Raw genomic sequence first — 51,916 nt, 5'->3', positions numbered from 1 at the left:
TGCGTAGGCCACGTGGATGGCACACCAGTATCACCAGAAGTACATTTAGCCTACCGTTAATTCACATAATTTCTCATCTACAATGTTTGTTTATGTTTTGGTCATTTCTGTTGATGCATTCAATATATTATTATTAAGAGTATATTACTGTTCTCATTGTCGGAGTGGACATGTTGTTAGGGGAGCGCAAGCTATGCTACACTTGTGAGAAACAAGTTTTGGTTTATTTCATTCCATTTACGAGTTTTGTCAATTTTCTTCATTGTCCCTTTGTTTGAAGCGCTCATGTCAGTGTTGTGTATGGACGTGCACTTGACTACGCATAGAAGTAGGCCTAGGCTACCTGGCCTGCGTGCTAATGTTGGCCAATAAATGTGCCCATTTGGGGATCTGATTGTCTGATAGTACCCTCAAAACATCAGTCACAACGTCAACAGTGAAGAGTCAACTCTGGCATGCTGGCCTTCTAGGCAGATTTCCTCTGTCCGGTGTCTGTGTTCCTTGGCCAATAAAAAGAAAAGATTAAGATGGGCAAAGGAACACAGACATCGGACAGAGGAAATCTGCCTAGAAGGCCAGCATGCCGGAGTCGCCTCTTCACTGTTGACATTGAGATTGGTGTTTTGCAAGTACTATTTAATTAAGCTGCCAGTTGATGACTTGTAAGGCATCGATTTCTCAAACTAAACACTTCATTGTACTTGTCTTCTTACTCAGTTGTGGGGCCTCCCACTCCTCTTTCTATTCTGGTTAGAGCCAGATTGCGCTGTTCTGTGAAGGGAGTATTACTGAGCGTTGTACGAGATCTAAAGTTTCATGGCAATTTCTCTCATGGAATAGCCTTCATTTCTCAGAAGAAAGTTCTTTGTTTCTGGTCATTTTGAGCCTGTAATTGAACCCACAAAAGCTGATGCTCCAGATACTCAACTAGTCTAAAGAAGGCCAGTTTAATTGCAAAAGGGTTTTCTAATGATCAATTAGCCTTTTTAAAATCATAAACTTGGATTAGCTAACACACATTCTTAAAATGATGGAGAGTCACAGATGGCTCGAGGGAGGGAGTTCCAGAGCCTAGGAGCAACCCTGGAGAAGGCCCTGTCACTGAAACTCTGGAGCTTGGACCTGGGGATGACAAGGTGGCCAACTGTGGTTGAGCAGAGAGAGCATGAGGGCTGGTACTGTAGGAGAGAAGAAGTTCAGAGAGGCAAGGTGGAGGAGAGCTTTTTAGGTCAGGAGGATCTTGTAATTAATGTGGTGGGAGACAAGGAGCCAGTGGAGTTCACAGAGAATGGGTGTGATATGCTGCCAGGATGATTTAGTGTGGGTTAGAAGATGGAGTGCTGAGTTTTGAACCATTTGGAGCTTATCGAGGGAGTTTGTGTTAGTGCCGGGGAGTAGTGAGTTGCAAAAGTCTATTCGCGAGAGGAGATGAAAGCATGGATTAGAGTTTCGGCCGGCAGGACAGGAGAGGGAGGGGGTGACTTTGGCAGATTTGCGTAAGTGGAATCATTAGTTTTTTACAGTCTGACGGATGTGGTGGTTGAGGGATAGGGTCTTAAGGTAGACAAGCATACATATTTCTGTCCAAATACTTTTCACAATTGCCTCATACATCATACAACCTTTGGATTGCTGCCATTGTGGTCTGATTCATCATAGCACTGTGAGGACAGTGCCTTTGACGACAAAATGTTATCCCTCTTCCTCTTCCTGAGGAGTAGCAGGGGGTACACTCCTACCTTGTGGAACCTATGTACCTGGAATCATTAATGACAAAATAACTCCCAGAAACACAACAAATATCAGTCAAATAATGACATTTAGATTTACAGTCTTAAATGAGACAACAGCAAATAAGTGCATAGGGCCTATCATTTCCCTAAGCTAGAAATGCAGAAATCTTTTTCATGGAAAACATAATAAAGCTTACCAGCTTGTTTGCTGCATTAACCAAGGTTGCATATCTTCCATGTTTCATTGTCTTATTTGCCCATTCATCTGTTGCCTTCATTTTTTGGGGCCTCTAACTTGACCTTTAGCTATATTTTTGCACCACAGAACTGGAACTTTTTTTGATGCTCCTCCTATTGCTGTTTTACAACTAGGACACAGCTTACGGTTGGAGCCAGGAGCCATTCTGCATGAAAGGTGGATACGAAAGTGTCCAAAAAAATAGCCCTTAACTTTGACTGATTTTGCACCAGGGAGGTCCACTCTGGCATGGGGCTTGAATTGCCAAGGAGAACTAGAGATTGTGAGATAAAAACTATCCTAACAATAGCAATTAACAAAGAGGGTTTGGCCAACTAAGGAGCTGACAACGAGTTCACATTAAATATCAAGCCCTGACCCTTCTCAAACCCATTAAAGAAGTGCTATGTGTGTGTTTGAAGGTAACGTGGGTTTCAATGACTCAATCATATAGGTCAGATCTGATAATGGACCTCGCCTGGTACTTAAACAAAGCCTGAGACTTTAACATTACCCCACATGCCACACTGTAATGTAAAAATGTGCCATACTAACTGTTGTAACCTAGATATAGGCTGCCTGCCATAGCCTCAGGAGCATAGTGCAATGAGTGTCGTTAGTTGACAGATGAAACAGTACCTGGGCCAGTGAGATTTGTTTACTTATTTTAAGCTACACATTTTGAATAATCTCCTCCAGTTGGTTTGCATTTTTAAACTACAACCTGGTTTGGTTTTTGAAAACAAAAGAAATGGGAAGAAAGATGAATTAATTCAAAGCGAAAAAGTCTCCACTTACATAAAATGCAGCCAGAGGATGGATCAAGAGGATGGAGAGAGAGAGCAAGAGAGACTAAAGGTGTCAGCCGTAGGTCTGAGTGGTCTGAATAGAAGGGTGGTAGGTGTGAAGGGTCTTTATTTGGAGCTGCAGGGTAAACAGAATAGAACAAGTTTAGAATTGTATTTGACTGCTGTGTATGTAGGATACTTATTTTAATAAACATGTTTAATTGAGCATTAAGATGTACTTCATTTGAAAGTGGATTACATCACAAAAACTACAGGTGATGTACAAAAATGTAAAGAATGTGAATGATGGATAATAAGATGACCATTGGATAGATACACATTCACTGTGGATGGGAGCATTGCTGTCTGGTGGGTCCAATTCATCCATTGTTTGCCGTTTTAGATCTTGTGGAGCAAACAATTGTCTTTAGAAAGGCTTTGAAAATACAAGTTGAACTAGCTCTATTAGACAGGGGTGTCAAACTCATTCCACAGAGGGCAGAGTGTCTGTGGGTTTTTGGTTTTTCATTTCAATGAACACCTGGACAACCTAACCAGGTGAGCGGAGTTCCTTGGTCATTTTTGACCTTCATTTATCAATCAAGGGTGGTGTCACGACTCCCGCCGAAGTCGGCTCCTCTCCATGTTCGGGCGGCGATCGACGTTACCGGCTTTCTAGCTATCGCCGCTCCATTTTTCATATATCCATTTGTTTTGTCTTGTCCCATACACACCTGGCTTTCATTCCCTAATCATTCTACATGTATTTAGCCCTCTGTTTCCCATCATGTCTTTGTGTGTAATTGTGGATTATTGTCGGGCGCTTTACTTTTGTCATGTTCCGTGTTTTTGGCATGTTATTGTTTTTAAGTGCTGTGTATTTTGGAACGGAATTAAAGTGCGCCTGTTCACAACACTCTGCTCTCCTGCACCTGACTTCGCCTCCCGTACACCCCTTTTGACAGGTGGAGCAAAAACCTGCGGGCACTCGGACCTCCCATGGTAGGAGTTTGACACATTAAAGTAATTAACCACTCAAACTATTTTAATCAGGTGTGTAGATGTTGCCCAGAACAAAACCCTGCGCCCACCATGAAACTCCATTGACTGCCTAGCTCGCTCTAGCTAGCTAGCTGAAACTGTTGAGTAGGCCTATAGCTAAGATGTTAATTGAAAACCTTAACAGATCAGTGAAAATGCATAGTGGTTTGAGAAATGTCGTAAACAGCTAGAAATCAATCTCCATAACATTACATACTTGCGATTACAACCACATTGTTTTATTGCATACTTCACTTACCGGGAAAGAGAATGATCGGGTACGTTCCAAGTTGCCTTTGTTGTAGTCATGATGCGCATTTGTGTTGTAGGTCAATATACACGGATTCTGCACAGACTAAGAATATACATTCAAACTACCTGGAAATGCGTTTTAGTTTATTAAATTTTATATTTTTTTATAATCCGAACAACGCATAAAGTAACCTCCCTTGCAGCCGACTGTGTTGACGTGCTGGAACGCGCTCCGCATTACATTGGGTTGAAGTTGTCTATGTACAGTACTGATCTTGGGTCAGTTTTCCGTTATTTTCTCGTACGACTTGGGGAGAGAAAGCAACGTCAGCCGCAAGGGTTTTGATCGGCCAACATGTTTTGACTGCAATGAGCGCAACAACACCCACAAATATCAAGTGAAATCAAGCATAGAAAACAGTATTTGCCATTGGATGTAGGCTAAACATTGGAACCGCTCAAATATTATTGTGTAGATATGACTTGGTCTTAAAGCAACCAAACATTTGTTAGTTATTTTTTGCATTTCATTATTACTTTTTTACTTTAATCTTAATTATATAGTTATATTGTTTGTATAGCCTGTATCTCAGACTACCAGAACCTTAATAATCACCATACTTACTTCACAAGCAATTACACTAGTTGACTGCACAGACACATAGTAGGATACTGACACTCACTCCGCGGTGGTCGTGAATGGGTATGAAGGCTGGACAAGTCGGAGTTCTCGGAAATTCCTCGTTCCGACTGGGACGTTTTCACTTGAATGACCCTCCAAGTGGGAAATTGGCAACATCATTTTCTAATCTTAAAGGTTTAAGAATTGTTCCGACTTCAAAAGCACTTGAACACAATCACGTTGGAGTTACAACTTCCCATTTCCCACGAGAATGTCAAGCCAGCATAATACTGCATTCAAGTGCTAGTCGGTACTAGGAAACTGACATTTCTGACTTGCTAACTGGTTGAACGCGGTACAGTATCCCAAGTATATAACATGATTGACATGACCGTAATTAATTATTTTACCTTAACCTGTTTAACATGTAATAAATGCATTGAAGTAAATTGAAATGGGTTATGAAGAAAATCGTGTACTGTTGCCTACACGACAAAATGGCCTTTCTGATTACAAGTGCACCAGTATACCAAAGTATTAAGCGAAATCAAGTATAGAAAACAGCATTGGCATTAATAAAAACTTCTTTTTTTTTAAACGTGAATGTATTTTCAACAATTATGATCAGCAAGTCTAAAACAGTACATATGCATACGACACATTATAAAACAAAGACAACATGTCTGTATATTCACAACGTTGAATTAGCCATAAAGAATAGTCTATATTTAATTTGGTTATCGCGTCTATGGTTGTTACACATTTAACCAGTAGGCGTTTGCATATTTTTGCACGAATTAAGAAACATAAATTCGTGTCTTTTCTCACGAATTAAGCCACACAAAAACGCACGAAATATGCTGAAATGCATTATGTACATATGCACGAATTGAATGTGAGACTGTTGCAACTACAGACGACATTTAAAAAAACGTTGAGGTCCATCCAACAGCAAATAATTTTTTCACTACACGATTTGAATGACCCTTACCAAATGAGTGTAAACATCGAATTTAAATGGAAAGTAGCAAAATTATACAGGCAATAATAAAAACGATATGCTTCACTAGACTATAGGTGATTTTGTTTGTGGGTAAAATGAAGAGAATATTCAAGTTAAGTTCAAGTTTATTCGGCTATTGCTTTTCCATCCGCACAGAGACGGAGAGAAGCAAGGAACAGAGAAATAGAAACATCACATTTAACAAAAATATAGCTTATGCAGAGTGTGCAGTTGCTTCGATAAAGATGCAATTAGGGTTTTATTATAGGCTAAGAGCAGTGAATATGTGATGAATACATTTACAAAAAAAAGCCAATGTTTGAGTCCAAGAACGCAGTAGACAAAAAGGAGGAAATGCATGTCCAAATTAAGAGCAATATACCAAACGATATAGGCAAAACGAATAAACAGGCCTAGACAACTCACAGATCTGAGAATTCATTTGAGAACTTATATATTTTCAATTAGTCCTATGGTCAACAACGAAATGACACAGGCGCAAATGAGGAAAAACATATATGCGCACTTTAAACAGACACATCAATAATTGTTTTAGACAAAGTACAATAGACAGAATTTAACACGATAAACACACAAGTTGCTACCATGACTCGGGGCTCGAAATGATAGGCATCCCGCCATAATTGATGATAAAATGATTCAAATTGTCACGCCCTGGGGCCTGTTGCACAAAACTAGGATAAGGGATTAAGCCAGGATATCTTGGTGATCCTGGCTCAATTGATCCGTAATCCGGTTGCACTAAAGATGGATAGGGGGCAGGAGGATATGTTATGGTATAAATTACCATGGAGATTTATTCTGTGGAGCTAGCCTGCTCCAGACCAGGCTAAATTCCAGGATCTATTTAATCTCATCCCTAATGTCAGTCAGCAGTCACCACAAATGGAAACCAATAGTTATTTCACTGCTCACTATACATTATCACATAACTAGACCCACTGTTATTATTTAAACGTTTGTGATCATTAATTTCAATGATTTTGGATAAAAAATGATTTTTAGATGTTGCTATCATTAGATAATTTACAGTTTCCCATAGACTAAGGCTATATATAAAATGATAGAATATTAGGGCCACAGAGGGGAAAAAAACACAAGTCATAATATTGTAACCAGTTGTTTTAAAGGAGGACAGTTGTTAAAATGACAGATGTGGGGCATTTCGTGAAATTGTACTTCAGTATGGTTTCATAAACAAAGACATGCTGATGTGCCAGAATATTAAGTATCACATTGTCATAAGTATCAAAACTGTAAAAACAATATGTAGCTTTTCTGCAGGAAGAACCAGCCTCATAAATTTATGACTTTATCCTTTTTCTTCAGTGTGGCCCTAGTACTCTGTCATATAAACAAATACACATTCCATATGAATATAAAAACACAATGTGTAACATTATGTTCCTTTATTGAATAAGGACAAAACAAAGCAGGTAAACCATCAGCTCCTTTCGAAACTGAAGTCACAGTGACTCTACAAGATGGAAAGCACAGAATCCAAGCATATTATACAAAATGATACATACACATTCAAAGGTCTGTATATAACACACCCTCCCTGCATGTCTGCACACTAAAATAAATGCAGGACAAATCCATACACATCAACTGAACAGACAAATGAATGGATGCAGTAGCCTCCCTGCAGCCTTGTATTACACACAGTATACCGCACAAACATCATAAGAGGCCAAATTAGTCAAAAAACGAACCCAAAAAAAACCAAATTCCTCTGCCACCGCAGGACATATTTAACCAAAATTGAAAGCACACATACTACCTAAAATAATTCAACACATATTGGTCCCTCAGCAGCCGACCACTGTCGTCATCAGGGAAGATTGCCGGATTGTCCCAGTCCATGGCTGGTGGCACTCTGGGGGCCCTCTCCTTCCTCAGGCAGGCCACATTGTGGAGGACAGCACAAGCCACAGTAATATCACATGCCCTAACAGGGCTGACCCTTAATTTGTGAAGGCAGTGAAAGCGTGCCTTCAGGAGGCCAAAGGTCATTTCAACTCTGGCCCTGGTCCTGGCATGGGCATGGTTGTAGGCCTGCTGTGCTTCCTGGGGGTCTGTGAAAGGTGTCAGGAGAAAAGGCTGGCAGCCATACCCCCTGTCTCCCAGCAACACACCAGAGAATTCACCTGTCAACACAAAATCTCATCATTACTACCTCATAAACAGTGATATTCTTGACACAGCCATGATGGTTATAAATAGGGGTTGTGTGGCTTACCTTGTGATAGATTTCAGAGGCCCGAAAGATTCTGGAGTCATGGACTGAGCCAGGCCATTTTGCCACAACATTGCTGATCACACAGTCAGCATTGCAGACCATCTGAAATCATAAGATGAGGACTATTACACCAATCAATGCACATCACTGGCAATGCAGAGTGTTCGTCAATGGACAATATCAAAAAGTTATGTTCACCTGAACATTAATGCTGTGAAAGGATTTCCTATTCACAAAATCGGCCTCATGGGCACCTGAGGGGGCTTTTATCCTTATGTGTGTGCAGTCCACTGCACCAATGACATTGGGGAAACCTGTCACACAAAGTAATGAGTATCCTACTATGTGTTAACAGTTGTCCTGTAATTTGTAGATCCTCTTACCTGCAATCCTATAGAACTCCTCTTTGATGTCACAGAGTCTTCTGTGGCCAGGGAAGGAGATGAAGACATTTGCTAATGCTTTGATAGCCAGACACACACTCCTTATTGTGCGGCAAATTGTGGCCTTGTTCAGCTGTTCTGCATCCCCCACTGAGTACAGGAAGGCTCCACTAGCAAAAAAGCGCAAGGCCACACAAACCATTTGCTCCACACTCAGTGCATGGCTCCGTGCAGTGCGGTGCTTAATCCTGGGACCCAGTAGTCTGCATAGATACCTGATGCCATCTGCAGAAAACCTGTATCTTTCATATAGATGGTCATCAGGGAAGGCCAGTGGGTCCAACCGGTCCCTGAAGACCCTTTCTCGCCTGAAGGCTCTCCTCAGCACAAGTGCTTCTTCATCCACCACATCTCGCACGAATGGGCATGCCATTGTCAGAGCAGAAAGGAACACACAATTTTGGGCCTTCATATAAGCTAGTGGCCACACCTGGTGCTGGGGGGGTGGGCAAAAGAGGGCGATGCCTTATAACGATGACTTGGTTGTACTGATTGCTGGGAAAATAAAAAAAACCTTAGAAAGATGCCACCGTCCTGTGTGCTCACAATAAGAGCTCATATGTCATGGCTCACTTGGCTCACTTGACTTTACGAGAATATACCTAATTCTTCTTGGAGCTGGGGGAGGAAAGAAAAATAATGATTAATACATTTGTGTTACAGTTAGCATACAGTGTACATTGAAGGCATATCTCACCTCCCTCTCAAGTTTTTTTATTTCAAGGTCCAGTTTCCTAATTGTCCTCTTTTTTATTTCGAACTCCAGTGCAAGATTTTCCATCTTTTTCTTCTTGTACTGAATGTCTATGTCTGCCAGTTCTATTTGGCGCCGGAGGTGGTTGCCATACAACTTTCTGATAGCTTGTGAGCTCTGTGAACACAATACAATTAGCGCAGCTGGAATTTGGCAGGATGTGGTGTCCTTTTATTAATACGCACTATGTTGCCAGGCTGGTTTTCCCACTGTATAGCATCTGGGTCCTGTAAAAGAAATTCGATTTTTTGATTTTGATGAGGACTCCTCACCATTGTAGAGTAAATAGTACTTTCACAGTCTTAACATGATACCTCATGCCTTCTGGAATCCAGAGAGATGGTCTCCTCCTCATCATCATCTCCATCATGTGCTGTTGCTGCTGCACTGGGGCCTTCACCCTATCACATTTAATCGGATTCATATTGAAGCTAGTAGACAAGACATGCCAGGCCTACAGTATGCCTTTGCTGGAGTACTCACTGGATCAGCATCGTCTGGTGCTTGTGCTGGTGGCTCTAACAGGAACACAGTGCTGCCAGACACTGCAAGGCAATAGGTAAACCAAAGTCAGACAGTCCAAATTGATTCAATATGAATGTGGTTGTATCCCATGTAGAGATGGAAGGACATACCTTGAATGAAGCGGGTGGCATCTTGGGAGGAACCTATGCTCGTCTCTTTCCCCCCAGGGATCCCCTCTAAGACGGGCCTGCCTTTATTTAGCTCCAAGGCCATGTCCTCTGCTGGGGTAAGGTCAGCCTTTGGTGACCCACCACCCGTGCCTTGTCTGTGGGTATTCTTTTTCACTGCTAAAACAGTACAGACAATGTGTGAGCAGGCACCTTCTGGGTACAATATATGCTTGTGCTTTGTTAAATATTAGTCAGGGACCATACCATTCTGCAGAATGTTCTTGTATTTTGACCTGCTGCCATGTCCGTTTTGGCCCGTTCATGTTTAATCTACACACACACACACACACACACACACACACACACACACACACACACACACACACACACACACACACACACACACACACACACACACACACACATTTAATGGAGTCACACTGCAAAAAATTACTTGGTATTTTTGTCTTGTTTTCAGTAAAAATATCAAAAAATGTATCATAGCTTTATACAGTGTGATGGAGTTACTTTACACAATTTCACTCATATCTGCAGTGCATTTCAAAAAAAAATTGACCGTTTCATAATTACAGTACAACTGCATTTTGTAGATGTGAATTAAATATTTGAATTGTAATTGTGATGTTTCAGCGGAGCGGTGAGTGTGTAATTGTGCACTATTTACGCATTCAGGCGGTCTGCAATACTTTGCCACGCTTTTTCTCTTTGCTTTATCACTGTGGCGGTGTTGCCTTTCTTCTTAATTATATCTTTTACCTCCTCGTATGCCTCCATGAGGATTTGTGCTTCCGACCGGGAAAAGTACGCGGCTCTAGTTGCCATGGTAAATCAGTTAATCTGTGATCTGTGGCGGGGTCTATTTGAGTGAGCCGTGAGCGCGCACCTATCCAGGATTGGTTTCACCTGGCTTAATGAATCCGTGTCTGCTCATCCTGGCTTGGTCTTTGTGCAACCAATTAAGCCTGGACGCACATGTTTTGGCTTCATTGAGCTCAGCTGAGTCATTTATCCCGGATGTCTTAATTCTACTTTTGTGCAACAGGCCCCAGGGCCTAATTAAGAAGAAAGGCAACACCGCCACAGTGATAAAGCAAAGAGAAAAAGCGTATTGCAGACCGCCTGAATGCGTAAGTAGTGCACAATTACACACTCACCGCTCCGCTGAAACATCACAATTACAATTCAAATATTTAATTCACATCTCCAAAAATGCAGTTGTACTGTAATTATGAAACGGTTAAATTTTTTATTGAAATGCACTGCAGATATGAGTGAAATTGTGTAAAGTAACTCCATCACACTGTATAAAGCTATGATACATTTTTTGATATTTTTACTGAAAACAAGACAAAAATACCAAGTAATTTTTTTGCAGTGTGACTCCATTAAATGTGTGTGTGTGTGTGTGTGTGTGTGTGTGTGTGTGTGTGTGTGTGTGTGTGTGTAGATTAAACATGAACGGGCCAAAACGGACATGGCAGCAGGTCAAAATCAAATACAAGAACATTCTGCAGAATGGTATGGTCCCTGACTAATATTTAACAAAGCACAAGCATATATTGTACCCAGAAGGTGCCTGCTCACACATTGTCTGTACTGTTTTAGCAGTGAAAAAGAATACCCACAGACAAGGCATGGGTGGTGGGTCACCAAAGGCTGACCTTACCCCAGCAGAGGACATGGCCTTGGAGCTAAATAAAGGCAGGCCCGTCTTAGAGGGGATCCCTGGGGGGAAAGAGATGAGCATAGGTTCCTCCCAAGATGCCACCCGCTTCATTCAAGGTATGTCCTTCCATCTCTACATGGGATACAACCACATTCATATTGAATCAATTTGGACTGTCTGACTTTGGTTTACCTATTGCCTTGCAGTGTCTGGCAGCACTGTGTTCCTGTTAGAGCCACCAGCACAAGCACCAGACGATGCTGATCCAGTGAGTACTCCATCAAAGGCATACTGTAGGCCTGGCATGTCTTGTCTACTAGCTTCAATATGAATCCGATTAAATGTGATAGGGTGAAGGCCCCAGTGCAGCAGCAACAGCACATGATGGAGACGATGATGAGGAGGAGACCATCTCTCTGGATTCCAGAAGGCATGAGGTATCATGTTAAGACTGTGAAAGTACTATTTACTCTACAATGGTGAGGAGTCCTCATCAAAATCAAAAAATCTAATTTCTTTTACAGGACCCAGATGCTATACAGTGGGAAAACCAGCCTGGCAACATAGTGCGTATTAATAAAAGGACACCACATCCTGCCAAATTCCAGCTGCGCTAATTGTATTGTGTTCACAGAGCTCACAAGCTATCAGAAAGTTGTATGGCAACCACCTCCGGCGCCAAATAGAACTGGCAGACATAGACATTCAGTACAAGAAGAAAAAGATGGAAAATCTTGCACTGGAGTTCGAAATAAAAAAGAGGACAATTAGGAAACTGGACCTTGAAATAAAAAAACTTGAGAGGGAGGTGAGATATGCCTTCAATGTACACTGTATGCTAACTGTAACACATGTATTAATCATTATTTTTCTTTCCTCCCCCAGCTCCAAGAAGATGACACAGCTCAAAATAAAAATTAGGTATATTCTCGTAAAGTCAAGTGAGCCATGACATATGAGCTCTTATTGTGAGCACACAGGACGGTGGCATCTTTCTAAGGTTTTTTTTATTTTCCCAGCAATCAGTACAACCAAGTCATCGTTATAAGGCATCGCCCTCTTTTGCCCACCCCCCCAGCACCAGGTGTGGCCACTAGCTTATATGAAGGCCCAAAATTGTGTGTTCCTTTCTGCTCTGACAATGGCATGCCCATTCGTGCGAGATGTGGTGGATGAAGAAGCACTTGTGCTGAGGAGAGCCTTCAGGCGAGAAAGGGTCTTCAGGGACCGGTTGGACCCACTGGCCTTCCCTGATGACCATCTATATGAAAGATACAGGTTTTCTGCAGATGGCATCAGGTATCTATGCAGACTACTGGGTCCCAGGATTAAGCACCGCACTGCACGGAGCCATGCACTGAGTGTGGAGCAAATGGTTTGTGTGGCCTTGCGCTTTTTTGCTAGTGGAGCCTTCCTGTACTCAGTGGGGGATGCAGAACAGCTGAACAAGGCCACAATTTGCCGCACAATAAGGAGTGTGTGTCTGGCTATCAAAGCATTAGCAAATGTCTTCATCTCCTTCCCTGGCCACAGAAGACTCTGTGACATCAAAGAGGAGTTCTATAGGATTGCAGGTAAGAGGATCTACAAATTACAGGACAACTGTTAACACATAGTAGGATACTCATTACTTTGTGTGACAGGTTTCCCCAATGTCATTGGTGCAGTGGACTGCACACACATAAGGATAAAAGCCCCCTCAGGTGCCCATGAGGCCGATTTTGTGAATAGGAAATCCTTTCACAGCATTAATGTTCAGGTGAACATAACTTTTTGATATTGTCCATTGACGAACACTCTGCATTGCCAGTGATGTGCATTGATTGGTGTAATAGTCCTCATCTTATGATTTCAGATGGTCTGCAATGCTGACTGTGTGATCAGCAATGTTGTGGCAAAATGGCCTGGCTCAGTCCATGACTCCAGAATCTTTCGGGCCTCTGAAATCTATCACAAGGTAAGCCACACAACCCCTATTTATAACCATCATGGCTGTGTCAAGAATATCACTGTTTATGAGGTAGTAATGATGAGATTTTGTGTTGACAGGTGAATTCTCTGGTGTGTTGCTGGGAGACAGGGGGTATGGCTGCCAGCCTTTTCTCCTGACACCTTTCACAGACCCCCAGGAAGCACAGCAGGCCTACAACCATGCCCATGCCAGGACCAGGGCCAGAGTTGAAATGACCTTTGGCCTCCTGAAGGCACGCTTTCACTGCCTTCACAAATTAAGGGTCAGCCCTGTTAGGGCATGTGATATTACTGTGGCTTGTGCTGTCCTCCACAATGTGGCCTGCCTGAGGAAGGAGAGGGCCCCCAGAGTGCCACCAGCCATGGACTGGGACAATCCGGCAATCTTCCCTGATGACGACAGTGGTCGGCTGCTGAGGGACCAATATGTGTTGAATTATTTTAGGTAGTATGTGTGCTTTCAATTTTGGTTAAATATGTCCTGCGGTGGCAGAGGAATTTGGTTTTTTTTGGGTTCGTTTTTTGACTAATTTGGCCTCTTATGATGTTTGTGCGGTATACTGTGTGTAATACAAGGCTGCAGGGAGGCTACTGCATCCATTCATTTGTCTGTTCAGTTGATGTGTATGGATTTGTCCTGCATTTATTTTAGTGTGCAGACATGCAGGGAGGGTGTGTTATATACAGACCTTTGAATGTGTATGTATCATTTTGTATAATATGCTTGGATTCTGTGCTTTCCATCTTGTAGAGTCACTGTGACTTCAGTTTCGAAAGGAGCTGATGGTTTACCTGCTTTGTTTTGTCCTTATTCAATAAAGGAACATAATGTTACACATTGTGTTTTTATATTCATATGGAATGTGTATTTGTTTATATGACAGAGTACTAGGGCCACACTGAAGAAAAAGGATAAAGTCATAAATTTATGAGGCTGGTTCTTCCTGCAGAAAAGCTACATATTGTTTTTACAGTTTTGATACTTATGACAATGTGATACTTAATATTCTGGCACATCAGCATGTCTTTGTTTATGAAACCATACTGAAGTACAATTTCACGAAATGCCCCACATCTGTCATTTTAACAACTGTCCTCCTTTAAAACAACTGGTTACAATATTATGACTTGTGTTTTTTTCCCCTCTGTGGCCCTAATATTCTATCATTTTATATATAGCCTTAGTCTATGGGAAACTGTAAATTATCTAATGATAGCAACATCTAAAAATCATTTTTTATCCAAAATCATTGAAATTAATGATCACAAACGTTTAAATAATAACAGTGGGTCTAGTTATGTGATAATGTATAGTGAGCAGTGAAATAACTATTGGTTTCCATTTGTGGTGACTGCTGACTGACATTAGGGATGAGATTAAATAGATCCTGGAATTTAGCCTGGTCTGGAGCAGGCTAGCTCCACAGAATAAATCTCCATGGTAATTTATACCATAACATATCCTCCTGCCCCCTATCCATCTTTAGTGCAACCGGATTACGGATCAATTGAGCCAGGATCACCAAGATATCCTGGCTTAATCCCTTATCCTAGTTTTGTGCAACAGGCCCCTGGTCTTAAGTATTTTGTGTTTTTCTTCATGTACTGTTTACTCCATGTGTAACTCTTTGTTGTCTGCTCACACTGCTATGCTTTATCTTGGCCAGGTCGCAGTTGCAAATGAGAACTTGTTCTCAACTAGCCTACCTGGTTAAATAAAGGTGAAATAAAAAAATAAAATAAAAAATGTATTGGGTCAGGCCAGGGTGTGGCATGGGGTTTTTGTATTGTGGTGTGTTTTGTTTTGGTGTGTATGTATCGGGATTGTAGCTAATGGGGTTATCTAGCAAAGTCTATGGCTGTCTGGAGTGGTTCTCAATCAGAGGCAGGTGTTTATCGTTGTCTCTGATTGGGAACCATATTTAGGCAGCCATATTCTTTGAGTTTGTGTGGGTGATTGTCCTTAGTGTCCTTGTTCCTATCTTTGTTAGTTTTCACAAGTATAGGCTGTTTCGATTTTCGTTTCGTTATTTACATTCTTTGTTTTGTAGTGTTTGTGTTACTTCGTGTTTACGTTTTTTCATTAAACATGGATCGCAATCTACACGCTGCATTTTGGTCCGACTCTCCTTCACAACTAGAAAGCCGTAACACAAATATACAGTGCCTTGCGAAGGTATTCGGCCCCCTTGAACTTTGCGACCTTTTGCCACATTTCAGGCTTCAAACATAAAGATATAAAACTGTATTTTTTGTGAAGAATCAACAACAAGTGGGACACAATCATGAAGTGGAACGACATTTATTGGATATTTCAAACTTTTTTAACAAATCAAAAACTGAAAAATTGGGCATGCAAAATTATTCAGCCCCTTTACTTTCAGTGCAGCAAACTCTCTCCAGAAGTTCAGTGAGGATCTCTGAATGATCCAATGTTGACCTAAATGACTAATGATGATAAATACAATCCACCTGTGTGTAATCAAGTCTCCGTATAAATGCACCTGCACTGTGATAGTCTCAGAGGTCCGTTAAAAGCGCAGAGAGCATCATGAAGAACAAGGAACACACCAGGCAGGTCCGAGATACTGTTGTGAAGAAGTTTAAGGCCGGATTTGGATACAAAAAGATTTCCCAAGCTTTAAACATCCCAAGGAGCACTGTGCAAGCGATAATATTGAAATGGAAGGAGTATCAGACCACTGCAAATCTACCAAGACCTGGCAGTCCCTCTAAACTTTCAGCTCATACAAGGAGAAGACTGATCAGAGATGCAGCCAAGAGGCCCATGATCACTCTGGATGAACTGCAGAGATCTACAGCTGAGGTGGGAGACTCTGTCCATAGGACAACAATCAGTCGTATATTGCACAAATCTGGCCTTTATGGAAGAGTGGCAAGAAAGCCATTTCTTAAAGATATCCATAAAAAGTGTCGTTTAAAGTTTGCCACAAGCCACCTGGGAGACACACCAAACATGTGGAAGAAGGTGCTCTGGTCAGATGAAACCAAAATTGAACTTTTTGGCAACAATGCAAAACGTTATGTTTGGCGTAAAAGCAACACAGCTCATCGCCCTGAACACACCATCCCCACTGTCAAACATGGTGGTGGCAGCATCATGGTTTGGGCCTGCTTTTCTTCAGCAGGGATAGGGAAGATGGTTAAAATTGATGGGAAGGTGGATGGAGCCAAATACAGGACCATTCTGGAAGAGAACCTGATGGAGTCTGCAAAAGACCTGAGACTGGGACGGAGATTTGTCTTCCAACAAGACAATGATCCAAAACATAAAGCAAAATCTACAATGGAATGGTTCAAAAAGAAACATATCCAGGTGTTAGAATGGCCAAGTCAAAGTCCAGACCTGAATCCAATCGAATCTGTGGAAAGAACTGAAAACTGCTGTTCACAAATGCTCTCCATCCAACCTCACTGAGCTCGAGCTGTTTTGCAAGGAGGAATGGGAAAAACAATTCAGTCTCTCGATGTGCAAAACTGATAGAGACATACCCCAAGCGACTTACAGCTGTAATCGCAGCAAAAGGTGGCGCTACGAAGTATTAACTTAAGGGGGCTGAATAATTTTTGTCAAGAACAAGAAAAGAAACCGTTACTTTTACTAGTACATTGTAAATAAAATATTCTTAATAATGATAGGTTAATTTTATTTTCATTTTTTTATGTACCTAATGTTCTAATATTTCTTTAGGGCCCCTGTCAGTCATAGGCCCTTAGAGTCCGGAACCAATACACGCAGTCAGTCAGGAAAGCTAAGGCCAGCTTCTTCAGGCAGAAGTTTGCATCCTGTAGCTCCAACTCCAAAAAGTTCTGGGACACTGTGAAGTCCATGGAGAACAAGAGCACCTCCTCCCAGCTGCCCACTGCACTGAGGCTAGGTAACACGGTCACCACTGATAAATCCATGATTATCGAAATCTTCAATAAGCATTTCTCAACGGCTGGCCATGCCTTCCGCCTGGCTACTTCAACCTCGGCCAACAGCTCCGCCCCCCCCGCAGCTCCTCGCCCAAGCCTCTCCAGGTTCTCCTTTACCCAAATCCAGATAGCAGATGTTCTGAAAGAGCTGCAAAACCTGGACCCGTACAAATCAGCTGGGCTTGACAATCTGGACCCTCTATTTCTGAAACTATCTGCCACCATTGTCGCAACCCCTATTACCAGCCTGTTCAACCTCTCTTTCATCTCGTCTGAGATCCCCAAGGATTGGAAAGCTGCCGCAGTCATCCCCCTCTTCAAAGGGGGAGACACCCTGGACCCAAACTGTTACAGACCTATATCCATCCTGCCCTGCCTATCTAAGGTCTTCGAAAGCCAAGTCAACAAACAGGTCACTGACCATCTCGAATCGCACCGTACCTTCTTCGCTGTGCAATCTGGTTTCCGAGCCGGTCATGGGTGCACCTCAGCCACACTCAAGGTACTAAACGATATCATAACCGCCATCGATAAAAGACAGTACTGTGCAGCCGTCTTCATCGACCTTGCCAAGGCTTTCGACTCTGTCAATCACCATATTCTTATCGGCAGACTCAGTAGCCTCGGTTTTTCGGATGACTGCCTTGCCTGGTTCACCAATTACTTTGCAGACAGAGTTCAGTGTGTCAAATCGGAGGGCATGCTGTCCGGTCCTCTGGCAGTCTCTATGGGGGTGCCACAGGGTTCAATTCTCGGGCCGACTCTTTTCTGTGTATATCAATGATGTTGCTCTTGCTGCGGGCGATTCCCTGATCCACCTCTACGCAGACGACACCATTCTATATACTTTCGGCCCGTCTTTGGACACTGTGCTATCTAACCTCCAAACAAGCTTCAATGCCATACAACACTCCTTCCGTGGCCTCCAACTGCTCTTAAACGCTAGTAAAACCAAATGCATGCTTTTCAACCGGTCGCTGCCTGCACCTGCATGCCCGACTAGCATCACCACCCTGGATGGTTCCGACCTAGAATATGTGGACGTCTATAAGTACCTAGGTGTCTGGCTAGACTGCAAACTCTCCTTCCAGACTCATATCAAACATCTCCAATCGAAAATCAAATCAAGAGTCGGCTTTTTATTCCGCAACAAAGCCTCCTTCACTCATGCCGCCAAGCTTACCCTAGTAAAACTGACTATCCTACCAATCCTCGACTTCGGCGATGTCATCTACAAAATGGCTTCCAACACTCTACTCAGCAAACTGGATGCAGTCTATCACAGTGCCATCCGTTTTGTCACTAAAGCACCTTATACCACCCACCACTGCGACTTGTATGCTCTAGTCGGCTGGCCCTCGCTACATATTCGTCGCCAGACCCACTGGCTCCAGGTCATCTACAAGTCTATGCTAGGTAAAGCTCCGCCTTATCTCAGCTCACTGGTCACGATGGCAACACCCATCCGTAGCACGCTCTCCAGCAGGTGTATCTCACTGATCATCCCTAAAGCCAACACCTCATTTGGCCGCCTTTCGTTCCAGTACTCTGCTGCCTGTGACTGGAACAAATTGCAAAAATCGCTGAAGTTGGAGACTTTTATCTCCCTCACCAACTTCAAACATCAGCTATCTGAGCAGCTAACCGATCGCTGCAGCTGTACATAGTCTATTGGTAAATAGCCCACCCTTTTCACCTACCTCATCCCCATACTGTTTTTATTTATTTACTTTTCTGCTCTTCTGCACACCAATATCTCTACCTGTACATGACCATCTGATCATTTCTCACTCGTGTTAATCTGCAAAATTGTAATTATTTGCCTACCTCCTCATGCCTTTTGCACACATTGTATATAGACCCCCCCTTTGTTTTCTACTGTGTTATTGACTTGTTAATTGTTTACTCCATGTGTAACTCTTTGTTGTATGCTCACACTGCTATGCTTTATCTTGGCCAGGTCGCAGTTGCAAATGAGAACTTGTTCTCAACTAGCCTACCTGGTTAAATAAAGGTGAAATAAAATTAAAAAAAGACCCGTCCTAACCTCACCCCCCCCACATGGTGCCCCTGTGTACTATGCCAATTGGCACTGCCCTTTCTCTCGGTTCTTGAGATCATTTGATCTTAACAAACCGTGCCTTCCCCATGTTGATAAAATCTAGCCGATAATGTTGGTTAACATATTTGTCAAACATGACTAGCCTATATCTTTGTAATTAAAAGTCTCATTTTAAAGTTTGGCTCATATCAGCATCGCAGTCTCATCATAGTAGAGCTACATTTTATACTTATTCAAGTCACGAGTGTGTCCCGAAGTTGAAGGGTTTATTCATCCCCTTGCCAATGGAACAAGTTGGTGGTGGCAAGGGGTTCGTTTGGGATTCAACAAAAGTCTGCTGGCAGACTTGAACCGACAGCCTGTTTGGGAGAGGGCGACAAACAATGACTTATTAGATTGGTATATGAGAAGCTACATCTCTGCTGTAGCTTGATCAGTAGGCCTACCTTTAATCACTTTCTTGTTCTGCTCTCTTCCATTAGTCCACTGGGCCTTATTTCGCCTCCCTTTTGCTCTGTCTTGACTCAGCCGGAGCCAATTTAACAGGTTTCTCTACATCAGCCTCTGTCATTTCTAACAGAGCTGCATTTCTAAGAACTGACACTAGAAGGGAAAATATTAAGCAAAAAAGTATCGGTACATTTCGATTCAACAAGAGTGGTGATACATCCCAATTCTCCACACTTTTCCACTCCTTTTCATGGGTTTTAAAGGCATTTAATATGTGTGGGTATTGGCTGGAGGGATTGATTGATTTAATTAACAATTAAAAAAGTACAAGGCTGCTCCAGCCAGAGACAACCGAACATGCACAGCAAAATTGAGGATAAGGCAAGGTGGAATATACCACATTTGTTGTGGTTGTTAGAACAGTGGGTGCTGTGGGTGGACTCTCTCTGTTGTCTTTACACTAGCTGATTTCTAAGAGCTTCTGTATAATAACAGCCATTTCATTTACAAAAGGTCTTTGCTTTCATTTACTAAATCATAAAACAGAAAAATATCACAGTAATGGTTGAACCTACCCACTATGATGTCCTTCACATATCACGTCTTGATGCCCTCTCCCACACCAATTTAATTGGGTGGCTAGGTCAGATCCAAAAATAATAACGGAGATCGGAAAAGAAAATGTTAATGCAGACAATTATTGTCTTTCAAATCTGCCTGTTATACTTTCAGAACATAAAAGTTCAAGTCTTACCAGACATGTTTCTGCACACTAATACAGTTCCAACTTAGCACTAACACCAGACTCAACTAATTTTAGTTGAATGAGTTGTGTTTTGAGGTAAACTAGAATAGCCTTTCTTAACCCATTCCACCAGGGCACTGTAGCCAATTCCTATTGGCTGTATTCCAACACTATACACACTTTAACTGCTGCTGGGTGAGCTCATGTGACGGTAGATCAAATATAAGGAACAACTGATGGGCTAGAACACAAAGGTTATTAAGAATTCTACTGTAACACAGTTGTTGTGAATCCCTCTATGTAGCCCATGAAAGGGTTAGAGAACATATTTAAAAAATGTTTAATGTGCAGGTCCAAGTCTCTCATTTGAAGTCATAGAGCTCCTACAATGTAAGTTGTCGCAGTATGGGTTCCCTGTCCTCCTCATCCCTCTGTGGTTCTTGGCCCGGTAGAGCTGTTGCAGTTGCACTTCTTGTATAAGTTTAGTCAGATGCGCCACCTTGAGCTGAAGCCCACCCAGCTTTTCAAGGTCGATCCTTTCAACTGCTGTTAGATGAAAACGTTAACTGCTTTGTGTTAGTACTAATGGAATTTTTCTGATTTCAATAGAAAGATGAGGCCAAATATACCAGTGCAGCAGTTGAGAGACCGGTGTGAGTACCATTGTGAGAAAGGGAGTAAAGATTTATTGTTGTTATTTTGAATTTTATTCATTAAATAGCTTACATTCAAGAGAGGCTTCCTCATGGGGCGGCAGGTAGCCTAGTGGCTAGAGTGTTGGACTAGTAACCAAAATGTTGCAAGGTTGAATCCCTGAGCTGACAAGGTAAAAATCTGTCGTTCTGCCCCTGAACAAGGCAGTTAACCTACTGTTCCTAGGCAGTCACTGAAAATAAGAATGTGTTCTTAACTGACTTGCCTAGTTAAATACATGGGCGTGGTGGCTTAAGGAGAACAAAAATAATTGTTAAAAATAATCATGTTGTTCACAATGTATTTGGACAGATCCCTAAATACTCTACGATTAAGTTTACTTTATGGTAAGTAAGTGGTTAGTCAGTTGGTAGTGGAAGGCCTAGTGAGTTAACTTTTATAAACCATCTGTAAGGGACACTTACATCCTGAAAAGGTCGGCCCTTGATGCCCGACTGACGCTGCTCGTCTCCATCTCTGGTCTCCAACTGGGTCTTGTGGCTTGAGGTGAACAATCATTCATTCATTCATGTTGTTGATCACACTGTATTTGGACCAGTCCCTAAATATTCTAAACCGTATAGATACTCAAACTATCAACACTGCAAATGGTTAGGGTTAAGTTTACTTTAGGGTAAGTAAGTGGTCAGTTGGTAGTAGAATGCCTGGTGAGTTAACTTTTATAAACCATCTCTGTAAGGGGCGCCTATATTTTGTAAAAGGGGTTGGTGGAGGCAGAGGTGAAGATGAACATGGGGGTGGGTATTCTTCCTCCTCCGAGGACAGCGGGGGTGATGAGGACAATGAGGGTCTAAATATGTAAATGAATCATTATTAGAATTTATAGTGGGTTGGTCAAAACAAGCATAGCAATGGGTAGACAGGCTACTGGTTTTCTGATCTGAGAAATCCCTGCACATCCACTGTCCCATCAGCCCAGTCAGGCAATTCATTAACTTGTTTACACTTGCTTACCACTTTGCAATTGAAAGCAGGCTGAATACTTATGGCAAACCATTCATCATGCAAAAAAACCCCACACATTTTAAAACACTTGCTGCAATGTAGACGAAACAAATTAAAATGTGGAGAAATTCATAGTCAAACAATGTGCTCACTTGTTAAATTTTCTGAAGTGTTAAGGTCTGATGTTACAAATTACATCCTACCGCTTTACAATGATTCTGTAAATAGAAGCCTGTTAAAACACATGGCGCCATTCAGCATGAATGAAGATATCAGTGCCAGACACCAACTAGTGGGTATGTGTAGTGATATTAACAATATCAGAACATCATCCGGACATCCAAACATCAGAAGGGCTGTACACTGAGCCTTTTTGGAATGACCTGTTTGGAAGAGCAAACTGCTTACAGCTTTTTGTGGGGGTTTGGAGTTGACCTTTTCTTGACAGTCAATAATTGTATTCCTGTCTTTATATAAAGAGGCCACCATTCCAGCCCATCTTTAAACCACTCCTGTGCCACTGGTCCAGTTGTGTTTTCCTTCACAAATAGAACAATGAGTTACATATAGAATACAAAAACAAACAAAAATATTTCATTCTGTAAATCAGTTGGGTAGACTTGATTATACTACCTGGGACAGGTTAAGAGATCCAAAGACAAGACAGTGTGGATTGATACAATTATTTGCAGGTAACTGCTCACTGTATTTTGGAATGGCAGATCACAGGGCAGCTCAGGAGAACAGACTTTGGTGGACGGTTGAGGCTGCAAGCAGGGGAAAAGATGAGTTTGTAAGACAGCTGTTTGTCTACTTTGAAAATATAATTCCTAAGAACTTTGTAAATATTAGTGACATGCTTGAAACCAATAAATAAGCCTATATGACAGGGAGTATAGAATTTGGCCCACTATAATAAAGCATTTCCATTTCATTACATTTATTTATCTGCTTTATGTCTCGAATATTACTTTCTGTTGGCTCGCAAAGCCTTTATACACAAAAACAAACGTTGTGTTTTACACATTATACCCATCAGACGAGCTATATCAAAAACAAAAATGGATAACAAAGGCAAGCGCAATACAAACTTCAGCAAGCGAGAGCTTGAAGTGACGGTGGAGGAAATAGCAGCCAGGAAAAGGTTGCTGTTGGGGAGACTTGATAACTCCGGGGTCACTGCAGAGACCAAAAAGAGAGGATGGGCGAGATTAGCCGAGTCGGTCTCTGCCGTCAGGGGTATGGCAAAGGACAGTGACGCCGTAAAATCAAGTCGGATGCTAAGAAGGGAGCTGAGAGAAGCAGAGAGTTGAAGAAGACTGGAGTTAATAGTGAGGCTATATACAGGGGGTACCGGTACAGAGTCAATGTGCGGGGGCACTGATTAGTTGAGGTAATATGTACATGAGATATTAAAGTGACTATGCATAGATAATAAACGGAGAGTAGCAGCAGCGTAAAAGAGGGAGGGCAATGCAAATAGTCTGGGTAGCCAAAGGCTTCTCAACAGCTTCTACCCCCAAGCCATTAGACTCCTGAACAGCTATTAAAAAGGGCTACCCAGGCCTGTATTTTACACTGCTGCTACTCTGTTTATTATCTATCCATAGTCACTTTAATAACTATTTACGTGTACATATTCCCTCAATTACCTCGACTAACCGGCGCCCCCGCAGATTGTACCGGTACCCCCTGTATATAGCCTCGCTATTGTTATTTTACTGCTACTGTTTAATTAATTGTTACTTTATTTCCATTATTTTACGAAACACATTTTTCTTAAAAGCATTGTTGGCTAAGGGCTTGTAAGTAAGCATTTCACTGTAAGGTCTACACCTGTAGTATTCGGCATATGTGACAAATAAAATGTGATTTCAGAACCTCCCAAAGCATCCACCATTTGTCATCGGACAGTTTTGTGGAAACAGCTAACCATGGCCACATGACTATCTAGAAGACTTTGTTGCTGACGTCTTGCAGTTGGATATGGGATTCCTGTTCCAAGGCGAGATGTTCCTTTCATACAATGTCCACAACCTTGGACACGACACATCCATTGTCTCTTGCCCAATCTATTGTCTCTCAGCCTGAAGATGAAATGTGTTTTTTGTTGTTTTGCATTTACCCCCTTTTCTCCCCAATTGGTTTGTCTTTTCCCCCATCGCTGCAACTCCTGTACGAACTCAGGTGAGGCGAAGGTCGGGAGTAATGTGTCCCCCGAAAAACTACACTGCCAAGCCATACTGCTTTTTGACACACTGCTCGCTTAACCCGGAAGCCAGCTGCACCGATGTGTCAGGAGGAAACACCGTACAACTGGCATCCAAAGTCAGCTTGCCCACCACAAGGAGTCACTATAGCACGATGGGACAAGGAAATCGCAGCCGGTCAAACCCTCCCTTAACCCGGACAATGCTGGGCCAAATTGTGCGCCGCTTCATCGGTCTCCCGGGTCGCGGCCGGCTGTGACATAGCTGTGACACTGTACTGTAACTGTTTCCATTAAACTAAAATCATTCAATCTCTGGCAGGATATAGGCTTGCTTCCAACAAGTATTTTTTCTATATGTATTCATGTGTGTTTCTCTTGCTCTTCTTTTCGTTCCTTCAAGAAGCGACCATCATGACTCCAACCGTTGGTCATCCGGGCCGGTTTCTGACATAGCCTGGGATCGAACCCGGGGTTGTAGTAACGCCTCAAGCACTGTGATGCAGTGCCTTTGACCGCTGCACTACTCCGGAGAGCCTGAAGATGATATTGACAACCAATAGGAAAATCTGAAGTATTTGTGGATGTGTAGGGGTTCACGCTGTTACAACATGGTAGGTATGGGACCAAAACAGAAGAGAAGTTTAGGTTAAATGGTTTCCAGATCTATGCACGGCTAGGTATGTGCGCGGGAGCGCAACACCACATACCTTCAGAAACCGGCCCGGATGACCAACGGTTGGAGTCATGATGGTCGCTTCTTGAAGGAACGAAAAGAAGAGCAAGAGAAACACACATGAATACATATAGAAAAAATACTTGTTGGAAGCAAGCCTATATCCTGCCAGAGACTGAATGATTTTAGTTTAATGGAAACAGTTACAGTACAGTGTATGATAGAGAACACAGTGAAAGTCTAGGGAGCGGCAGGCAGGGATAGTTTTCAATACCCCTTCTACATGTGCAGTACTTTCAATTACATCAGAAGACTACATGAATACTGAGGTTACACGCCAAATGGTACTCTATTCCCTTCATAGTAAACTACTTTAGACCAGCAACCTATAGACCCTGGACAAAAATAGTGTACTATATGGAGAATAGAGTAGAAACATCGTAAGGCTCATCAGTAATGTTTCCCTTGTCGCACAGATGGATAACGTTGTGTGAGACTCGTCGTCTTATCTGCTTGGGGTTTCCCCCCCAACCGAAGACATTTCGATCGATATCGCCTGAACCTAATGTAGCTACGGTTAGCTAGCTATATAAAAGGAATGAACGACGATTATGAGCTTGTCATGCGGCCCTGCATGGCGAGTAAAATGCAATAACTAGCAACAAGTGTGTTCTCCAGTCCAAAGTTTTAGATAGTTAACGTTATCGGTGCTAGTTACATTAGTTACTGTAGCTAGCAACCGTCCTTAAATTAACATTATCATTACAACTCCGCGGCCCGATAGCATAAACGTGATTGAACGTAATTGCATTTTTATCTAATATGTGCGATAGTTTGCTAGCTATCTACCGTTAGCTAACGCTAGATTCATTTGCAGCTACAGCTAATCTAACGTTACCGTTAGCTATACAGGCGACCGACGGTACAGTAGCTAGCTACACTAGATGATATAACGCTAGCTATGATATTTTAACGTTAATGTTAGTTAGCATTTGTAAATTAGATGTAATAATAACATAATTACCCAAATTGACAGTTAACGTTAGCTTCTTCACCTTCAACGAGTAAACTACTGGCAACACAGGCAAACAGTCAAATAATTCTGAGCCTTGCCTGAGTGCTAGCTTTGCTCATGACTACTGTCTTTTTCTATTTACCTGTAGATGACAACCCTCAATTATTTGAATTTATTTGTATTATTTCAATACATTTATATGACTGGATAATTTGATGTGGTGGCTGCATGCATTCTACTGGACCCGTTTGTAATTTAAGCCTATTTCGTAAAAATTGCCTAATTAATCCTAGTCCAGATCTCCCCATTTTTTGGATAAACTTTCTTCCTCCAAATCCACTCATGTATGCCGTTACCCTAATCCCTTTATATATTATAGAGAACATCATATTTGATGTCTGAATGTAGCCTACTTTATTGATTAGTTAGCTTAAAATAAATATTTTTGTCATTTTAAGATTTGCATCATTTTTTAAAAATGTGGTGGATGTCAAATGTGGTCTCTCACTTTTGTTCATTTATTTAAGCCTATGGGCTTTATACAGATTTTCGGATAAAAAATATTGCCAACCATGACCCGATAAGGTTTGGGTATGCGATGCTTATAAACGTAGGTGAGGAGTGATTATGCATTGAGAGAAGGCAGCCATTCAATCAAGTTGCATTTTAGGCGTTCTCTGCCGGTCGTTAGTTATTTTTGCATTGACTGGCATTGTCATATTCATATGTGTAAACATACGGAATTGTAATTGGATGCATTTTACCGCCATATCATACTATGCTATGATTGATTAAGACCACCCAAATGGTTAGGTAATGGTCAGTTTTGATCCTGGTTGGCGATACGTGAACATGCCAGTTATAGCTACGTTAAGAAATATCCTGTAGTACTGCATTTTATTATTTTGTGCAAAACAAGACAGCCAAAACTGCCCAAGCGATGGGCGATAGTTCCAGAACCTTGGTTTCTAGGGATGCTGTCCATGGTTCTGAAAACAGCGCACGTCTGGTCTGTGCATAGAATGTCGGATCAAAACATTGTATTGGGCCGCTGTCCATGGATCTGAAAATAGCGCTGAAACGTTGTAGCATTTGCTACAGTAGATCAGAACAGAAACAACAATAATTATTTTCCCCAGATGGTCCAGCATCAACAGTTATTTATGATACTGAATTGCACATTTTCACGGGGCAAAAGTTGTTCCCCTAGGTTCTCATACATGCAGCCACAACGATTCTCTCTGTCTCTTTCCATTGTGTTTTTGTGGTTCTTGTGGTTCTTGGTTTCTTCATTTTTGTATTTTATCACGAATGAGTCTGTCTTCAGTTTGCGATTTCCTTCATTGCCTCTTCGGCCAAAGTGCAACTGCAAATCACACAAAACCTTATTCAGGTGGCGTTGAATATTACCCATCTCCTGTTTTGCAACAGTTGGCAGATCGATGTTCATCTCCGTTTGTGACAGCCATTCCAGAAAGCACTTCACTGCCCAGTTGGTTTGTCTTGATGTAGCTAGCTTCTTAATTTCTCTCATTTTCTATGTCGTCTATAGCAGCGCTAACGTTACGGATTTCTGCATGTCTAATGTTAAAGCTAATGTTTTTCTCATTTTCAAAAGCTGCATTCAGCCAATTGTGTGGTTATCCTTAGATTTATTCTTCAGACTTACCTAAAGGGAATTGTTGATATGTTGTCAATTTTGTCTTGTCGATAACATTTACTCTGGATAAATCCGGTTCTGGAGTGTCTTAACAACATTAAACCAACATATTTAGATTGAAAGTGTCTTTTTTTTGCGTGGTAGGCAAATATACTTAATGAGATCCCCACATTTGCATATTTTAATAAGACAATTCAGAACAATCATAATACAAAAACGTATTATTGTGTCTACATTAAACTGGTGAAAGTGGATTGTGATATGATTACGGGGGGGAAATGACCCTATTAGGGTGTGATACCTGGCCTTAAAAAAATATTTGTCTTCCTCTTATGAAGTTCAATTCCAAATGTTTCCTAAACCGTATCGCAAGCGAGGCGTATTTGTGTTTAGGCAAAAAGGGACCTTGAATGACGACTGTAACGCAGGCAATTGGATTTTAGTAATGATTATACAACATTGAGTTAATATTTTTATTTAAACTTTATTTGACTAGACAAGTCACTTATAAGAACACATTCTTATTTACAATGACGGCCTTCACCGGCCATACCCGGACGACGCTGGGCAAATTGTGCGCCACTATATGGGACTCCCAATCACGGCCGGTTGTGATACAGCCTGGGGGTAAAATGGTTTTAAAAAATCTAGCTCTTGTAAAAAGATAAATAAACTCGCAGCATAAGGAGTTGACTGTATCGCGTACTTATACACTGGCATTTCGTTTTGCTAAATCTTGAATGTATTCCATTGATAACAATAATACTCAAATAGGCTGTGAGCTGAACATATATTTTGGCCCCATTAGATTTAGGGCCTCGCGTTTTCCTATTATTACGGTAACAGCGGGCATTCCTTGTCACGTGATCAACGAGAGCATCTTTTTGGTCCATTTTGGATGATAGCTGAGTCCTTGTAGCTAACCACGACCCGAAAATGACAAAACTGCAGTTTTTAAACGTATTTTTGACCGAGCGGCTTATGCTCGCTGCCCAGGAGATCTACAAATCTGTCGAAGACACGATTTTGGAATACCAAGAGGAGATTGCGCTCAGGGAGAGGGAGAACGACCATCTGAGACGCAGACTCCGAGACGCTGGGATTGAAATATGGCCAGGTTAGTAGCTAGCCTAGGCTATTATGCTAACGTTAAAGTTAGCGCCGAAGCCGCACGCTAAAGCAAATTGGTTGCTAAACTGTTGTAACGGTACATGCATTGCCAAGCAACTAAAAGGCAATCATAAAAAAAATGTTTTTGACACCCTTGTATTAATGTTGCGAGAACTAACGTTAGCTAGTTAATGTTTTTCAGAAAGCTAATAATGGTAGCTACGCTAACGTAGCTCCTTCGCGTAACTAGCTAACTAGCCACCTTTGTTCGTTAGCCAGCTAACTAGCTAGCCAACAAGTTATCTAGCTAGCTGCAGAGATTCAGACTCATTTGACTCAGCTGTTTTGTTTATCATTTCTGAAATCGAGTTCCTTTGATACGTAAAATGTAATTGATAGTGTTTTTCCTCGATCGTAAATCATGACTGCCAAGTCCCTCCCTCTCTTCCATCCAGACCGTCAGTCTATGGCACTATTGGAGGAGGAGGATGGCGAGCATCCTCGCCGGGAGTGGAGCCCCAGCATGGGCCATGAGGAGCGAGTCCCCATCCTGATCAAGGAGAAACGGGAGCTCAGGTCCAGCCAGGGGGACGAGCAACTCCGGGGCCATGGCTCCTGCAGCACCCCAGAGTCCATCTTCACTCCTCCCCGCGTCACCAACGAATACCCCCAGGACCCTCCCCACTCCTCTAACCTGCCCCAGAACCCGTCGGTGGAGAACAGAGAGCGGGACCCTGGTCCCAGAAGCTCATCCAGACACGTCAAGTCAGAAGTGTCCCACAGAGGCTCCTCATCATCTTCGTCCAACAGCGTCCCGCAGCCCCTCGCCACAGTCAACCCCAACTGCTCCAACGAGAACAACATTGACATCATTGGAGTGGAGAACGGAGGACAGATGTTGGTGTCTGGGTCTAAAGGACGAGCTGGTGGGAGCAGAGGTCAGGCCTCCCATTTAGGTGACCAGGGCAGTAACGCGGCCGCAGAGTGTGGAAAATCCCCCCTCCAGGTGCACGTGTCATCGTTCTGCTGCAAGGTGTGTGGGGAGGCATTCAGCCACGTTGGACACCTGCATGTCCATGTCCAGGTGCACACCCGGGAGAAGCCGTACCGCTGCGGGGTGTGTGGGAAGTGTTGCAGCTCCTCCGGCAGGCTCCAGGAGCACGCCAGGAGTCACACTGGAGAGAAGCCGTTCCGCTGCCAGATCTGTGGGAAGGGATTCACCCAGATGGCCCATTTGAAGGTCCACATGCGGATCCACACGGGAGAGAAACCATACAGCTGCCCAGTGTGTGGAAAGTGCTTCAGCCGCTCCGACAAAATCAAACGTCATCTCCAGACCCACAGCCGTGAGGGCACTTACTTCTCAGGGCAGTAAAATGAGGGAGACCACCGGTGGTTGTGGGTGGTTGTTAATGAGCGACTGAGTCTGTATGAATGAATGAATGAATGAATTACTGATTGGGACATTTTTTAAAAGCTAAAGTTGCTGCCATTAAGACGGCTTGTTATTTTTCTCTTTCTCTCAGAGCTAGCGATTCTGTGATTTTCTTAGAATGTTTTATCTCCTAGTTAACACTTCTCTCCATGCCATAGTTTCTCTCTCATGCAGTAGATTTGTATAGTCGATTTAGTATGTGTCCATTTACTTTTTGTACTTGTCACTGAATGGGATAATAGGGAATCTTTAAACACCAAATTGAACGACTTAGTAGCTAGTCTTTCTGAATGATTTAGTCTTTACTTTTAGTAATGAACTTGGTAGCATGATGATAATGAAGTCTTCCACTATGCGCCTTGAAACGGAGATGCGTTCAGGCTTGCAACAATAAGCAGCATTCCAAAACGTGGTGGTCTTTTCCCAGACGATTTGCACAGGGCCAATTTACACATTTCTAAAATAAATTGTTTTATGTTTTTTTTTTTTTTTTTTAAGTGTATCACAGCTTCTAAAACCCACTAATCTTATTTCCTCAGTCAGCTGGCTGAAGTACATAAGATGTTTTTTATTTGTAATTCTAATTAACAATGGCTAACCATGGCATTGACTATAAACAGTTGTCCATTCCTTGAGTTTACAAATATGGATATAAGTACACATGTTCACCATTTGTTAGTTAGGGTCAGGTAGGTTAGGCAATAGCCCTGCCTGCTCGATTCAAGGTTTCTGTACAGTCACCTAAAGCCTCCCTGATACAACTGATGTTAAAGGACCATTTGCCTCTCTCATCATCATTGCAGAACTGTGTACTGCCACCTGAATTTCAGTCACCTAACTTACCTTACAATTAAAAACATACTTATCAGTGAGGATTCAATGCAAAGACTGCTATTTTGCAAGATAAATGTTGCCTTGATAAGGATTGTTTGCTAATTCTGTATATGACCACTATCTATCCCCCTCCTCTGATGCATATAGAGTGTCCTCTATGATCCGCACTACAGAATTTGACCAACACGGTGCAGAGACCAACAGATTCCCCAGCTGAGCCATACAGTATTACCCTGTATCTGAGCTGCTTGTTCCCGATTGTTGGTCCTGAGCTCAGCACTGCACATACTGTATATTCACTATAGTAAAGATATGTTCTTGATGGCCAGTTGTTTAAGTGTAATATACGTTTTGTTACAGACAGATCAAGCCTACTCCTGGAATCAAAAGAACTTTAGATAGTTTATATTGCAAGTGCTTGTAATCTAGGGGTAGACTTAATGCAAGTCTCTACCTTTTTATAAGTTTTTATCGGAACTTGAGCAGTGCCTAGCTGAGAACGAGGAACATGAACAAGCAGTAGGCCTATGGCCCGGACCAGAAACAAACCATTGCCCAATCCCCTAGGCAAGTGTCTTGGGCAATAGGTGCTTGGGGTTGTTACTAGTAGACAGGGTCTTTATCTCCTCTCAGGACTGAGGCTACTACAGTAGGCCCTCTAATTTAACCAGCATTCCTCCCCTTCTATCCCACACAGTTTATTCTGGGACACCGCTGCTCCCACACACACAACTGTACAGTGTTGTATCATTATGTAATAAATGTAATTTTTTAAATAAAGTAGTCTTTGAGTACCTTGTCTAAATTGTCAGGTTCCTTCCACACAAGGCATAGCTGAGCTTTAGATTGAATAATGCTAGAGTGCATTATCTGACAGTGGATCAAATGAATGTTTGAACACATTAACTATCCTTAACCTAGAAGTACAGTGTAACAAACTTAACTTTCATATCTTATGTTTAACTCTGCATTGTTGGAAGAGGACCTGTAAGTAAAAGTTTTACTGTTAATCTACACCTGTTGTCTACAAAGCATTTCGATAGCCACTGCAGAGAAGCTCAATCCCCAATCAAGATGGTGCTACCCATGCCTATCCAATCCTTTCCGATCTACAAAAGTGGTTAGGGTTTGATTTGGGATTCAGGGTTTAGGTACCACATACATCTATACCAGAATGTATCTATAGAGCCTCACTGTGGTGTCAAAACTTGATGTTTAGATAACCATGTAAATCTCTCAGACATGGTGACTTACCAATATAGTTGGCTCTATTTACTCTGATTCGAAAATGCTAATTAGTGTCAAAGCAGACATCATGCAAAACTACAAATCCCTGCAAGCTCCTGCATGTCATCTCTAGCTGACATCTTGGCTAACAGGTATTGTGTCAATTTAAAACTGGCACAAAACAGTTCACAGAATTGTCAATTTCAAAGAAATGTAGCCAATTTATGAATTACTACATTTAGCTAATATTAGCTAGCTAATCCAGATACCAGTCTTACCTTTGCCTCGATTCGCCAGTCTTGCCCAGATCGTGGCATTTGTAGTTATTTAATGATAGCCACATTAGGAGAATTTATTTCATTTTGGGGGGTAAATACAGGCGAATATATCGACAAGTCTCCTTTTCCTAGAAATTTACAAGGCTATCAAAACGTCATGCCAGGGTAAGCCTACATGAAACACAGACCTTATTTGAAGTGTTTCTAAAATCCCCTATGGGGAAAAACGATTGGAACCATTTCCCTGTTAGATCACTAGGTTTTATGGGTATTATGACACACTTTTGTACGCTAATAATCTATTGTTTTCCATGTGCTAATGAATTTGTCTCTGGTACAATTATTTCAACTGCCCCAGGTTCTTAAGTACTTACGGTAACTAACAGCGGGCCAATTTCTGATTGCGTCACATTCTCAAGGCGTTTTGTTGTGTCGAAGATTATCTATTATATTGACAAGATGGTCTATAGACCGCTTTAACAATGGAAATACATGGGAACGTTCTAGATCTAGCCCATGATTTAATGTAGAAAATATCACAGGGGGTTGGTGGCCCCTTATTTGGGGAGCATGGGCTGGTGGTAACAGCTGGAGCGGCATGAGTGGAATGGCATTGTAATGAAACGGGCAGGGAGCAGGTCTAGAACCCTCAACCTCCTAGCCCGAAGTCGAGCGCGCTATCGATTGTGCCCCAAAAGCATGCTCAAGCGGCAGTGGCGATATCTACACTTTTTAACCCAGGTTCGTTTCAATTTGTTTGCCATTCCATTTGTTCCATTCCAGCCATTATTATGAGCCGCCATCCCCTCAGCAGCCTCCACTGATTTCAATAAACAACCAGAAGTTATGACGCTAGTAATAGCCTAAACCACACGTGTCAAACTAATTCCACGGATGGTCGAGTTTCTAAAGAATTCCCCTCACCTGGTTATCTAGGTTTTATTTGAAAGGAAAAAACAAAAAACCTACGGACCCTCGGCCGTCCGCTTCAAGCCAAGCCTCCTCCATGTCCACTCTTTTCTCTCTCCCCACCCGTGAAATTTCAGTTCCATCTCACCCCTGCACTTATTTGTCCATCAAACATGTAGACAACTCGTTTAGCCACGCTAATTGGTGGAGTAATGTAATTAGCTAAAATGTAAAACTGTTGATTTCACGGGTACAAAATGAAGGAAAAGGAACTATAAGAACCGTTACTTTTGGGGTGTTAAACCGGTTCAGAACTTCATGCTGGTTGGACAACTGGGACAGGACGAAATATATACGGGTTCTGCTCAGAGAAGAACGATAGGAAACCGTTAACAACCCAAAGATTATGAAACCTCCATTAGATCAAATAACGCTCACCTATCAAAATAGCAATTCACTTTTATCTTGACCAAATTCGATACTCTCGTTGCCCCTCATAACAAACAAAAAAAGAATACTCACTTGACACGTTGTGTGCTTAACGCTATAATCTAGGCGGAGTCGAACCTCCCGCTTCGCCTCTTTCCTCTCCGCTTGTGTTTAGCGGGTAAATGTGCCCTGGCTACCATCGACCCTCAAAATGACGAAATTACAATTTCTAAATGTATTTTTGACAGAAAAGTTGATGTTAGCTGCCCAAGATATATATAAGCAAGTGGAAGAGACCATATTAGAATACCAGGAGGAAATATTCCAGGGAAAGCGAGAGAATGACAAACTGAGACGCAAGCTTCACGATAATGGGATTCCATGGCCAGGTTAGTAGCTAGCTTGCTCTAAGAAAAATAACCCCGGGGTTTTAAAGGCGATTTGTGAAAAACTGGGCCAAGGTGTTCGGAGCATGCTATAGATACCCGATTAGCACAGATGGTCGCCTCTGTCTAATGATTTTTTTAACGCTGTAAACATGAACATATGGCATTGTGGGAATCCTAACCTTATAAAGGTGTGTAGTAATTGAACCTTTTCGTTTTTTGACTTCTTTATCGCTGATATGAAAGATAAGGGCCTTACGGTAACAAAACCGTACTACACCACGCATCACTTAACGTTCAGACCGAGTCGGGGCTCTTATTAAAACAGAAGATACTTTCGTGAATAGACGCTGTAGTTAGTGTCTATGAATAGGCTAGTAGATAGCTAACGTTTGCTGACTAGCAAGCGGTGCTAGCGAGGATAATATGCACACATTATGTAATTTGTTATTTTATCTGAAATACGCCGTTATGCTTCAGCTAACCAACAATTGACGTGCCATATGCCAGTGGCTATCTTGGCAAATTAGCTAGATAATTTAACTCTTTGCAGAGACTACTAGCTAGCATTCATGCCTAGCAAATCCCATAGTTGTCATATACATTCTGTTTCTCGCTAGCTGTGAGTTGGTTAACTCAAACTCGGAACTGTGTGGTAGCAGGTCGTGATGCCCAAGTAAAGGTGCCTAGCTAACAACACTACGTTTTCCCGTCTTGACTTTCAGACCAAGAGCCCTTTTCTCCTGTAGAATCTGAGGAGGAGGAGGGAGCCATTGGGCATAAGCAGGAACCAGACCTCGGACAGACTTTGGAGAAACAGGAGGGAAGGGCCAGAAGGGAGGAAAAGCTGTTTAGGGGACTGGCCCCGCTGTCTAGATTCGTTCCTTCTGATGGAAATGATGACTATGATCAGAACCCACCTCAACCCACCTCACATCAGTTCCAAATACAAACTCACACTGGGAAGACTATAGAGGGAGGCTTTCTATCAAGCTCAACAACCTCCAATCCAATCAAAACAGAGACTGATAGATTGGGCGTCTGTCCATTGGATGATACATCAAGTGACCCAAATACTTTCTCTTCAGGGAACCTCGACCTTTCGGCAGCACAGAGTGAGAACAGTGTAAGTATGATGGGGGTGGAAGGTGGTGACGAACTACTGTCAGGATTTGAGGCTCTACAGATACCGCTACACACTGAAAATTCAAATTCCCTTCAAATCCACCACGACACGTCATTGTGTTGCAAGGTGTGTGGGAAACCCTGTAGACACATGGGCCATTTAAATGCACATGTGCGAATGCACACGAAGGAGAAGCCATTTCTCTGTGGCTTGTGTGGTAAGTCCTTTAGCTCGTCTGGGAGGTTGAAAGGCCACCAGAGGATTCACACAGGGGAGAAGCCCTACCAATGTCATATCTGTAGGAAACGTTTCAATCAGACGGCGCACCTGAAGGTACACCTGAGAGTCCACACAGGGGAGAAACCATTTAGTTGTCCCGTCTGTGGGAAAAGCTTCAGTCAATCCAACAAGGTGAAAAGACACCTTGTGACACATTCTAGAGATGGTTCGTTCCTACCAGGCCTATAACAGAGATGTTTGTTTAAGGAAGATGTTTGTTTAAGGAGATGTTTGTTCAAATCCATTCTGGTGTAGGAAATATTTAGGCTACTGGTTTATAATGAGGATTTAAACATGTGTCTTCCCAACCATACAGTGCATTTGAAAAGTATTCAGACCCCTTCACTTTTTTCACATTTTGTTATGTTATAGCCTTGTTCTAAAATGGATTAAATACATTTTCCTCATCAACCTACACACAATACCCCATAATGACAAAGCGAAAACAGGTTTTTAGAAAAATAATTCACTGAAATACCTTTACATAAGTACTCAGACCCTTTGCTATGATTTGAAATTGAGCTCTGATGCATCCTGTTTCCATTGATCATCCTTGATGTTTCTACACTTTGATTGTAAATTCAATTGATTGGACATGATTTGGAAAGGCACACATCTGTTTTATATAAGGTCCCACAGTTGACAGTGCATGTCAGAGCAAAAACCAAGCCATGAGGTCGAAGGAATTGTCCGTAGATCTCAGAGACAGGATTGTGTCGACTCACAGATCTGGGGAAGGGTACCAAAAAATGTCTGCAGCATTGAAGCTCCCCAAGAACACAATGGCCTCCATCATTCTTAAATTGAAAAAGTTTGGAACCACGAAGACTCTTCCTAGAGCTGGCCGCCCGGCCAAACTGAGCAATCGGAGGAGAAGGGCCTTGGTCAGGGAGGTGACCAAGAACCCGATGGTCACTGACAGAACCTTCCAGAAGGACAACCATCTCTGCAGAACTCCACCAATCAGGCCTTTATGGTAGAGTGGCCAGACAGAAGCCATTCCTCAGTAAAAGGCACATGACAGCCCGCTTGGAGTTTTCCAAAAGGTGTCTAAAGGACACTCAGACTATGAGAAACTAGATTCTCTGGTCTGATGAAACCAAGATTGAACTCTTTGGCCTGGATGGCAAGCGTCACATCTGGAGGAAAACTGGCACAATCTCTACGGTGAAGCATGGTGATGGCAGTGTCATGCTGTGAGGATGTTTTTCAGTGGCAGGGACTGGGAGACTAGTCAGGATCAAGGGAAAGATGAACGGCGCAAAGTACAGAGAGATCCTTGATGAAAACCTTGTCCATAGCGCTCAGGACCTCAGACTGGAGGTTCACCTTCCAACAGGACAACGACTAACACAGCCAAGACAACGCAGGAGTGGCTCCAGGACAAGTCTCTGAATGTCCTTGAGTGACCTAGCCAGAGCCCGGACTTGAACCCGAACATCTCTGGAGAGACCTGAAAAAGCTGTGAAGCGACGCTCCCCATCCAACTTGACAGAGCTTGAGAGGATCTACAGAGAAGAATGTGAGAAACTCCCCAAATACAGGTGTGCCAAGCATCATAGCAAATAAGACTCAAGGCTGCAATCGCTGCCAAAGGTGCTTCAACAAACTACTGAGTAAAAGGTCTGAAGACTTATGTAAATGTGATATTTCAGTTTTTCTTTATTTTATACATTTGCAAAAATGTATAAAAAACAATTTAATCAATTTTAGAATAAGGCTGTAGCGTAACAAGATGTGGGAAAAGTCAAGGGGTCTGAATACTTTATGAATGCACGTTGTCTATGTAATACTTTACCTCAATGGCGTTGTCTATGTAAAGAAATTGTCAAATGTATTATTATTTTTAAATTGGTAAGCCTACAAGTACAGAAATATAATTTTCTGTTATACATTTTGTTAGTCAAAGGACTCAAACATCCAAACTATTCTCTTCATTGACTGACATCTATTGGTAATGCATTTCAATGTTATTTACTTTGAATATTCTTCAAGCATTTGACTCCTTTCACACTGCATTTTGATACCTTTTGAAAAATCGGAATAACGCTATTTTGTCATTTTAGACCTTTAGGCAAGTAGCCTAGTGTAGGCTAGTGACCTTCATAAACAGAAGTGCAATGTGATCTTGGTGAAAACAGTTCTTGGACAGTTTGATGTGAATGGGATATTTTGGAAACTTTTGTGTTGTGTATTTTAGTAAATAAAGGTCAGAATTGTTGAAACAAAACATCAGATTTTTTTCGTTTTTATTTAGTTGTGGGTGTTTTTGGATGGTAGTCGTCCCTTAAAATGTTAAGCCTAGACGTCAAGAAGGTTTTAGAATCTGCGACGTCGGGTGAATGATGGTAGCTGCTGATTCAATGCCAAGAAACAACGCTCCAAAGTGGGAAAGCTTCATAATCACTCAAAATCAGCTTCACAGTGGTCGGCTGACTTAATATTCCTTTAGTCGAGTTCAGTATGTAGAACGTATAGAATTTATTCTGGGAACAGACAACTATACAGGCTATGTGTGGTTTTGTGGCCAATCCACCACCTCAACTGTTCACCCCTCTTCTGAATTGTGAGGTCCCTCCCAGAAAATGTTAAACCATTCATAATAAATGTAATAATCAAGAAAGTCTTGTATACATTTTCTACCTATGTGGGTTCCAGGACTATGAGAACACTGATGACTTCTGGTGCTGTGCGGTGTGGAAGGAAAGCAAGGAGGAAGTGAAGGGTGTGGTTCCCAGTACCTGGGTGATGGGCAGGAAGGTCATTTCGCCTCCAGCCAATGGCAGGAAAGTCCTGAAAGAAAGACACAAGCCAGGAGCCAATTGGACAGCATATGACCTTATTAAGATCAAACTATTCTCAGGTACTGAAGCATCTAACCCACCACGTACAGTGCATTCAGAAAGTATTCAGTCCCCTTGACTTTTTCCACATTTTGTTACATTACAGCCTTATTCTAAAATGGATTAAATTAGATTTTTTTCCTCAATTTATAAAAATACCCAATAATGACAAAGTAAAACAGGTTGTTAGAAATTTTAGCAAATTTATAAAAAACTGAAATATCACATTTACACAAGTATTCAGACCCTTTACGCAGTACTTTAAAGCAATTCTGGCAGTGATTACAGCCTCCAGTCTTCTTGGGTATGACGCTACAAACTTGGCACACCTGTATTTGGGGAGTTTCTCACATTCTTCTCTGCAGATCCTCTCAAGCCCTGTCAGGTTGGATGGGGAGCGTCGCTGCATAGCTATTTTCAGGTCTCTCCAGAGATGTTCGATTGGGTTCATGCCCGGGCTCTGGCTGGGCCACTCAATGACATTCTGAGACTTGTTCGGAAGCCACTCCTGTATTGTCTTGGCTTTATGCTTTCGGTCGTTGTCCTCTTTGAAGGTGAACCTCTGAGGTCCTGAGCGCTCTGGACCAGGTTTTCATCAAGGATCTCTCTGTACTTTGCTCTGTTCCTCTTTCCCTCGATTCTGACTAGTCTCTCACTCCCTGCTGCTGAAAAACATCCTCACAGCATTATGCTGCCACCAACATGCTTCACCGTGTGGGATGGTGCCAGGTTTCCTCCAGAATTGATGCTTGGCATTCAGGTAAAAGGGTTCAATCTTGGTTTCATCAGACCAGAGAATCTTGTTTCACATGGTCTGAGTCTAAGCGGGCTATCATGTGCCTTTTACTGAGGAATGGCTTCTGTCTGGCCACTCTACCATAAAGGCCTGATTGGTGGAGTGTTGTAGAGATTGTTGTCCTTCTGGACATTTCTCCCATCTCCACAGAGGAACTTTGGAGCTCTGTCAGTGACCATTGTGTTCTTGGTCACCTCTCTGACGAAGGCCCTTCTCCCCCGATTGCTCAGTTTGGCCGGTCGACCAGCTCTAGAAAGAGCCTTGCTGGTTCCAAAATTCTTCCATTTAAGAATGATTGAGGCCACTTCTTGGGGACCTTCAATGCTGCAGACATTTTTGTCACCCTTCCCCAGATCTATGCCTCGACACAATCCTGTCTTGGAGCTCTACGGACAATTCCTTCGACTTCATGGCTTGGTTTTTGTTCTGACATGCATGAAAATGTAATTATGTTGAAACCATTGGAAATATAAGTGATGGGCGCCACTGCACTGTATAGAGATTGAGGTGCAAGCCGTTGCTGTGCGCTCATTGGCTCTTATTTGAGCCGCTTCTCGCTCTGTTTGCTAGAAATATACACTACCGTTCTAAAGTTTGGGGTCACTTAGAAATGTCCTTGTTTTTGAAATAAAGGCCCTTTTTTCCCCCATGAAAATAACATCAAATTGATAAGAAATACAGTGTAGATATTGTAATGTTGTAAATGACTATTGTAGCTGGCGGCAGATTTGTTTATGGAATATCTACATAGGCATACAGAGGCCCATTATCAGCAACCATCACTCCTGTGTTCCAATGCAATGTTATGTTAGCTAGTTATCATTTTAAAAGGAGAATTGATCATTAGAAAACCCTTTTGCAGATATGTTAGCACAGCTGAAAACTGTTGTGCTGATTTAAAGAAGCAATAAAACTGGCCTTCTTTAGACTAGTTAAGCATCTGGAGTTTCAGCATTTGTGGGTTCGATTACAGGCTCAAAATTGCCAGAAACAAAGGACTTCTGAAACTCATCAGTCTATTCTTGTTCTGAGAAATGAAGGCTATTCCACGCGAGAAATTGCGAAGAAACTGAAGATCTCATACAATGCTGTGTACTACTCCCTTCACAGAACAGTGCAAACTGGCTCTAACCAGAATAGAACGTGTGGGAGGCCCCGGTGCAAGTAAATCTCACTTTTAAAAGATAATATTCTGTTAACTCATACCCAACTAATGTTGACTCCTCTTATATTGGTATTTGTGGCCAAAGTATAAATTGGAGGGGAAAAAAACAGTTTAAAAAAACACCTCAAACAAAATTGCTTGCTGTCTCCTCATAGAGGATGTCAGTAAATGTAAGAGATAAAAATATTACCTTATTTGGGGTCACTGAATAAGGTACAACTATGCTGGTCTCACGTCCCTCTTTAGTTTGGTTTACGCTAAGGCTTCGTCATATACTATTGGTTAACAACCAATACTCGAAATGCTTTAAATACAGCCGGAGCTACTCTGTATGGTTTCAGAATCTCTGGAGGAGTGTGAAGGGTACAGTAGGTCCAGTGATGAGCTGACTGACAACGGAGACAACACGTGAGCCTAACACGCAGAGGAAGACGGGCGATGGACACATTACTGGTCAGTGTGAGAAGTTCTAAACATAGATGTTGATTAATTAGGATTGTTTATGTAGAACAGTGTGTTTAACTAACATTTTGATTTCCATAAACTTTTACAAAAGACACTAGGCAGATACCTCAAGGAGGACCCCATGGAGATGAAACACACAGGTGAGAAAATGTTTAGATTGTATTCGGCCACTGTTTTACTTTCACTGTACTAGCTATATGTATGAAACACAATTTTGTAGTGTTACATGAAGTATAAGCGTATTCATACATGTATACTCATTGCCTGTTTGTTGAAAGTTGTGGCAGGTTCATCAAACTCCCCTCTGCTCTCCTCTTCAGAAATGTCGAACTCTGGAACCCTGGAGGAAAGTTCTGCAGTTCTAGAAGCAGAACCTCATCTTGATCCATCTGAGATCAGAGGGCAAGTTAGGTTACCCTATATCTACCAGTGTTATTTCCCATTGGTTTTCCACACACATGGTCTATGTCAGTTTGAGGCGCTGTACACTACATGACCAAAAGTATGTGGAACATCTCATGCTCGTCGAACATCTCATTCCAAAATCATGGGCTGGTATGGAGTGGTAACGCTCGAGCAAGCGGTTGCTCCCGCCACCACTTGGGTACACTACAGCATCCACCGAGAGGCTTTTGCTGCCAAGGGAATGCCTGGCAACTTGAAAGACGTTTTGTACACTACAGTGAAAATGGTTAACTTTGTTAAAGCAAGGCCCCTGAACTCTCGTGTATTTTCTGCACTATGCAATGAAATGGGCAGCGACCATGTAACACTCGTTATCAAGGGGCAAAATATTGACACTTTTTCTTTTTTTTTAAATTGAGAGACCAGCTTAAAGTTTTGACTGACCATAATCTTCACTTGTCTGACTGCTTGCATGATGACGAGTTTCTCACATGACTGGCCTGTCTGGGTGATGTTTTTTCCCGCCTGAATGATCTGAATCTAGGGTTACAGGGACTCTCCGCAACTATATTCAATGTGCAGGACAAAATTGAGGCTATGATTAAGAAGTTGGAGCGCTTCTCTGTCTGCATTAACAAGGACAACACACAGGTTTTTCCATCATTGTATGATTTTATTTGTGTGTATATTAACTCCAGTTTATGGACAATGTCAAATGTGATATAGCGAATAACCTGAGTGAGTTGGGTGCGCAATTACGCAGGTACTTTACCAAAACGGATGACAAAAAACTGGATTCGTTATCCCTTTCATGCCCTGCCTCCAGTCCACATGATATCTGAACAAGAGAGCCTCATCGAAATTGCAACAAGCAGTTCTGTGAAAATGTAACTTAATCAGAAGCCACTGCCAGATTTCTGGATAGGGCTCCACTCAGAGTTTCTTGCCATGGCAAATCGCATTGTTAAGACACTGATGCCCTTTGCAACCACATACCTATGTGAGAGTGGATTCTCAGCTTGAAAACATGAATACATGAAAACATGAAATACAGTCACAGACTGTGTGGAAAATGATTTTAAGACTGAGCCTCTCACCAATACAACCCAACATTGCAGAGTTATGTGCATCCTTTCAAGCACACCCTTCTCATTAACCCGTGGTGAGTTATTCACAATTTTCGATGAACAAATAAGGTTTTGTATGTAAGATGGTTAAATAAAGAGCAAAATGATTGATTATTATTATGTTATTATTTGTGCCCTGGCCCTGTATGAGCTGTTTGTCACTTCCCATGAGCCAGGTTGTGACAAACTCACACTCATTCTTATGTTTAATGAATGTATTGTAAGCCTGTGTGTGGCAGGCTTACAATGATGGCAAAAAACAACATTTGAGAGTGCGCTGACCCTGGTGCTAGAGGGGGTATGCAGCTGGAGGTTGAATGTTTGAAGGGGTATGGGACTATAAAAAAAGTTTGGGAACCACTGCATTAGATGTTAGAACATAGCTTTGGGGACTTGCTTCCTTCCATTCAGCCTCGAGCATTAGTGAGGTCGGGTACTGATGTCGGGCGATTAGGCTTGGCTCGAAGTCGGCGTTCCAGTTCATCCCGAAGGTGTTCGATGGAGTTGAGGTCAGGGCTTTGTGCAGGCCAGTCAAGTTATTCCATGGCAATCTCAGCAAACCATTTCTGTATGGACCTAGCTTTGTGCCCAACAAACAGTTATTGTGCTGACGTAGCTTCCAGAGGCAGTTTGGAACTCGATGGTGAGTGTTGCAACCGAGGACAGACGATTTTTATGCGCTTCAGCACTCGGCAGTCTAGTTCTGTGAGCTTGTGTGGCCTACCACTTCACAGCTGAGCTGTTGTTGCTACTAGATGTTTCCACTTCACAATAACAGCACTTACAGTTGACCGTGGAAACTCTAGAAGGACAGAAATTTGACCAACTGACTTGTTGGAAAGGTGGCATCGTATTGACTGTCGCACATTGAAAGTCACTGAGCTCTTCAGTAAGGCCATTCTGCAGTCAGTGTTTGTCTATGGAGATTGCAAGGCTGTGTGCTCGATTTTATACACTTGTCAGCAACGGGTGTGGCTGAAATAGCTGAATCCACTAATTTGAAGGGGTCTCCACATACTTTTGTATATACAGTTGAAGTCAGAAGTTGACATACACCTCAGCCAAATACATTTCAACTCAGTTTTTCACAATTCCTGAAATTTAATCCTTGTAAAAAATCACTCAATTAGTATTTGGTAGCATTGTCTTTAAATTGTTTAACTTGGGTCAACCATTTCGGGTAGCCTTCCACAAGCTTCCCACAATAAGTTGGTTGAATTTTGGCCCATTGCTCCTAACAGTGCTGGTGTAACTGAGTCAAGTTTGTAGGCCTCCTTGCTCGCACACACTTTTTTAGTGCTGCCCACAAATTTTCTGTGGGATTGAGGTCAGGGCTTTGTGATGGCCACTCCAATACCTTGACTTTGTTGTCCTTAAGCCATTTTGCCACAACTTTGGAAGTATGCTTGGGGTCATTGTCCATTTGGAAGGCCCATTTAGCGACCAAGCTTTAACTTCCTTACTGATATCTTGAGATGTTGCTTCAATATATCCACATAATTTTCCAACCTCAGATGCCATCTATTTTGTGTAGTGCACCAGTCCCTCCTGCAGCAAAGCACCCCCACAACATGATGCTGCCACCCCTGTGCTTCACGGTTGGGATGGTGTTCTTCGGCTTGCAAGCCTCCCCCTTTTTCCTCCAATCATAATGATGGTCATTATGGCCAAACAGTTCTATTTCTGTTTCATCAGACCAGAGGACATTTCTCCAAAAAGTACGATCTTTGTCCCCATGTGCAGTTGCAAACCGTAGTCGGTCTTTTTTATGGCGGTTTTGAAGCAGTGGCTTCTTCCTTGCTGAGTGGCCTTTCAGGTTATGTCGATATAGGACTCGTTTTACTGTGGATATAGATACTTTTGTACCTGTTAACTCCAGCATCTTCACAAGGTCCTTTGCTGTTGTTCTGGGACTGCTTTGCACTTTTTGCACCAAAGTATGTTCATCTCTAGAAGACGGAACGCGTCTCCTTCCTGAGCGGTATGACGGCTGTGTGGTCCCATGGTGTTTATACTTGCGTACAGATGAACGTCGTACCTTCAGGCGTTTGGAAATTGCTCCCAAGGATGAACCAGACTTGTGGAGGTCTACAATTTTTTTCTGAGGTCTTGGCTGATTTATTTTGATTTTCCCATGATGTCAAGCAAAGCAGCACTGAGTTTGATGCTTGTCCTTGAAATACATCCACAGGTACACCTCCAATTGACTCAAATTATGTCAATTAGCCTATCAGAAACTTCTAAAGCCATGACACAATTTTCTGTAATTTTCCAAGCTGTTTTTTAAAGGCACAGTCAATTTAGTGTATGTAAACTTCTGACCCACTGGAATTGTGATACAGTGAAATAATCTGTAAACAATTGTTGGAAAAATTACTTGTCATGCATAAAGTAGATGTCCTAACCGACTTGCCAAAACTATAGTTAAGTAGAAATTTAACATATTAATACTTGACACGTTTTATTGTATATAGTTGAAGAGAATACATAAGTATGTGATTTACTTCCTTGCTAATTCCACTCTTGCTTTTTTTAGGGGATGCAGTTTTTCCTCCCTCACAGTGCAGAGAGGGAGCATACCTAAGGTATGTAACCTTGGCACTACCAATGCCAAAGCAGATAGATAAGAAGTGCTGTGGAATGAAATGTCCTCCATATGAAAAATAATTTGTGTGTTTTTAGTGGACGGGATATGATCGGAAAACTTTAGAATCCAACCCAAAAGTTTTCCTCTTCCAAATGACCGTGAGTATAACGTTTATTTCTTCAATCTGGTCAGTCACACAGAAATGCTTAGGGCCTGTGTCACGGAACCACATTAAGCCTTATTCCATGTTTAAAAGCCATTTCCATTGAGCATGCTTTTCAGTCCAGGTTTAGGTTTAATCAGGATCTGGGAAAATGACCCATAAAGATACCATTCCACTGTACCACATTCTGACTCCTCCAGAGTTCCAGGAGCTGGTCCTGGGTCTGCTGGTGGACATCAGTCAGTGAGTGAAGGTTCTGGTAGGATGGGTGGGAGTTTTGTAACACTGGGATTCTGCTGAGGGTTCTGGACCTGGAACAGACTTCCAGTTTGATGTGTGTAGAATCCTGGAAGACGTGGCCAACCTGGAGAGAGTTCTAGAGACTCCGGAGGTAGCTGCCCAGATGGTATGTGGATCTGCAGAGAAGCATTGATTGACAAACTGGCATCAATGAATTTACCTCCACTTAAAGTTGTTGGTGTAACTCCAATACATATCGAATAATACATTTTTTGGTAGTTAAAAAAAACATGTTTTTCAGAAACAGTTCCTGAGTAGGATCGGTGGGAACACGTTGAGGGACAATGTCACCGGAGTGATGGAGAGGTGGACACACACTGCCTAAAATACTGTTGTAAATCTCTCTTTCTGTGACTGGTATTTGATGGGTAACAGTCTTCTCTTACTAGGCTGATGACCAATGAACTGATGAGCAACTTCAACATGAAAGGAAGGAAATGGACCAAGAAGAGTTTTCTCACACACTCCCTGAGCAAAATCTTTATTGGTAAGAGTACAGAGTATATGAGCAGAGTGGAGCGGTCGGAAGTAACTCTTATCGCGCACTCAGCCAGCGCTCCACATCCTTTCTGACCACACCGCAAAAAACGTTCCTCAAACACAGGAAGATAAAACATTTTTTTTAAACCTGCTCAAAATTTACTCCATTCTTTCAAATCACCATTTCACCATTCTTTCAAATCATCATTTCACCAACACCCATCTATTTTTGTGACTACCTGGACCTACCATTTGCTTTTGAAATATTGAAACCAAACTTTATGATTTGAATCAAATGTATTTTAGTAAACATGACTGTAAGAAGCGCTTATCATTTCAAATAGGCTACAAGTCGTATTAGACAACATCTGAACACTCTCTAAATAGGTCAGAAGCCAGATAGGTAGTCTAGGAGGGAATGGAAATGAATTATTTAGGCCAGTGGTTCCCAGACTTTTTTTAGTCCCGTACCTCTTCAAACATTCAACCTCCAGCTGCACACCTCTCTAGCACCAGGGTCAGTGCACTCTCAAATGTTTTTTTGCCATCATTGTAAGCCTGCCACACACTATACGATACATTTATTAAACATAAGAATGAGAATGAGTTTGTCACAACCCTGCTCGTGGGAAGTGACAAAGGGCTCTTATAGGACCAGGGCACAAATAATAATAGTCAATAATGTTGCTCTTTATTTAGCCTTCTTACATATAAAACCTTATTTATCCATCAAAAATTGTGAATAACTCACCACAGGTTAATGAGAAGGGTGTGCTTGAAAGTATGAACATAACTGCAATGTTGTATTGGAGAGGGTCTCGGTCTTAAATCATTTTCCACACACAGTCTGTGCTGTATTTAGTTTTCATGCAAGTGATGGCTGAGAATCCACTCTCACATAGGTAATTGGTTGCAAAGGGCATCAGTCTCTTAACATGCACAATTTGCCAAGGCAGGATACTCTGAGCGCAGCCCTGTCCAGAAATATGGCAGTGGCTTCTGATATAAATTCAATTTAAACAGAACCGCTTGTTGCAATTTCACTGCCCATATCATTGCATAATGCAGAAAATACACAAGAGTTTGCTTTAACAAAGTTAACCATCTTCAATGTGTCGAAAACGTCTTTCATGCTGTCAGGCATTCCATAGGCAGCAAGAGCCTGCTTGCACATGCGTTACCACTCCACTATGTCTCCCTGTCATGGCTTTTGCCCCATCAGTACATATACCAACACATCTTGACCACTTTTTCTTTTTTCCATTTGATGTCACAAAGCTGTCCAGTACTTTAAAAAATATCCTCTCCTGTTGTCCTGGTTTCCAGTAGTCTGCAGAAGAGGATGTCAGACATCTACCAGAAGCTGTGCCAGGCCCGCCACGTCTGTTGACTCATCCAGCTGTAACGCATAGAATTCACTGGGTTGTATGCAAGCAGTAATTGTTTCAAATCATCTCCTGCAATGTCACTGATGTGTCGTGAAACGGTGTTGTTTGATGAAGGAAATTGTCTGTATAGTTTTTTGGGGCATTTTCCCCCAGCATTGTCCCAGCCATATCAGCGGCAGCAGGAAGACTTAATTAAGTCCTCCACAATCGTATGGGGCTTGCCTGTCCTAGCCACTCAGTAGCTCACCATATAAGACACTTCTAGCCCCCTTTAATTAATGGTATCTGTTGATTTTATACACGTTTATTCCTCGAAAGTCGTCCTAATTGTCGCTCAAAAAACTCCCGTGGCTTATTTTTCAAATTGGCATGTTTCGTTTCTAAATGTCTACGCAAGAGTGAAGGTTTCCCACGAGAGAGTAACGGTTAATGTGATTGGATGGTCATTATTTGACAGTGTTATTTCGCTGAGCACTAGATGGTTTAATTTTATTTTGGGCAGTGAAACGACGCTAGTCGGGCGAGAGAAAAACATCACCCAAATGTATAGCCCCGTTGGAAAATCTAAATGGGACTGTTTGAAAATGCGAATCACATTTTTCTTTGGCGTACCCCAGACGTTTTACGCTATATTATTTCAAGGCTATAGCGGGCAAATACATATTTATTTATTTTACCATTTGCGAGTGTGACACTAGGCTGGCAGGAATATTAAGCGCTCAGCATTTAAAAACATTGTTGTTTTAAATCATTATAGTCTAGACATTGCGAATATAGGCTGTGACTTAGAATGAACTTTTAGAAACGTGAGTGGCCAACGTCAGGCTAGAGAGCAGGCCAGCAGCGGCGAATACCTTCTCCGCGCTTGCAGAGCCAGTGGTGATGCTAAACACCCTTCAGGCCAATCTTGCCAGGCTGAGCATTAATGCGGATATATATTTTTTTCAATAGGTAGACCTAAAGATCTTTAGGCAAAATAACCCTATCAAAACGGAAAGCTTATTGAAAGAGGTAACATGTCAGGCCTATTGTGTAGATAATAGAATGAAAATGAACTCTACTTTTAAGAACATATTTTTGTTGTTTCTAAATCATTTTCTACAATAACACTAGCAACCCATCAAGCTCCTTTCCGTTAGCATGTGCACGTAGGACACCATCATGCTTTCGGGGTGCGTGTCTTCAAATTCCACAATAATTATTTAGTTGTGGACACGACATCACCGCACTCCCTCTCTTGCTCTTGGTCCTCATTTTTGTAAGTCACCTTGATTTTGCACCTCTATGTTTTGATCAGTTGCTTTATGATAATATTTAACGAACTCCATGACAGTAGCTAAAGCAAGGGGCTATAGCAGCACACAAGTAGACTTTAAAAGCATGCTGGGCCCGGGCATGCCCTGAGCAAGTGAAGTGAATTGAGCAATACTGGAGTTAAATTGGAGCGGACGAGAAGGCGACGATCCAGCCTTTGGGAAAACTCACTCTCGCTTCAGTCAAATTGGGCACGCTCTGCTCCGCTCATATACTCTTCACGAGTTACACAGCAAATTAGAAAATCATTTTACATCAGTAGTTCTGCATGACATGTTATGTGATTTGAATGAGCTAAGTGGTAGGCTATTTTGTCCTCAATGCCTTATCTGATTATCATTTTATGTACCAAGTTTAATTGAGATTTGTTTTCGATTGTCTTACAGGGTTTCAAATGGTATATTGCTGGTAACCTTTGCAAACTTAAAAAAAAATGTAAATGTATCACATGACATCTAGTGTCCTTTTTGGGTACTTGAGCTTAGGACAGGTGTCTAATTATCTCTGGCCCTCAAGATTATTACAAAAATAGTAGAATGACTAAGCTGTAAAACTTTATCCTAAATATAAACCATTAACTTGGTGAATACCGTTGGTGTTTAATAGGATTTCAACATGAAATATCCTTTGTTTTACACATTTGACAATGTCAATATGTCTTTGTTTTAAATGTTTTGGCACAAATGGTGGCAATTGTGAAAAAAATCAATAGTTGGAAGAGTTGCAGAGTTAATTGAAATAATGGCATTGTTAAATAGATTTGATTGATTAATTAGGCTATTTTCTCTTTATGCATATGGTCTATCTAATAGAAACTCATGGACATAGAAAGTAAAAAAATATATACTATATATGTGTATATATACAGTACCAGTCAAAAGTTGACACCTATTCTTTCCAGGGTTTTTATTTTTTACTATTTTCTACATTGTAAAATAATAGTGAAGGCAAAACTATGAAGTTACACATATGGAATCATGTAGTAACCAAAAAAGTGTTGAACAAATTCAAATATATTTGAGATTCTTCAAAGTAGCCACCCTTTGCCTTGATGACAGCTTTGCACACACTTTGCATGCTCTCCTCCCGAACCGCTTTGCACACACTTGGCATGCTCTCCTCTCGAGCCTGGCAATTCAATGCAAGGTTCCCTCAAATCAAATGTATTTATATAGCCCTTCTTACATCAGCTGATATCTCAAAGTGCTGTACAGAAACCCAGCCTAAAACCCCAAACAGCAAGCAATGCAGGTGTAGAAGCACGGTGGCTAGGAAAAACTCCCCAGAAAGGCCAAAACCTAGGAAGAAACCTAGAGAGGAACCAGGCTATGAGGGGTGGCCAGTCCTCTTCAGGCTGTGCCGGGTGGAGATTATAACAGAACATGGCCAAGATGTTCAAATGTCCATAAATGACCAGCATGGTCAAATAATAATAATCACAGTAGTTGTCAAGGGTGCAGCAAGTCAGCACCTCAGGAGTAAATGTCAGTTGGCTTTTCATAGCCGATCATTAGGAGTTTCTCTACCGCTCCTGCTGTCTCTAGAGAGTTGAAAACAGCAGGTCTTGTAGCACGTCCGGTGATCAGGTCAGGGTTCCATAGCTGTAGGCAGAACAGTTGAAACCGGAGCAGCAGCACGGCCAGGTGGACTGGGAACAGCAAGGAGTCATCATGCCAGGTAGTCCTGAGGCATGGTCCTCCGAAAGAGAGAATTAGAGCATACTTAAATTCACACAGGACCCCGGATAAGACAGGAGAAGTACTCCAGATATAACAAACTGACCCTAGCCCCCCGACACAAACTACTGCAGCATAAATACTGGAGACTGAGACAGGAGGGGTCAGGAGACACTGTGGCCCCATCCAATGATACCCCCGGACAGGGCAAACAGGAAGGATATAACCCCACCCACTTTGCCAAAGCACAGCCCCCACACCACTAGAGGGATATCTTCAACCACCAACTTACCATCATGAGAGAAGGTGGAGTATAGCCCACAAAGATCTCCGCCACAGCACAACCAAAGGAGGGGCGCCAACCCAGACAGGAAGATCACGTCAGTGACTCAACCCACTCAAGTTATGCACCCCTCCTAGGGACGGCATGAAATTGCACCAGTAAGCCAGTGACTTAGCCCCTGTAATAGGGTTAGAGGCAGAGAATGCCAGTGGAGAGAGGGGAACCGGCCAGGCAGAGACAGCAAGGGCGGTTCGTTGCTCCAGAGCCTTTCCGTTCACCTTCACTCTCCTGGGTCAGACTACACTCAATCATATGACCCACTGAAGAGAGGAGTCTTCAGTAAAGACTTAAAGGTTGAGACCGAGTCTGCGTCTCTCACATGGGGAGGCAGACCATTCCATAAAAATGGAGCCCTATAGGAGAAAGTCCTGCCTCCAGCTGTTTGCTTAGAAATTTACACAAATCAGACACGGACATTATTGTATTAGCTCGGTTTTACGGCTCTTTCTTTATTTTTTTTAACAAAGGGAAAATAATAGGTCCTCCAGCATATCATCTTCTGTGCTCCGGGGTCTTGCTGTATCCTGTGGGGAACAAAACCGAACTCCCTCTTTTATCTCTTGTACTGAGCATGACTATACAGAAGGTAACCTCTCTTCCCCAGTCCCCACCCCCATATGCTGCCCTTTTGGCAGCTTTGTGGTACTCGTCCAGCTGGTGAGCAAATAGCCCCTTGATTACTCACAAACCACAATCAGCCCCAATTAGTCCTGGCCGGAGAGCCCTTCGAGACCTGGCACGTCCAGCAGAGAGACCCATCGCCGCGTGATGTCGACTCCATCTGTCACCAGGCCTCGACAAGTCTCCCCCTGGTGGCCAACCTGCGGTACGCCACAATCCCTAATCCCTAACTAGTTTTCTCTCCTCTCTGAACCTCTGCCTATATTCCAGACATCATCTTGATTACCCACCCATATGCCACTGAGTCTGCTGTCCTGCACCTGATGGTCAACGTGCTGAATACGCCCCAGACAGACATGGAGGGGGAGGCCTACAAAACAGTTGT

General features: G+C 42.3%; 2 protein-coding genes and 1 long non-coding RNA gene across 8 annotated transcripts; 2 read left to right on the top strand and 1 right to left on the bottom strand.

Annotated features, from left to right (window-relative positions):
• Positions 1-21,475: 21,475 nt before the first annotated feature.
• On the bottom strand, positions 21,476-34,262 carry LOC116374189 (uncharacterized). Of its 5 annotated transcripts, none has more exons than XR_004209989.1 (4): positions 34,161-34,262; positions 23,377-23,464; positions 22,919-23,052; positions 21,476-22,824 (listed from the first exon to the last, which is right to left on the bottom strand). It is a non-coding gene; the product is annotated as an uncharacterized LOC116374189 (long non-coding RNA). The 5 variants fall into 5 exon arrangements; XR_004209987.1 differs by lacking the exon at positions 34,161-34,262 and adding an exon at positions 33,104-33,237 and having other exon boundaries at positions 23,377-23,577; XR_004209990.1 differs by lacking the exon at positions 34,161-34,262 and adding an exon at positions 33,104-33,237.
• Positions 28,668-32,018, top strand: LOC109890811 (zinc finger protein 468-like). Its single transcript, XM_020482850.2, has 2 exons — positions 28,668-28,962; positions 29,411-32,018. The coding sequence occupies exons 1-2, from the start codon at positions 28,782-28,784 to the stop codon at positions 30,328-30,330; spliced, it is 1,101 nt and encodes a 366-aa protein (XP_020338439.1). The 5' UTR covers positions 28,668-28,781; the 3' UTR covers positions 30,331-32,018.
• On the top strand, positions 34,258-41,773 carry LOC109890812 (zinc finger protein 287-like). 2 transcript variants are annotated; one of them, XM_020482852.2, is made up of 6 exons: positions 34,258-34,456; positions 35,179-35,579; positions 38,517-38,721; positions 41,004-41,115; positions 41,219-41,267; positions 41,448-41,773. In XM_020482852.2, exons 1-4 carry the CDS (start codon positions 34,279-34,281, stop codon positions 41,072-41,074), a joined length of 855 nt encoding a protein of 284 aa, XP_020338441.1. In that variant the 5' UTR covers positions 34,258-34,278; the 3' UTR covers positions 41,075-41,115; positions 41,219-41,267; positions 41,448-41,773. The 2 variants fall into 2 exon arrangements, with proteins under 2 accessions (XP_020338441.1, XP_020338440.1); XM_020482851.2 differs by lacking the exons at positions 38,517-38,721; positions 41,004-41,115; positions 41,219-41,267; positions 41,448-41,773 and having other exon boundaries at positions 35,179-36,267.
• The last annotated feature ends 10,143 nt before the right edge of the window (positions 41,774-51,916 follow it).

This window comes from Oncorhynchus kisutch, linkage group LG5 (assembly GCF_002021735.2).
Source record: "Oncorhynchus kisutch isolate 150728-3 linkage group LG5, Okis_V2, whole genome shotgun sequence".
NCBI classification, from domain to species: Eukaryota; Metazoa; Chordata; class Actinopteri; order Salmoniformes; family Salmonidae; genus Oncorhynchus; species Oncorhynchus kisutch.
The sequence above is the reverse complement of the archived record's forward strand: the minus strand, read 5'-3'. Positions and strand labels throughout refer to the sequence as shown.

What these genes read in the sequence shown, in the direction of transcription:
- LOC109890811 (XM_020482850.2), top strand. Translation starts at nt 28,782, where the DNA reads ATGACAAAACTGCAGTTTTTAAACGTATTTTTGACCGAGCGGCTTATG. An exon ending in TGGGATTGAAATATGGCCAG is followed by an intron (nt 28,963 to 29,410) that starts GTTAGTAGCTAG and finishes TCTTCCATCCAG; the next exon opens with ACCGTCAGTCTATGGCACTA.
- LOC109890812 (XM_020482851.2), top strand. Translation starts at nt 34,279, where the DNA reads ATGACGAAATTACAATTTCTAAATGTATTTTTGACAGAAAAGTTGATG. An exon ending in TAATGGGATTCCATGGCCAG is followed by an intron (nt 34,457 to 35,178) that starts GTTAGTAGCTAG and finishes CTTGACTTTCAG; the next exon opens with ACCAAGAGCCCTTTTCTCCT.